The sequence below is a fragment of the Diadema antillarum genome, unplaced genomic scaffold, assembly GCF_040938485.1.
Source record: "Diadema antillarum isolate AM-2024a unplaced genomic scaffold, OU_Dant_1.0 scf00000180, whole genome shotgun sequence".
NCBI lineage: Eukaryota > Metazoa > Echinodermata > Echinoidea > Diadematoida > Diadematidae > Diadema > Diadema antillarum.
This window is the reverse complement of record NW_027271069.1, coordinates 2,033,117-2,094,064: the sequence shown is the minus strand read 5'-3', so window position 1 is coordinate 2,094,064 and position 60,948 is coordinate 2,033,117. Positions and strand designations below refer to the sequence as shown.

At 38.8% G+C, this 60,948-nt stretch overlaps 2 protein-coding genes across 2 annotated transcripts; one reads left to right on the top strand and one right to left on the bottom strand.

Annotated features, from left to right (window-relative positions):
- Positions 1–4,562: 4,562 nt before the first annotated feature.
- Positions 4,563–11,248, top strand: LOC139723016 (uncharacterized). The gene is made up of 3 exons (XM_071634294.1): positions 4,563–4,672; positions 6,994–7,053; positions 8,596–11,248. The coding sequence occupies exons 1-3, from the start codon at positions 4,662–4,664 to the stop codon at positions 11,246–11,248; spliced, it is 2,724 nt and encodes a 907-aa protein (XP_071490395.1). The 5' UTR covers positions 4,563–4,661.
- Positions 11,249–16,464: 5,216 nt separating this feature from the next.
- LOC139723082 (uncharacterized) lies at positions 16,465–19,548 on the bottom strand. The gene is made up of 2 exons (XM_071634352.1): positions 19,054–19,548; positions 16,465–17,771 (listed from the first exon to the last, which is right to left on the bottom strand). The coding sequence occupies exons 1-2, from the start codon at positions 19,335–19,337 to the stop codon at positions 17,114–17,116; spliced, it is 942 nt and encodes a 313-aa protein (XP_071490453.1). The 5' UTR covers positions 19,338–19,548; the 3' UTR covers positions 16,465–17,113.
- Positions 19,549–60,948: the final 41,400 nt, after the last annotated feature.

The following is a 60,948-nucleotide window of genomic DNA, read 5'->3' as shown; positions in this document are numbered from 1 at the left end:
TTCAACAGCATGTTAAAGAGGCAACTCATAAAGCTGGACACACATTAGACCTAGTTCTAAGCAGAAAAGTTGACAACATTGTATCGAATGTTAATCTTGTCACATTTCTGCCCTCTGACCACTCCGCCATCATCACCACTCTCAACCTCAAAGGCCCAGTGAACCCCAAGAAGCAGACTACCTCCAGAAATCTACGGTCTATGGACCTCTGCTCCTTTAAAAATGACATTGCTGCATCACTTTTCCAGATCAGAGAGTCAGCGTGTCCCTCCGAGGCTGTCCTGCTGCTCAACTCTCATGTAACAAGACTTCTTGATAAGTACGCTCCGCTCAAGACTAGATCTGTAACAGTGCGGCCAAATAATCCCTGGTACACGACAGAAGTGAAGGAGGCTAAGAAGCGTAGACGCCGTGCAGAGCGCCGCATGATCAAGTCTGGTCTTTGCATTGACAGAGAGCTGTATCGGCAAGAGTGTGAGTCCTACTACAGCCACCTTGCCGACGCCAAGTCAAGGCACCTAAGAGAGGAGATTGCTGCTGCAGACACCAAACAACTTTTCAACATCATCAAAAGACTCACAATTGCACATCCAGATTCTTCTCTTCCTGACCATACTTCAAATCCTGCACTTGCCAATCAGTTTGCTGAGTTTTTCGACAACAAGATTAGTACCATTGCATCTTCATTCCCGGTGTCTCCTGAAATCTCTCTCTCTAATTCCTCTCGCATAAATATAAACACTGAGTGTGTATTTTCTGAGTTTGGTTTAATCACTGAGTCACAAATGAAACGTCTCATCAATTCTCTTCCGTCCAAGTCTTGTTCTCTTGATCCTCTCCCCACATGGCTACTAAAAGAGTGTCTGGATGAATTTCTTCCTGCAATAACTCACATTCTGAATCTCTCGTTGTCATCAGGCGTAGTTCCTAAGCACTTCAAAAGGTCGCTCATATTGCCCTTTCTAAAGAAACCCAGCTTAGACCGTAATGATTTGAATAATTTTCGCCCCATTGCTAATCTGTCTTTTCTTGGTAAAGTTCTTGAGAAAGTGGTTGCTCGCCAACTCAGAGATCATCTTGATGAACACCAGTTGTTTCCTAGTAATCAGTCTGCCTACAGGCACTTCCACTCCACCGAAACCGCCTTATTGAAGGTACTCAATGATCTCCTCTTAGCAGTAGACAAAGGCCATGAAGTTGCTCTTCTGCTTTTAGATTATTCTGCTGCGTTTGATACTATCAATCATGAAATTCTCCTTAACAGATTGGAGACTAATTTTGGTCTAACGGGAACAGTTTTGAGATGGATTGCATCTTACTTACACGACCGCCACCAGATGGTTACTGTGAACGGTGCATTTTCTCAGTCGTTCCCTCTTAGACATGGTGTCCCCCAGGGGTCTGTGGTTGGTCCTTTACTATTTCTTCTATACACAGCCCCTCTGTCTTCAGTAATCAACTCTCATAACGATATTTTACATGTTATGTATGCCGACGATACTCAAATCTACATAATCATACAACCAAATACCCAAGTCGAAGCACTCTGCAAGCTTAGTAGATGCGTTGATGATATCAAGCAATGGTCTCACGATAATTATTTGAAATTGAATTGTGTTAAATCGGAATTTTTATATGTTCATTCTCAGTTCAGGCGGGGTAGCTCTCTAACAGAATTTTCCTTTGAAGATAGTACTATCCCCATCTCTCAGTCCGTCAGAGATCTCGGAGTTATTGTAGATAAGCATCTGAACTTTCAACAACATATTAAGAATTCATGTCGTTCTGCTGCTTGGGGTATTTGTAAAATTGGTAAAATACGTAAATTATTGGATCAGTCTTCCACGGAACGTCTCATTCACGCATTTGTTTCCTCTCATCTTGACTACTGCAATTCCCTTCTTGTTGGTCTCCCTGCTTCAAGTACTGCACCACTTCAAAGAATTCAAAATACAGCTGCTAGGCTTGTGACCCTTACAAAAAGATCTGACCACATTACTCCAGTTTTCCAATCCCTCCACTGGCTCCCCATCCATCAACGTATCACTTTTAAAATCCTCCTTATTGTTTACAAGATATGTAATAATCTTGCCCCATCTTATCTTAAAGATTTAATTTCCTTCCGCTCCTCCACTTCAACCCGTTCTCTTCGTTCTTCCTCCGCTCTCCAATTATCACGTGGTCCCCGCACCTGTACACGTTATGGTGATAGGGCCTTTTCAGTTATTTCCCCACTTCTTTGGAATGAACTCCCTTTTTATATTCGTAACGCTGAAAATGTTGATAGGTTTAAGTCATTGTTGAAAACTCATCTGTTTACACAACCTTAATTTTGCTGTTGTTGTTGTTGCTGTCGTTATCATAATATGTACATGTACATAATGCTGTATTTTGTTTTTACGTTATATATGTGACCGTGCACCTCAAAACGAACATAAAGTCGCACACACTGATTTTGCGTGAGGACTGAAAATAAGTGAAATGGGTCAACCTAGCCGAACTTGACTTTTTCATATTTTGTGAAAGAGTGGGTCTTCTTTTACATTATGCTAAAATTTGGGATCATAAAACGGGCAGGAAAGTGTGTTTTTTTAGCAGTTTATCTCGAATATTTTTTGTAGAATAGTGTAATTAGGTGTGTCTTTAGAATCCCTTTTTCATTTCTGAAAAACCTTGTCCACACTCTTCACTTTCAACTCTAATAACTTTTGAAAGGATAGTGCTACTGCTTTGAAAGTTGGCATTAATTATGGACAGAATGTGTTAATGAGGCATGCTTAATTTTAGTTTAATCTGATAATCCCTTCATTGTTGTTACTCTGGTGGTTTACTTCCTGTTTTTTGTCCCATTCATCGCACAGCCAGCACGGTTTGGTAAAGATTAAGCGCTTGAATAGACACTGTACTTGAGAGCCTCTTTTCTCAGTTCACACTTTTCCTGAGTTTGTGCTTTCTTTGCAATATTTAGATAGGTTAGGAGAGTCCATGTGATTTGAGTTATACATCATTTTAAAGCTTAAAGTCTGCTCTTTCAGAATATGGTCTTAACTAAAAATTCATGTCTGGCGACTTTTTGTTTGTTTTGAGGTGCAGGGTCACATATATTATTTTTCCCCGATTTGATGCGCTTAGAAACATCAGTATTAAGCGCTATATAAATGTTATTCATTATCATTATCATTATCATGACATAGGTGTGGGTGTGTGTGACTTCATTAACACCTAAGTTTTATAGTACAGAAAGGTATTTCTTATTTTTATGCCTCCGCCGTCGCCACGAAGTGGTGCCGGAGGCATTATGTTTTCGGGTTGTCTGTCCGTCCTTCCGTCCGTCCGTCCGTCCGTCCTTCTGTCCGTAATGAATTTTGTGGACAGCGTAACTAAAAAACCTTTTGAGGTATCCTAATGAAACTTGGGGGGTGTTTCACAAAGCCGTTCTTAAAGTTAAGAAGGACTTAAGTGCGACTGGTAATCAGTCCTTGTGTGCTGTATACCTATATTCTCAATAATTCAGCACAAGAACTGATCACCAGTCGCACTTAAGTCCTTCTTAACTTAAGAACGGCTTTGTGAAACACCCCCTTGGCATGTATGTGTATCAGGGGGTGAAGGTGTGCCTATCAACTTTTGGGTGCACATGCTGAAGGTCAAAGGTCTATTGGAAAGGTTATGGTCAAATACATAAAATTTCACTATTTCCACCATATCTATGCAATGCCTGAAGATATTTTCTTAAAACTTAGTGTATACATGCAATACCCAATTAAGATTCTCTGGTGAAAGTTTGCAGTCATGAGGTCAAAGGTCAAGTAAAAATAGTAAAGCTTCACTTTTTTCTCCGTAACTTAGAAATTGTTCAAGGTATCTACAAACTTCATGGAACATAGTTGACTGGCAGTGGTTATCTAGAGAATTTAGCGTTCATGGGGTCAAAGATCAGGGGTCAAAGGTCAAGGGCAACACTTCAACAGCAAATTTGCCCATTTTTTGTCAATATCTTCACAATTTCTCACCCAATTTCAAAGAAAATTTCGTCCCTACCCTAGGTAATTTGAGGTCCCTCTATCAATTGGTGCTATCAGATTTTCGAAATTCTTTCTAGTTTTTGAGATATATTGCCCTGTGTGCGAACTTAAAATAGGACATGCGTGAAATATGGTCACACTACCATAATACTATTTATGAAAGCCTACAGTACAAATCTGAATATAATTATAATGACTATGTTACACCATAAATGCACAAGGTTTGCCTCATCAAATTCTCCAGATCAGACAGCAGTGACAGTGACAGTCTCATCTGATGCAGTGTTTTCAATTTCTGTTTCATCAAATGCTATGACCTATACACCACTCTTCATGCTCTAACCAAACTCACCAAAAAACGATGATTTATTACGTCATATACCCACTCTACACTCCAATGGCAGTGTGTAAGACACAGCAATTACATTCTGCCATCGCTTGTTCTCAGTAAAAGCTAGCAAAATTATCACAGTCGTAATTCAAATACATTCTCTTAGACTTGTCATTGTTTAATTTTTTATTTCATTTTTTTTTTAGATTCTTCAACAGGAATGCATGACCGAGGCAGATTGAGTTCATTAGAGCATACCAGTGATACCAGAGCACACCAGTGATATCAGTGATACCATCACTACCATGGCAACCGAGTAAGTTTTGTTTTTGTCAGTGCAATGGTAGAGTCTTTACTGTAAACTTTTCAGTTAAGCTTTCCATTCTCCACTTTCACAATGTTGACAGCCCTGCCACATAGTCTGATACTAACTGGCAGTGCCATAAATGAATACAGTATAACAGTGGGTATTAAAAATTCTCATTTTTAGCATTTATCAAAGACAAGCAAACAAAATATTGATTCAAAGAAACACAGAATTGAAGAGCTTCTATGGGTGTGAAGCATGGCATCATATTGATGACGAGATGACGAGGTATACATGTATAACCTCGAGATAACTTAAGTAACATCCAACCTTGCAAGTTACATACTTTCAAGAGTCCAAAGTTCACAGAAGTCAATAGGCCAAATAAGAATGATTTCTGGCTTCTTGTCCCCTCCTCCGTTTTTTTTTTTTTTTTTTTTTTATGGCCGCCTCAATTTTTTTTAATTATATGATATTTCTGTTCTGAAATTATGTAAATAAGTATATGAGGACATATAGACAATGAAAAACCAAAACCATTAATATGATGCAATTACACACCTTGTTTTGAGCCTCTGTAGTGCATGTACAAATGAAATTAAATTTGTGAAAAATGTGTTGAGATTGACCCAATAACATTTTTGTGTATCCGAAAAATATCACACATCAAATAACATGGAACCCCCTCCTCATTTTCAAAAAATCAGGACGAGAAACTATTAATCAATTTTACTTGTCCTTATGTACTTGGAAATACACCGTACTTGTGATATATTACTAACTGTTTGAGATAAGGGCTTCAAACATAGCAGTTGCGGTGAGGAGACGATGTTGTGATGAGATCATGGGGTTAGGAGGTTAAGGTCAAGTCATAGTCGTAATATACCTGAAAATACACCATACTTGCAATAAAAAAAGAGTCATTTGAGATATAGAGCTTCAAAAGTAGCAAGTGTTTCCTTGGTATTAAAGGTGACAATCATGTGATGAAATCATGGGGTCATGAGGTCAAAGGGCAAAGGGGTCATTATGTACCTGACCATACACTGTACTTTCAATAACTTAAGAACGGTTGGAGATAAGAACTTCAAACCTGGCACATATGTGGTCATGTGTCATGAACTGGTCCCCCCCCCCCCCCCCCCATATGATGGTGCTCTTACACTTTTTGGATTTTCTTCAAAACCATTACAGCTATTCAAACAAATTTTGTATCATTTTGAAGCTGTATTACCATGCCATTTGCCTGTAACATTTCACTGAAGTAGGATATATAGAATTGGAGTTATAGTATTCTAAAGTTAGAAGACCAGGGGTGCCACCTGCACGAAGTCAATGGGAAAGTGCACATTTTAGTGCTATTTCTGGAAGAATGTTGAGATTTTTGTCAAAATTTGGCAAATGACTACAAATTAGGCATCAAATTAAAGCCATTTTACTTTTCTTTACTGTTTATCACCCAATAACTAATGTAACACTTAATATACACCTACTCTTGTATATTTTTGAATTTTTGCCTATGTTTTGAGATTTTTTCATTATTACACGATCATAAACCCTAGACAGTTATTCACCGTAAGGATCTAAATCAGTTTTCCGAAAGTACACCATTTTTTATTGCCAAAGAAGGGCATCAGAAAAAGTTCTGATGTTCTGTTTTTACCCTGATTGCCTTGAAATTTGGCACAAAGAAGTGATATTAGAAGGTAAAGTAAAGAAGCCTATCGTTTTTGGTGTGGGCGGGGTCATCGCTTCCATGGTAGCACTTTTGTGCAAATAGTAAAGATTTTCTTGAGAGCACTCTACTGGCTGCAGTTCTTCTCGGATCATTTTCAAACTTAGTATAAAGGTGCATTATGGTAAGGCAAAGACACCTATTGTTTTTGGTATGGGTAGAGTCTTCGTTACCATGGCAACATTTTTTTGGTGGAAATATTCTAGAACCAGCTTTTACCAGATTACGAAACTTGGCACTTAGTTGCCGTAAAACATAATGTGAAAAATCAAATTTTAGGGACTCCCTGCTGCAGTCACAAAATGTATCCGAATGGGGGATGTGTGACGGGTTCAGGGGATACATGTACTCGGGCATGTCCCCATCATAGTGCGTTAGTTGTTTTCCTATCTGGAAGTGTATACTTTTGCTATCACCTTGTAATGCAGAAGGGGGCCAACTTATGACACATGACCACATGTATAATGTACTTTTGAAGTGGAAGCCTTAAATTTCTACTTTTTAGAAAGATGAGCCAAAGGTTTCATCTATTTACCTTGATTTTCCTCCAGTAAACTGGAATCATTTTATTTTCTTTCTTTTTATTCTATTTCAGGGTAATAGTCATCTCTTCTGAGGAAGAAGAGGGGGCATCTGGGGTCACTGTTCATGAAGAGTAAGTTGACGAAGTGAGACTCTCTGTGCCTGATGATCATGTGGTGTATTTGCTGATTTTCAAATGATGAGTTTGATAAAATATGTACAGTTTTGTCACCTCAACCACATGTGACCACATTAAATTTAAATTATTGGCAGGGGTGACGTATAACATGTAACAGCGCTGCTATAGATGTGATAGAAAAAGCCTGAGCTGTCTACAAGTCACAACTATTGGACAATACATGTGTCTGTAGAACTGCTGCTGAGATTGTCACTAAAAACTGATGTTGAAAAGAAAGAAGAAAAACATGGCTATTTTAGTTTAATTACATCAGGTGTTAAAAACCTAAGAAAATATGATGCAGAGACTCCAACCCAAAGCACCTTCTGACCTGGAGATTCTCCAGCCTGAATGCTAGCAAACGGGAGACTCCAAATTGATGTGTGCAAAGCGCGAAGTTCCTAGGGTTCTAGATGCTCTCTTAGGCTATCGAAGGCTTATTTTCTTCAACATACAATAGCAATAAGTAAGAAATCCTTTCCAACGGGAGACACAGAGCCAGGGCGGGAGAAATTAAATCTCAAGCGGGAGAACGGGAGACTGTGCAAAAATGGGTTTTCGGCGGGAGATCTCCCGTCGAAAACGGGAGAGTTGGAGTCTCTGTATGATGTGGATCCGTGTATGTTTGCAGCGCTCGTTGGGGGGGGGGGGGGGACCATTTTGAAATGTTAATGAGAGAATAAGTGAACTGGTGCATTGAGCACCGTTGCGACAGACTTGCATCTGTAATTAGGGGCAGCTTGTTGTCATCTAATAGATAAGGGAAGGCTCAAAAGCCATTGAGGGGGGATATTGTTTTCAAAGCGGATGATGTCTAAATTCCCAGATTTAATGTATAAAATGGCCATTTTTGAAGGTCACGGTGGTGCTCATTGAAACAGTTCATGAGAATCAGCAAATGATAAGTAGCCTCTGATGTCCAAGCCGTGCAATGTACTGAAATGTCTGCACCCATAATGGACCTACTGGTTGGTAGTTGATGAACATAACTGAATTTTATGTGACAGAATAGTATGTGTATTTTACCATAAATGAAAAAATGAAAGGCTCCTCCTCTACACCACCACCCCCCCCCCCCCAAAAAAAAATGATTTGGTAGCTTAAATTTTATCCAAATGTGACATACCTTCACACTCCAAATGCAACCTTTAGTGGTGTGATACAGAGGAGAAATGCAATGCTCCATACCTTCTATGGAATAATGCTGCCCTGCATGCAATACACGTACTTGCAGTCAAAGTTGCCAAGTTTGTTTAAGTTTATTAAATGACTGCACAATTTTCAGCGGGTGCATTCAATGACAACAGAAATCAAATGTGCCAGACATTTACTTAATAAAAAGTATTTGCGTGTACTCTTGACGTGTAATATGCACAACTGATTTTTGTAGTCAACATGTGGGTTCAATCAATTACAACCAGTTACAAGTTCTACTGTAATAGTTTATATATTATGTTTGAATTAAAGAGTATTTATTTTATACTTTTCTTTCTTCAGAAATCCAGATGACGTCTTCATTGCAGCTGGGTCTACTGCTTTGTTTGAACGGTCCAACACTTTCAAGCGACCAAAACTTGAGGAGGTTGCTATCTCAAGTGATTCAGCAGACGAGGAAGATCATCAGACACCACTCCAACCAAGAACTGTCAACAGCAATGTTGGACCTCTATTGTACAAGCAGAAGTGGCATGCCTTCAAAGAAAAGAGCACCTTCTTCAAAGACAGTGAGCGCATAGCAAAGGCACTGCTGTTCCCATCAGTGCAAGTTAACAACTCTGTGCCAGTTGGTTGCGACCAAGAATTGTGCTTCTTGATAGATACTTCTCAGCTCCGTTTTGCAGAAGATATTACTTGTGATGAGACAGGGAAGTACCAAAAGCCCAGTAGGGCCAAATGTAGAATTACAGTCAACAACGATGGAAATGTTGGACCCAGCGAAGACATTGGCAGCTGTAGAACATACACGTTTGTTCGTAAGTACTATAAGCACAGGGACACTCCTAACTTTCAAAGAATGCTGTATGAGCTGCATGATGCAGAGGAGGGCACTATGCACCCAATATGCATGGTCAGATACGAGTGGAAAGGTGAAAAAACTGAGCTAATCATCAGTCCCCATGGTAATGAGAAACACTCTGAACGACCGTATATCAGATCTAAGAAGGAACTTCTTCAAAACTTGAAGTCTTCACATTGCTCCTCAGCCCAGAAAGTTGTTGATGATTACTATGAGAAAGAAGGAGGAAGTGACCTGCACTCGTTTGCCTCTGTACCAAGGGATAGGAAGCAGGTGTATCGCCATGGTTCTGTGAAAGCTAAGAGCTCTGATTTTTCTGAGCTTTTAAAGATGAATTTGAAAGGAGATTTTGTGAAGAGTGTAGAATTTTGTCATGAAAAGGGGAGTGGATCAATGCCAAGATGTGTGTTGTACACAGATAAACAAGCTGAAGACATGCGGAGAAACGTTTGTGAGAAGGGCAAAGTTCTGGTGTTTGACTCTACTTTTGATTGTGGGCCAATGTATTTGACAATCGCATCTTATCGGCATGACAACTTTGTTAACAGGAGCAATGACAGGTCAGTCTTGATGCCTGGGGCAATTTTGATTCATGGGAGAAGAGATTTTGAAACCTACCGATACTTTGGGAACGAGTTGTCAAAAGGTCTTCAGCACACAAGCGTACAGTTCTATGGGACAGATGGAGAGATTGCACTTCAGAAGGGCATAGCAGCCACCTCGAGCTTCAAGGATTCAAGCCATCTTCATTGCATGCTTCATCATAAGAGAAACTGTGAAGCTAAGCTAGCTAAACTGGGTGTCAGAAGAAATGCCAGAAGGATTGTACGTTCAATATATGGCGAGCAGGTAGACGGTACAAGGTATGAAGGATTGGCTGATTGCAGCACAGAGGAAGAATACGAACTGCAATTGGCAGCATGGGCTCCTCAATGGGATGCTCTTGAGACAGAAGAATCCGGTAGAGAAGCTGAGTTTTCTACTTGGTTTCGTCGCTTCAAATCTGCAGATGTGAAAACGTCCATGTTGAAGCCCTTGCGCAACCAGGCAGGTTTGGGAGACCCACCAAGGCAATTCACAACAAATGATGCCGAGTCAATAAATGCCATGGTATCCAAATGGATCTCTGGAAAGAAAGGTTGGGACGAACTTGCAAAATGTCTTCAGGACTTCGTCGTTTCTAAATACCGGGAGCTAGAAATGGCAGTCCTTGGTATTGGGGAACGCAAACTAGATCATCAGCACAAGCATCTCCAAAAGACAACGGTACAATGGAGAAACATGTCAAAAGAAGAACACAAGGAAGTCCTCCAACAGGCTCATTTGATACCTGAAGTGCATGCAGAGTTGTCAATAGGACCTGATGAGAGCTCAGTATGTGGCTTCACTTCAGAACAGCTACAAGATGTTTGGCATAAAGCTGGACTAATTCTCCAGTCACCTGGAAACATTGTGCATGCTCCCAACAACCCCCAAATAACAGTGTGTTTCAGTGAAATATCAAACTTCACTGTGACACAAAAGGGAGAGATGGCAAAATTTGTCTGCGAGGAGAAGTGCAAGTCATTCAGCTTTCATGAGAGACTCTTTTGTGAACATTGCTTGGCAGTAGCCGAGCATAGAGGTGTACTAGCTGATTTTCTTGTAACAATCAATGCCAAGAAACGTGCCTCCACAGTAAGTCTCGTAAACAAGGCCTTACAGCAGCAGTGTCGGGGTAGTGGAAAGAAACAAGCAACAAAAAGGAGGGGAGCAAATAATACTACTGCTTGCGAGGTCAAGAACGTAGTAAGAATGCCACAAACTCACCAACCCTTTACGGTGGCGAGGAAAGTTGGACTTATCAGCAGATGCTACGGATGTATGCAGAAATTCAGTGAGCAGATGAATCTTCCCCCAAGGGACCTTATCCTAAGGAAACTAGATTTCAGAGAGTGGGTGGATAAGAACACTGGAGAAATGAAAAGAAGTCAGTCCCTGGTGCCTACATACTATCATATGAAGATGGATTGTGTTCGCAGGAGATATCCCATCACTGAAATAAAGGACATCTTACTGTATGATGAAGTGAAAGAACAGCTCTGTGAAGAGCATCTCACCAAACTACGCAACTTTGGCCTAAGCTTCCATTAACATACATGTGGCTTTGAAGAAATTACAATAGGGAGATACTCTGGCAAGCAGATGTAAATGTTGAAATGGAGATTATGACAGTATTCTTTTTTGTTCCCTTTTTGTGCACAAGTGAAAGAGTCAATGTATAAAACAGAAGAGGGAAAATAGAGAAAAAGTGTTGTGTTTTGTCACCCCCTCTGTTTAGACATTTGTTTGTAAATCTGATGAATAAATACAAAAAAAAAGGCTTTGCAGGACAATCTTAAATACAAATATTGAATCAGACTACTGCTCATCTGACCAAGATTTTATGCTAAAGGACATTGGTGTTTGATAGTTAAAGAAAAAAGAAATAAAACTGAAGTGAGAGGTTTGCTTAAATTTTTGTTCTTGAGGGAAATTTTGCAAATGCCACCAACATTTTGTTCATACACTTACATGTACATAGCCAGCCTTCAAAAATACATGTATGTACAATACCTTGGTAGGAATTGGTGTCGAAAGCGAAAGCTTTTTGTGTGCTATAATATAGCTACAAGTTTACTTTCTGGCCTCCTTAGTTTACAACATGATTTGATCGAGATAAAGATCACAGATAGAAGCTACCACATGTAAGAAGGACTATGTGAATGATTTAATCAGATATTGAAAATGAGGGGCATTAAACTTTTCTCATTTGAAGGACAGCTTTTATATGTGACAGATACTATGGTTTACCATTCTTGTATTTTACTTTGAAGAAGAGGTGTGCTTATCAGACCTTGTCTGTGGCAGTCAACATTGATATTCTCATTTGAAGGCCAAATTTTGTGTGTGACAGATACTATTGTACGCTGTGTATATGGTTTACCATTCTTGTATTTTACTTTGAAGAAGAGGTGTGCTTATCAGACCTTGTCTGTGGCAGTCCACATTGATATCCTTTTTCCACAAGTTTACTTTCTGGCCTCTTTAGTTTACAACATGATTTGATCAAGATAAAGATCACAGATAGAAGCTATCACATGTAAGAAGGACTATGTGAATGATTTAATCAGATGTTGAAATTGAGGGGCATTTTCTCATTTGAAGGCCAAATTGTGTGTGTGACATATACTAAATGTACCTGTGTATATGGTTTACCATTCTTGTATTTTACTTTGAAAAAGAGGTGTGCTTATCAGACCTTGTCTGTGGCAGTCAACATTGATATCCTTTTTCTACAAGTTTCCTTTCTGGCCTCTTTAGTTTACAACACGATTTGATCGAGATAAAGATCACAGATAGAAGCTACCACATGTAAGAAGGACTATGTGAATGATTTAATCAGATGTTGAAATTGAGGGGCATTTTCTCATTTGAAGGCCAAATTTTGTGTGTGACAGATACTAATTGTACGCTGTGTATATGGTTTACCATTCTTGTATTTTACTTTGAAAAAGAGGTGTGCTTATCAGACCTTGTCTGTGGCAGTCAACATTGATATCCTTTTTCCACAAGTTTACTTTCTGGCCTCAACATGATTTGATCAAGATAAAGATCACAGATAGAAGCTATCACATGTAAGAAGGACTATGTGAATGATTCAATCAGATGTTGAAAATGAGGGGCATTTTTTCATTTGAAGGCCAAATTTTGTGTGTGACAGATACTATTTGTACCTGTGTATATGGTTTACCATTCTTGTATTTTACTTTGAAGAAGAGGTGTGCTTATCAGACCTTGCCTGTGGCAATCAACATTGGTATTGTTTTTCTTTTTTATCAATGCATAGTGACAGGTCATTTTGTGATGCGAAAACCTTAAGTACAGGTAACAACCAAAGACAATTTCTGTACTGAGAAAAGTTATCGCTTTCCTATAAAATTGTTATGCTTCTCTTGATGTAGAAGTATGTATCATGGTATTCATTTGAATAGTTTTAGTTATCCATTATCGTTGTTGTTTGGATATACAGTCGACTAGTGTTTATTTTCTTCAGAAAATATGACAGATTGGTGTGTGCGTATTGAAATGCGACTGCATTGAAAAATACACTACAAAGAAATGGAGTACTGGACTGGTACATCTGCCATTCAGAAAGTAATTTGTACAGTATTGCCTCGGTCTACATTCCCATGCATACCATGGGATCACATAAGTAATTCTGTGTCAGATTTTACCCGTGCTGAAAATCCAGTCTTAATGCTAAACGGGTGTTGCAGACGATTTTCAGAATTTTGTGCCTGAAAAGTACATGAATTGATTACATCTGGTAGGGCCTACAGTGTTCAGAAATGTGTAGCTGTCAGGAAGAGGATTAATGATGTGTTTAAATCTCATTACAAAACGCATTGAACAAGGATGACATTGCAAATGCAAAAATTCATATCATGTGGCAGTGTATTTCCATTTCGATAGAACGCGGAACACAACTTTTGTGTGAAAAACAGCGGACAGTATCAGGTTATGTTGTACGTGCAAGGTGATGTATGTGAATCAAACATTAGATAAGAAACAGACAGTTTTTGAATGCTATTTGTTTACTTTCTTGCCTATATTGTATCAAGCTGTGTTCCTAAAGCAAGATGTTCATTTTAGGTGCTTGAATATTTGTATTTAGTTTTTGTTTTTAATTTCCTTGAGTTCTTACCTGTATGCATTTTGAAGAGCATGTGAATGTGATCAAGTTGGATGTTATAAGATCATTTTGCCACTTAACTTATGTGTGAAAAATACTTCTTCTGGACAAGATTTGCGTCTGTTTGTGTAAAATAGCAACTTGTTTGGGGTTTCTTTGTTAATACTTGCACGACTTTTGGTTCACAGAGAAAAAGAAGTTTTTCTTCCTGGCTAGCATGTTACGAAACCTCATGTGACTTCTTAGTTTATTTGGAATTTAAAAAAAGAAGCAATGTACAACTTGAGAAAGGTTACTTTGTTCACTTTATGCTTCTCAGGTGTGTATGTTTGCAAGGAAAAACATTAGTTTCTCTTCCAAACTACGCAGTATGACTGATTTTAGCTCATTTGAAAAAAAAAGTAGTGAAAGTTGAGGAAGAAAGTTACTTTTTTTTTTACTTTATAGTCCTCAGGTGTGTATGTTGCAAAACATTTTAGTTTCTCTTCCAAATCGACATATCTGCTTGCAAAAGGTCATGTGACTTGGTAGCAGTATGACTGATTTTAGCTTGTTTGAAATTAAAAAAAAAAGTTATAAAAGTTGAAGAAAGTTACTTTTTTGTTTGTTTATTTTATACTTCTCAGGTGTGTATGTTTGCAAAGAAAAACATTAATTTCTCTTGCAAACTGACCTCAGCTTGCAAAAGGTCATGTGACTTTGTAGCAGTGTGACTGATTTTAGTTTATTTGGTATCACATTCTGATTGTTTTCTCTCACTCGATGGGGGGCTTCCAAACTTCTACAGGGGAAACTCCATATAACGAGATGGTCGGGACCGAATCGTTCTCCTCGTTATAGCCGATATCTCGTTATATCAGTAGGCATAAAAGAATGCATAGCATAAAGACATTAATTTGCACATGTGGGACTACCCATCATATTCAATCAATACTGATAACTTGGTAATGTGTATGAGGGAATTGCTCACCTTTATGGGTAAGAAGATGTTTTTCGCAAATGAAATCCAATATGAATAATGTGTTTCTTATCAATTGTAGATCGTATTTGTAAATCTCTATACAATGTAGCTTGCGATTGTGTCAAGATCGTCTGTGGATTGGTATGTGGTTATGGTATGGGTGTGTGTTGTGTGTAGAAAGCTTGAATATGGTCTGAATGCACAATGTTGTGTGTGTATGTGACACATTCTGTATGTACATCATGTGCGTGTGTGTGAAGATGGGGAATTCCCTACGTAGAAAGGCAATCACAGCATCAGATTGCCTCACACCTGCTAAACGTCATGATGATGTCATGACTGTATACATACGGCCGTCCCACCACATTTTCTGCATGTATCAGTGCGCGCGCGCACATCACACACACACACACACACACATTCACTGACAACATGCGGTGCTAGCTGTAAGAGTGCACTGAAGAAAATATGTTTGTACAAGACAGTTTTTGGCGCATCGAGCTTTACATTCAAAACTCGTCTTTTAATATTACATGAGAAAAAGTACCAACGCACCCTTTCGGCAAAACCGGGGGGGGGGGGGGGGGGCTTTGGACGAAGGGTGGGGTTCCAGTCAACGCGACGCGACCCAACGCTCCCAACGCACCCTTTCGGCAAAACCGGGGGGGGGGGGGGGGGGGGCTTTGAACGAAGGGTGGTGTTGCCATTAACGCGACGCGCCACCACCCAACCCACCCTTTCGGCACAAGCCGTGCTAACCATGCAGTCACACAGTTTCTGCGGTCCAGGCATGCCTGCAAATCTATCATGAATTGCTGAGGAAAAGTCATGGCAGCCATGGCTTTGGCCAGAACCAGAAAATCTAGGTGAGCTGCAAATATATTGAAGGGAGATGAACACGTTAGTCTAACGTTAGATGTAAGCCCTAAAGTTAGGTCTACCGCGTACCAGATCTAACGTTACAGAGTGGGCCTAGATCTAGTGTTAACTGTTTAGTGTTAGACAAAATGTCAGTAGAAATTTCTAGGCCTAATCTAACGTTATATCTAGGTCTAGCACTAACATTGGGCATAGATCTGTAGTCTAACTTAAGTGTAACGTCAGAGTTCGACTAGGATCTAAGACGAAGAGACTTGATACTTTATTGTCTAGTCCAGGGTCATGTGTCAGGGGCCAGGCCGGGCACTTCAAAGTTCAATTATCTTATTGTTACACAGAATGCCATTCAATCGACAAGACCTAGTCTAACGTTAGGTCTAACGTTAGGTCCTAGATCTTATAGATCTACACTAACCAGAAAGTAGAAGAACTTTATAAGCTGGTGGTGGTAACAATTCTCCTATGGTCATGTAACATGTTCAGTTACTGCTTTTTTGCATGGGGAAAACAGCAGACTCCTGGCCGTCTGCAGTTACTGCTTTTTTCCGTGAGGAAACTACCCAGAATCAAGGGTGAGTCACCGCAGTAACTATATTTTCCTAAATAACATTTAAGAAATAACGGAAACATAATTTTTTCTTAGGTATTGTTAGACAACTAGGTATGATGCATAATCATACCACAAAATTATTTTTGAATGTTTCTGTGTTTTTAAAGAGTCTGCAAAAAACACAAAATCGCATTTATCTCAGCAGCTATGCAGTTACTGCTTTCTTCCGTGGGGGGGGGGGGGGGGGGGGGGCAGAAGAACCCTCTTGTCAAACTTTTGAAGGTGTTAATCATGGCAAACGACAAATATAGGATTTAACTTTCTTGAGGAGCATAACCTTCCAGTGAAAATTGTATCTTCATTTCACCAGATCAGAAGGAAGCAAAGATTATGGTGGAACAATTCTTTTTTAGGTTGTGTATCCCATGAAAACTCTCAGATTAGGATAAATGGGTGGTTTAATAGTTCCTGGTCAGATGGGACTTCAGGTTTTCAACTTTTTGGGGGATTTTTTTTTTTTTTAGATAACGAGAAACTTCTTATAATAATACGATATGAAATATGTAAGAGCAAAAAATAATTCTAACAAGAATTCAGAGTTTATTTGATGAAAATTAGTTTCAAATGGCTGAGATATCCAAAACAAAGAAAGCTATCTTGATAAAAGGTGGGACCCACTTTTTATAAAGATCGTTTTGTTTTACATTGTTGTTGTTTTTTATCACATCAATTCCAATACTGTTTTTCATCAAATAAACTTTGAATTTCTCTAGAATTGTTTGCTGAAACCTCATCTCAATCAATACTATACCATCCCTTTAACATCTATTTCAAGAATATCGATTTTGAAATTTTATCCGCTTGAGCTCTAGATAACGTTTGACTCGGGACGGTCTAGGCAGAAATGTGCAGTCGATGACCATACATTTCGTCGTAGAATGGCATCGCCTGCTCTGCGAGCTCTACCACGTCTTCGGTGAGCTGCTCCTTCGCTGGAGCAGGTAGCGCTTTGATGAACTCGGAACTCTCCATAGATCGACCCCCGAAAGTCTTGTTGCGGTACAAAGTGTCCGACGGCCACTTCCAGGCAGAGGCTACTTCCGGAGAAGGATTCCATTTCAGCAGAGACTCAGAGTAAGGGAAACCCACGCACTCACAGTATTTGGATACCACCTGATGGGGATGGTCGAGGAGGTCGGCAGCGTCGATCACCATAGGGGATGGATCGATGTTTTCCTTTACGTACTTCCACATGTTGTAATGGTTTTCGAAGAGGTCCTCGACGTAGTAGTCACGGGCGTAAAGGCGCAAGTCAAATACGTCTTCGCTTTTGTGAGATTCATCCTTCAGGCTGTTGCTGGCAGATAGTTGCCCAAACAACGCCTTACGGAAGGAGTTAAAGACCAAGAGAGGGTGCCGCAGTAAGAAAGAGTGCTTATAACTTGTTGGGAGATACTTCTTAGCATCTTCGGCTTTCATTGACACGCTTTCATCCTTAACAAATACGTACTTGCTGTCGGATTCCTCCAGGGCCCTTTTCACGTTTGCAAACCTGATAATGAAGCAAATTTCAAAAACTATATAGCCTGTGGTCTTTGTGAGCATTAACAGATCTATAGTAGGAATTAAAAGTTCATGATGCGCTTCATGTCATAACGGTTTAGCAAAAGAACAGCGATAATAATCACAGGGAAAATTCTGCGAAAGGATTGGATTGGATTTCGTACATGCATACCTAATCGAGAAAATACATGCCACTTCACGACCATTCGGTCTTCATCTCCATGTAATTCAAAATAAATGCAGTAACTTTGTCGTTCCAGGGCAACGCAATGTAAGTGGTGACTAAGGCACGAATTGATTCAATTCTTATTTTAGCTTTAGTTGTTGACGTTATCTTCTATCAGCAAAATGTGCACTGGTTCTGCATTGGCGGCCTATAGCGAAACAACAACAAAAAAAGGAAAAGAAGTACAAACAATATACATGAGCATGAGGCCAGAACAAAGCAAGGCACAAACATATATTTATTCCCCGTCTCTCTATTTCTATCTCTATTATACCGGGCCCGGTCCCCCCAAAAAAGCGGAACGGTGGTTTTCAGTACCTTGCGTTCCAAAAGTGATATATGTTTTGATATCATTAGAAAGAACATCTTCCGCAAAAGACAATGATACCAAAATTGTTAAATTTAGTGCAGAACTGTTTATTCTACGTCCAATTGTGTAAATGCAATCATTTTCAAATTTTACTGGATTTTGGCGACGTATGAGCGAAGAATTTGGGTGCGAAACGGCGTTCCATACGGTGTATTGTGTAAGCCCGTTGATCCATGTCAACAAAACATATACAGCTTTCACACTGAGCGCGGGCCAGGAAAAAACAGTGTGTGAGTGTGTGTGCGCACGCCCAATCTGAACGCTGTATCTTTTGTCGTTATGGATCAACGGGCTTTTCAGACAGTATGGAATGTGTGTCGCACCCAAATTCTTCGCTCATACGTTGCAAAAATCCAGCAAAATTTGAAAATGACTGCATTTGCAGTATTGGGCGTAGAATAAAATGTTCTGCACCAAATGTAATGATTTTGGTATCATTGTCTTCTCCGGAAGATGCTCTTTCTAGTGATGTCAAAAAATATATCACTTTTTGAATGCAAGATACTGCAAATCCACCGTTCCGCTTTTTTTTTTTTTTCTGGGGGGGGGGGGGGGACACCCGGTATATATACATGTATATATAATACACGTGAATATTCTTTTTGCTCCGAGTATACTGAATTCCTAGGCCAACGAACATTTGTGTTTCGTAAATTTCGTCTTTTTTTAACTTACGGTAGTCTTTCTGGAGGGAAGTAGCAATTTAAGAAATTCTCGAGGTTCTCAGACGCCACTTTGAATTCCTTCTCGTGACCATCGTAGCACCAAGGTAGTTCGGTGATACCTGCTTTCTTCATTTCTTCCCTGGCAAAGGACGAGAAGCCGAACGGCTCTATCCATATTTGGCAGCCGGGAACACCACTCAGGCACTTGGTAAAAGCCATGGCGATCATGCGAGGAGTCGTCCACAGGATAGCCTTGCCCGTAGGAGCGGGATTGCTGGTCGGTTGATTAGCCATTGTTAAGAAATCGGTCGCTCAGGTGAAATCACTGCTTACGTTGTATCTCTGCAAAGTCTATTATGCGCAATGCAACGAAGTCTCGAATATCTTAAACACTTTCAAGACCCCTTTAATCAACCTTTAGACCCAAAATGTTGCAACCATTAGTTTATGATCACACGTAAAGCGGAAAGGGAGTCTTCTTCCTTTACAAGTCACGTATTTCGCAGTGAGTCTAAAGGTCGATAATCTGCAAATTGTATGCATGTCTGTTGCGTTTTGTCAACAAAATGCTTCAGTAGACACAACACACTCACTCATACATATATTAATATAATATGGACTGGCGTAGAGGGGGATACGACATTTAAAGCCCGAACTAGAATTGTATTGCCCGAGTCGAAGACGAGGGTAATACTATTCTAGTGAGGGCAAGGAATGTCGTATCCCCCAAGAGGACAGTCCATATTATTACTATTATTACTAGTAGGCTTGCTAAGGGCGAAAAAAGGGGTGATCGCTGCATTTTATAGTACAAATGTCCTATTTGACACACATGTTCCTCTGTACAATTGGAATTTTTTGATCTAAAGAGACAATCTATATCTATGCAAATAAGCTTTAATTTGCATAATTTATGTAAAATTATGTATAAAAATTATTTAAAAATATATGTGCATCCAGTGGAAATACCTAATTTGGTAGAAGTATTCTATAGAGTATGTGGAAACAATTCCTGCGAAAACTGGTTTCATACCTATATAAATAAACATAAAATTTGCATAATTACGCAAGTTATTGTGCAAAAATCTGCATTTTTGAGAGAATTTCTAAACTATTAAGCACTGGGTCTTGTAGTACAAAGTTTGAACCTGGGATGGATGTTCCTTGGGTCAAAAGTAAATGATTTATCTGAAGAGACAAACTGTCTCTATGCAAACAACTTGTTATTTGCATAATATGCGTATCAATACCTACACATCTATAGATAATCAGAACAAACAAAAAGCCTTAATGAAGCCTTAATGAAACTCCCCTTAAATCTCATCCTAGATAGATATAACCCGTTAGAAACACTTTATGAAACAAATGATAAAAGAATTTGAATAATTGAACCATCATTACCAGCTAATTTACATAATTACTAAAGAAAGTAAAGTAAAAACATTATTTTCAAAGTTTTTCTTACAGTCTAAGAACTGCATTTTATGATGAAAACTATGGAAGTAGTATGCATTTCCTTTAGTCAAAAGGAAATGGTTTGAAATATCAAAACACTATTTGTCTATGCAAATACCACTTAATTAGCACATTGTGCATATTAATACCCGAATGTACCAGAAACCAATGGTCAAGGTCGACTTAAGAAATTGTATCATTACGCGATAACTCAAAACTGGATTATGCAAATTTCACCGAACCTGGTCCAAAGATGATGTATGATGGGGCAAGTGATTAAGCAGCTTTTAAGTAAAATTGGCAAGAGGTCAAAGGTCAAAAAGTTCAAGATCAATGCTAAAGTTTCATTATTTTCCTCATATGCGATGTCTGAAGGTACTTTCTTCAAACTTAGTGACTGCATACAATGTACTGCCAAAATAAGATTCTCCAGAGAGTTTCAGGTCAAGAGGTCAAAGGTCAATGTTCGGGTGAAAATGTTAGAATTTCACTTTTTTTCTCTGTATCTCACAAATGGTTAAAGGTATCTTCATGGAACTTGGTACTGGCAGGGATTTTCTAGGGAATTTAGGGGTCATTTGTCAAAGGTCAGGGGTCAAAGATCAAGGTAAATTGGGCCCTCAAAATTTCACTATTTCCCTCGCATGTTTTTGCAATGCTTGTATTATTTTTCTTGAAACTTACTATATACATGTATTACCTAACGGCTATTCTCTGGGAAATTTCCTGCCAAAATGTCAGAGCTCTGATGAAAGTGCTATATTTCACTTTTTTTTTCATATCTTGAATGTGAATCAAGGTATCATGAAACTTAGTAAGGACATATTTGTGCATGTTCTACCTGACAGTGATACCTTTGTTGATTATCGAAAAAATGATAAGCCCTCCCCTCTCAAGTGTTTTTGTTTCTTCTTGATAAGTAGGAAAGGACATGGAATTCAGTGACATGGTATAGTCATCACCATCATTACATTTAATGTATGGGTCGCATGGAAGTTAATTTTGATGCCCACATGTATAACCTCTGGCATTCTTACCATTTACATTTTTACCTGTGTATTTCTTTTAATTTAACCTCTGACATCTTAACACTAAACCAGTTAACATAATCATTTTTTTTTTGAAAAAGCTTCACGATCATGTAGGTCATGATCATCTATACAGGTTGCTGATGTGGTGGAATATAACATTCTTTTGACCGCCAGGGAGTTACATTATCCCAAAGGAAAACAATCACAACCAGGACGAATATGACATTTACGATTCTCGTGAACAGTAGCCTGTGACGATCCGTTGACAAATCACATCCTAGTAATTTTAAAAACCATCGAATATACTCTTATATGCCTATGAACATATTATTTCTGCTTTGATTTATGGTTGAAATTGACTGATTTTAAGTCAGAGACTGAGATTATTTGACTTAAAGTATAACATCTCCTATATATGTGACATAAAGTCGCCCACACTGAATTTGCGTGAGGACTGAAAATAAGTGAAATGGGTCAACCTAGCCGAACTTGACTTTTTCATATTTTCTGAAAGAGTGGGTCTTCTTTTACATTATGCTAAAATTTGGTATCATAAAACGGGCAGGAAAGTGTGTTTTTTTAGCAGTTTATCTCCAACATTTTTGGTAGAATAGTGTGATTAGGTGTGTCTTTAGAATCCCTTTTTCATTTCTGAAAAAACCTTGTCCACACTCTTCATTTTCAACTCTAATAACTTTTGAAAGGATAATGCTACTGCTTTGAAAGTTGGCATTAATTATGGACAGAGTGTGTTAATGAGGCATGCCTAATTTCACTTTAATTTGATAATCCCTTCATTGTTGTTACTCTGGTGGTTTACTTCCTGTTTTTTTTGTCCCATTCATCGCACAGCCAGCACGGTTTGGTAAAGATTAAGCGCTTGAATAGACACTGTACTTCAGAGCCTCTTTTCTCAGTTCACACTTTTCCTGAGTTAGTGCTTTCTTTCCAATATTTAGATAGGTTAGGAGAGTCCATTTGATTTGAGTGATACATCATTTTAAAGCTTAAAGTCTGCTCTTTCAGAATATGGTCTTAACTAAAAATTCATGTCTGGCGACTTTTTGTTTGTTTTGAGGTGCAGGGTCACATTTATTGTTCACATGACAATTTTTGCATATTACTGCCTTATCAAAATGTTATTGCGTATAAATTTCCTAGCATAGTTTCCATGCCATAGTAGCTCATAGTATACTGAGTTAACTTTTTTTTTCCAGAAACAAACTTAGTTTCTAACGCTAGCCTGTAAGTTCTTAATGTGTGCAGATACCCTTGCATCCTCATAATTTGCACAAGTTTATAATCCGTTTGATGTAAAAAGCCTCTTACTCACTTGCCTACAAAATACAATGAAAATCAGAATTCACACTTTCACTGTGGTAGTGTTTTTTTAATGATTTTCTAACCATGACCTCAGTTGTGTACTGTTTGCAAGGGAAAAACAGTCCTTCTGTAAGCAATGTTGTTCCGATTTGCATCTGTTCATATGTAGACCCTACTCTTAGATTTGCATAATCATATTTAAAGAGTGTCACTATCGATTGCTATTTTTCCCACCCTGCAAAGCATTTATGCAATGAGGGAAAATTTATAGCAAAAATTATTTCAAAGATCAATATGTTTCGAAATTTCACGTCTGGTGTACTCATTTACATAATTTATGCATAAAATGCCTAAGTTAATTAAATAATATGGAAACAATTTAAGCAACTGAAAAGTGTTGTTGTGAGAATATTGTCTTATTCCATCAGCTTTTTGGATATTAAATTCAAAGCGATTTAAGACATGTCACATTGTACTTATTTACATAATTTATGCAAAAAAATGCCTAAGTTAATTAAATAATATGGAAACAATTTAAGCAACTGAAAAGTGTTGTTATGAGAATATTGTCTTATTCTATTATCTCTTTGGATATTAAGTTCAAAGCGATTTAAGCCATGTCACATTAAGGCTTTTTGTTTGTTCTGATTATCTATAGATGTGTAGGTATTGATATGCATATTATGCAAATAACAGGTTGTTTGCATAGAGAAGTTTGTCTCTTCAGATGAATCATTTACTTTTGACCCAAGGAACATCCATCCCAGGTTCAAACTTTGTACTACAAGACCCAGTGCTTAATAGTTTAGAAATTCTCTCAAAAATGCAGATTTTTGCACAATAACTTGCGTAATTATGCAAATTTTATGTTTATTTATATAGGTATGAAACCAGTTTTCGCAGGAATTGTTTCCACATACTCTATAGAATACTTCTACCAAATTAGGCATTTCTGCTGGATGCACATATATTTTTAAATAATTTTTATATGTATTTCTTCATAAATTATACAAATTAAGGCTTATTTGCATAGATACAGATTGTCTCTTTAGATGAACATTTTTCAATTGCCCTAGGGAACATCTGTGCCAAGTAGGACATTTGTACTTAAAAATGCAGCGTTTACCCTCTTAGCAAGTCTACTATACCTATTTTCAGGCATTTTCAGGCATTTTAGGCATCTTCGAGCAGTTATATTACAATGTAAACTTCCCGATTTACAGAGCTACCAAGTCTCACCCATTGTGAGTGAGACTCAAGCATTTAGGGTCTGTCTCACAATCTCACGCATGGCACCCATTTTTCTCACGCATCGGGAGCATAGCTTAAAGGATTAAAGTGAGAGTTGCAATTGAAGGCATATTTCCCTTTTGTCTTTCAAAACAAATAAAAAACATTCACTTAAGTATGCACCAGCTTGCACTATTAAGAGCTAAAAATTGAAAAAGCTCCCTATCGTGGGAGGGCGTACACCCCCCTCCCACACCCTCCCCTTTCTCAGTCGCTTCGCTCCCTCGCTCACACACATGCGCGCGCGCCGAGATGCTAAGTCATGAAAATCTCACTCATAAAGTGTTTGAACTTGACATCTATGGATTTACTGTAACAAAATCCACTCGGCGTCAGGTCGAACCCTACACCACTACACTCAACTACAACCACATGCTTGCACACAACCCCATGCACAATCAGGTACGCCGCCCGCTCACACAGTCGCAGCGACCGTCCTCGTTTTTACGTGCTAACGTATTGTTTTGTGCACTGTGTGTGAAACCGACACACAGCGACGTCCTTGAATGTCTTCTCTTTGTGGTCGACGGGAATGTTTACATGTAAAGTGAATGACGAAACCCGGAAGAAGGAAAATACCAAATGATATTGCCCGCTGACCTCGACGATCCTGCAAAATACCAACTGCAATTGCCTCGCAAAACTACCTTGTATGGGTAATAATTAAAAAGAGTTAAATGTTAAAAGAAACGGGGATCTCTTATTCGACGAAATATGACAAAGGTCCCTAACTATGAAGGAGATTGCAACATTCCAAAATAGCAGAAACGTATCTGTAGGACGGTGCCGAACGGCCCTAGCCATACATTGTACTTGACAGCCAGGAACACCACTCAGGCATTTGGCAAAAGCCGTAGAGATCATGCGAGGAGTCATCAGGGATAGCCTTGCCCGTTTGAAGCGGGATTGCTGGTTGGTTGATTAGCCATCGTTACTACGAAATCTGTCGCTCAGGCGAAGTCACCGCTTACGTTGTGTCTTGCTGTAGAGTCCTCTACAACTATGCGCAATGCAGCGAAGTCTCAACTATCTTAAAGGGATTATACAGTACTGGTGGAGATGAGAATTTGGCTTTTATTTTTTTGTGAGAAACCAAGAAACCACTTATGAGATAGTACAGAGCATACCATTTTAAGAGGAATCCAAAGTTTGTTAGATAAAAAATGGTTTTGCAATCGCTGAGACATCCAATAACAATGTAAGACAAAGCGATCCTAATAAAAGGTGGGTCCCATTTTTTATTAGGAATGCTCTTTTTTTTATATATCTCAGCCATTCTAAAACCGATTTTCATCAAATAAATGTTGAATCCCTCTTGGAATTACATGCTATTTCATATTTCATGAGAGGTTTCTCATTATCTCACCAAAATATTAGACACCTGAAGTTAGTCTCAACCAAAACTATGCGCTCCCTTTAAAGGAATGGTACAGTATTGGTGGAGATGAGAATTTCACTTTTAACTTTTTGGGAGATACCAAGAAAACACTTATGATATAGTACAGAGCATACCATTTTAAGAGGACTTTAAAGTTTATTTGAGGGAAATCGGGTTAGGAATGACTGAAACATCCGGAAACAAAGTAAAAGAAAGAGATCATAATAAAGTTTGGGTCCGACTCTTTATTAGGATCGCCCTTTTTTGGATTTCTCAGCCATTTCAAAACCAATTTTCATCAAATAATCGTTGAATTCCTTATAGAATTACATGCTCTTTCATATTCCATAAGAGGTTTCTAATTATCTCACCAATAAATGTTAGAAACCTGAAAGTAGGTCTCAACCAAAACTGTAGGACCCCTTTAACACTCAGATAACTTTTAACCAATCTATAGACGCAAATTGTCCCGACCATTAGTTTATGACCACACGTAAAGCGGCAAGAAAGTCTTATCTATTATATACAAGTCACTTAATCCCTTATCAGTGTTTCACAGTATACCTCAATATTGATCATCTGCAAATATGCATATCTACTCCGTTATGTCAACGAAGGGTTTTCGTACACACGACACGCTCGCTCACATACCTATATTTAAAGATAATTGCATTTTAGAATTCTGAGTGACGTAATGCCCATCTCCGCCGCCTTTTTGTACCGGTTCTCTTGTTAGTAAGTATTGTGAAACCATCAAAATGAATGGGGAAGAAGGTGATGTTTTAACCAGGCTTCACGGATTCTCATAACGTGACTGCCAAACTTGATTTTAATTACGAACGTAATTGATCACAGTTTTGTTTTTTAACCCGTTCCAACAAAACAAATATTCTCATCTAAACCGCTTCTCCCTTGCTGACCAATATTCTGAATAAATGATTGTCATTGGTCATGAGCATTCAAACAAATTTCGTCCGCTTTAATGTCCTGGATCCTCCAGGCATGGGGGGGGGGGGGTCCATCATGCACGAAATGCAGTAGTAGGGGAGGAGTCACAAAAGGACAGCGCCCCAATACAGGAGTATCCAACCAAGGTGCGATGACAGTTGAACATACGGTACCTACTATGTTTCCCCACGCAGCTCTTTTTTTTCGCCAACAGGCTTTATTTCTTGTCTTCCTTCTACACCACCCGATGTTTTATTTCTGTTTTCTTCCATTTTGTATTTCTATTTTTTATACTTGTAAAGAATGAATTTGATTTTAGATGGTGGAATTACATCGTCTTCCAAGTGGTATCTAGTGGGCAGGTCTCACTTGCATCAAAATCAAGTAACAGCTCGGGCGATTGTGAGTTTAAATAAGTAATAATACAAGGGATATAACCTCCTTTCCTATATGAGGCATGCACCGATATGTATACATAATCTGTGCATGGGGTATAATTAGACAACACAGCCATTGCATTACTCATATCATTCATACTATTCAACCAGCATGGATATTGCGGAAAACTTCCATGATAATAGGCATTACATAAACTTCTCATGAATTATATCAGTTCTTTATCTAGTCAGCTGGACTTACTTGTAATGTGGAGTAGCGACGTTTCACGCCCTCTCCGGGACGCTTCATCAGGCCGACTGATCTTTGGCGGCATTAATGGTTGTTGACCCGTAACAGGGTCGGGGAATTTTGGAAAGCGCCGAGGAATCTTCCGAACTATCGGATTATAGGCTCTGGCTAGGTTGTGTCGCAGGCACCCTCCTCGGTTTGCGGATGGCTCCTCCCTTTTTACGTAGATAGATTCTTTGACTCCCCTCTCGAACCACCGTGCCTCGCGATCTAAGATGACCACGTCCTTGTTGTCAAAGGTGTGGTTATACTGCTATTCAGATGGGAGTATACGGCAGAGTCTCCACAGCCAGACGAGCTAGCTCGTCTGTGCTGGTAAATGCGTTTGGCTAAGGTCTGCTCTGACTCTCCTATGTACAGCTCTTCACACCCGCCATCCTTGCATTGGATAGCATAGACCACATTGTTTTGATGGTCCTTTGGAGTCTTATCCTTAGGATGGACTATCTTCTGTCTCAATACAGGAGTATGGTCAACCAATGCCAGGATGACGAGTGTGAAGAGCTGTACATAGGAGAGACAAAGCAGACCTTAGCCAAAGGTATGCAGCAGCACAGACGAGCTAGCTCGTCTGGATGTGGAGACTCTGCCATTTCCCATCGCATCTTGGTGGTTCGAGAGGGGAGTCACAGAGTCTATCTACGTAAAGAGGGAGGAGCCATCCCTGAATCGAGGAGGGGACCTGCGACACAACCTAGACAGAGCCTACAACCCGGCAGTTCGGAAGATTCTTCGGCGCTTTCCGAAATTCCCCGACCCTGTTACGGGTCAACAACCAATTGCCGCCAAAGATCAATTGGCCTGATGAGGCGTCCCGGGGAGGACGTAAAACGTCACTACTCCAAATTACAAGTAAGTCCAATTGACTAGATTTACTGATATAGTTCATGAGATACTAATACCTGGATGAATGCGAACATTCACAGACATTAAAACAGATTTGATTATAGATAGGATGATGGAATTACATCGTTGTCCAAAAGGTATCTAGTTGGCAGGTCTCATTTGCATCAAAGTCAAGTATCAGCTCGGGCGTTCGTGAGTTTAAATAAGTAATTATATCAGGGTTGTAACTTTCTTTCCTATTTGTGGCATGTACGAATAATATATCCTTTGTGCATGGGGTATATTAGACAACAGCCATTTCATTACTCATACCATTCATACTATTCAACCTACATGAACATTGCTGAAAACGTCCATGATTATAGACATTACATACACTTCTCATGAACTATATCTGTTAATCTATTCAACTGGACTTACTTGTAATTTGGGGTAGCGACGTTTCACGTCCTCTCCGGGACGCTTCATCTGGCCGACTGATCTTTGGCGGCATTAATAGTTGTTGACCCGTAACAGGGTCGGGTTAAGCGCCGAGGAATCTTCCGAACTGTCGGGTTGTAGGCTCCGGCTAGGTTGTGTCGCAGGCCCCGTCCTCGAATAAGGGATGGCTCCTCCCTTTTTATGTAGATAGACTCTTTGACTCCCCTGTCGAACCACCGTGCCTCGCGAGCTAAGATGACCTCGTCCTTGTTGTCAAAGGTGTGGTTACTGCTGTTCAGATCGGAGTATACGGCAGAGTCTCCACAGCCAGACGAGCTAGCTAGTCTGTGCTGGTACATACGTTTGGCTAAGGTCTGCTTTGTTTCTCCTATGTATACGGCTCTTCACACACGTCATCCTTGCATTGAATAGCACAGACCACGTTGTTTAGTTGGTCCTTTGCAGTCTTATCCCGAGGATGGACTGTCTCAATGTGTTGGTAGGCTTGAAAGAGACAGGAATATGGTCTCTGCTATCCACTGGAAGGATGACGGGTGTGAAGAGCTGTACATAGGAGAGACAACGCAGACCTTAGCCAAACGTGTGTACCAGCACAGACAAGCTAGCTCGTCTGGATGTAGAGACTCTGCCGTATACTCCCATCTCGCATCCTATCACGGTGGTTCGAGAGGGGAGTCAAAGAGTCTATCTACGTAAAAAGGGAGGAGCCATCCTCGGCGCTTTCCGAAATTCCACGCCCTGTTACGTGTCAACAACCAATTGCGCTCAGCCACCAAAGATCAGTCTGCCTGATGAAACGTCCCGGAGAGCACGTGAAACGTCGCTATTTCCAAATTACTGAGTACAAGTAAGTCAAGTTGACTAGATTTACTAACATAGTTCATGAGATACTTTACCTGGATGACTTCGAACATTCACAGACATTACATAAACTAATTAGCACGGAACTCTGTTCTGTATCTTCAAAGAAGAGAGAGAGAAAAAAAAGCACGTGTATGGTTGACTGGTATTAAAATGGTAAGATGCTTGGATTGTTTCCAAGAAAAATATTTCTATAATACTTATGCAAGCACTACAGTTTCGTTCAGACTGTAATCCCTAACTCGAGGATATAGCTATCTTCGAGGATAACCTGTGATCCCTTGCTTATGTTACGACACGTATTCAAACGAAGAAGCTTATCCTCGAAGACAGCTATATCCTTTGGGATAAGCTACTCCGAGCGAATCCCATTCGATGATAAAACCACAGAACCGAAGTTTCGCGACGACCCCATTACTAACAAGGGTACTGTGAAACATGATATATTCGCGGCGTGAAATTTTCGCGAATTGGAGCCGACGGCCTTTTTTGCGGGATGTAATTTTCGAGAATAGCAACTAGCATTTAATGCATATAGTGTAGACGAGAACTTTCGCGTACATTTCAGTTTTTGCGAATGTTGGCGCTCGCAAAATTCGCGAAATTGAAATGCACGCGAACATTCCTCGTTTTATAGCATATTACAATTGTATGTTTCGACTCCATCGACGTGCGCACGCGTAGAGTATTACGTTGACCCGGATGCAGAAGAAAATGCGGGAATGAGGACTGAGTACATGAGGAAGTCATGCTTATCTACAAGTTCAATGATTATCTTGCCCACATGATGGTGAAATACGAGTGGGACAGCCCCCTTCCTCCCTCCCCCCCCCCCTCCCTCCCCGCGCGGCTCGTTGATAGAGTGCTAACCCTGGGATATCTCGCGGATAGCTATCTTGCAGTTAACTTCAAGTTAGCTTACCTACGAGTCCGTCTACACGGTTCTTAACTACGAGATATCCTTGAAGATAAAATTTTCCAAATGTCAAAATCCCTTGACAAATATGCACGCAACAACAAGAAATGCACCAAGAGCACACGGAAATACTGGAATGGCTGTTTTTCCCCCTTTGGAGTAAATTTATTACATTTGAGTGACTAAGTACGCAGGGATATACACAGTAGAAAAGTCAGCTGAACGGGTACATGTTCAACCTAAAATGAAGAGACACTTAAGATGATAGGTTTCCCTGCATCACAAAAACCGTCAAAAAGTCGCCAGGCACGGATGTTTGGTTAAAGGCAGATTCTGAAAGAGCAGACTCTATAAGCTTTAAAATGATATATAACTCAATTCATATGGACTCTCCTAACCTATCTTAATATTGGAAAGAAAGCACACACTGGAAAAGTGTGAACTGACAAAAGAGGCTCTGAAGTACAAGGTCTATTCTTTATACCGAGACGTGCTAGCTGTGCGATAAATGGGCCAAAAAAAAAAAGGATGTAGACCACCGTATAGAGACAATTATAGGGAGCTTTAGATTTTGACGCGCGGACGTTTGAGACGACGAGTGCGTTGGACGTTCTCCTCTCCCCTGCGTCGCGTTGAAAAGTAGCTTTAGATTACGCTGGGACGCAACGTATAAAAAATAAAATGGCGCCCCAATATGATCGGTGTATGAAGTAGTTCTTTACGTTGGAACTGTGCGGACGTAAATATAGCCCAGTACCTGTAATGAAAAACTCAGGCGACGCACGCTAAAAATAGATCGACTTGACGCGCTTCTGCTCATGCGCAGAACATGTTTTTTCCCCTCTGAACGTCCGCGCGTCAAAATCTAAAGCTCCCTATTGAAGAGATTATCGGATCAACCTTAAATTGAGCATGCGCTGTTAACACATTCTGTAAAAAATTAGTGCGCGACTTTTGTTGGTTTTGTGATGCACGGTCACATAGAGTGTATTAATATGTTGTATTTACGGAGTGTAGAATATTGACAGCGGGTTTGCATTTGGCTACTGAAATATCTGCAGACCAGAAAGAGAAGTGTGAAGTCAATGAGGTTACAAATAAGAATTGCATTGATGCACTTGGTACTACAGACATTCAAAAGTGCACGCTTGGCAGGCATATGAAAGGAACAAAGTTTTTGAACCTTAAATTTGGTATTTCAACAATATCATGATACCTTCTAAGAACGAGAAAACAAGAAGATGTTGAACAAAATGTGCATAAACCAAGACTTACAATATTAAAGTAAGAATAAATGTCTCAATCTTTAAGCACAGAACCAGAAACACAATTAACATGACAACGTAATTAACCATTTCTTTAACTGATTTCGATTCAAATAATTTGTGGCTACCCCCTCCTTATATTTAAACGTAATGACGAACAGACTATGATTTTTGTTTCTTTTGTCAACCAATGCCTGTTGTTAGCAGCAACAGAAGAGAGAAATGTTTATCATTTTGATTATACAAATTCAGATCACTGATTCCTGATACAATGTGCCCAATGTCTTTACTTTTGCTGAAAAATGCAGCAAAAAGGGAATATTGAATTAAAATCATTGAAGTTAGTGTCGTATAGTTACCGGACGTTCAAGATGGTGACAACATTAACAAACTGTTTGGTACATAAAGACTGCAAGTTTTTCTTAGATTACTTCATTCTTCATTATTACGAAGTGCGATACCAAATACATGTATTATGTACAGTCGTAACTTTGTGAATGAAGAAATGCTCAAACTCTAACAGCTTAAGTGAAGAAATACAATAAATTGGTACATGTCTATATCAAAATATAAAGAAACTAGCCTCTATATTTCTTTTAATTTTGGATCGGCAATTAAATTTCTGCCATGGTTCATTAGGCCCACACATCAAGTCAGCTTTCAAGAATACAAACATTCCTTACTTTGATGACATAAGTCAACACTCTTAAACTTAACCCGTTCCATACTGAATTCTGAAATTCCCATAGACTTGATACACAGGTCACCAGGTTCCCGAATGGAACGGGTTAAAATAGCAAGCCATCCATCTATCAATATTCAGCGTAGAGGTATCAATCGGTAATTGCTCGGCGAGTATGTATCTTGTTCTAATAATAGTAATTATTACTAAGTGCGATGCCAACTACATGTATTATGTACAGTCGTAACTTTGTGAATGAAGAAATGCTCAAACTCTAATAGCTTAAGTGAAGAAATACAGTAGGTACATGTCTATATCAAAATATAAAGAAACTACATTCTATCTTTTTTTTTTTCATTTTGGATCGGCAATTAAATTTCTGCCATGGTTCATTGGGCCCATGCATCAAGTCAGCTTTCAAGAATACGAGCATTCCTTACTTTGATGACATAAATCAACACTCTCATACTTAAAATAGCAAGCCATTCATCTATAAATATCCAGCGCAGAGATATCGAGCGGTAATTGCTCGGCGAGTATGTATTTTGTTCTAATAACAGTAATTCGTCTCTATTTTGAGATTTGATAAGTCATAGAGGTCACACTGTTCCAAGACTGTCGGAACACTAAGTGCTATATGTGGAGAGTACATAGGAATGAGTCACCATTATCAATGCAATGTGTAAACAAATCTTGTACGTGTATAAACACTTCACTTATATCACTTCTCTGCAAGAATATTGCGACAAATGGAATCAGCATCAAAGGAATCATACTAATGATTCTTCTAGCTATTATAAAGCTAAAGGAAATATTACATGTACACAGAGAAACGCTAGTGCAGTCTATGAAATTTGCAAACTCCAGCAAACTCCTTGTTCAGTGACAATAATTATGATGTCGTTACAATACCTACAATATATTTTAATAAAATTAATTTGATAACATGTTCATACATGTCTGTTGAAGAAGCTCTTCAGTTTGGTAAGCAAAAGTAGGATTTTCCTTTCTTGAGGAGCTTAACCGTTGAGTAAAAGTTTCACACTCATTTCGCTGGGAAGTAAATATCATGTCTGCAAAATTCTTGTCATTATTTGTGTATACTACGACTTATCTTTAATCAAAATCTATTTCAAGAGGTCAATTTTGATATTTCATCCATCAGGGAAAGATCTACATAACGTTTGACCCAGGACGGTCTAGGCAGAAATCTGCAGTCGATGACGATACATTTCGTCGTAGAATGGCATCGCCTGCTCTGCGAGCTCTACCACGTCTTCGGTGAGCTGCTCCTTCGCAGGAACAGGTGGCGCTTTGATGAACTCGGAACTTTCCATAGATGGACCCACGAGAATCTTGTTGCGGTACAAAGTGTCAGACGGCCACTTCCAGGCAGTAGCTACTTCCGGCGAGGGGTCCCATTTCAGCAAAGATTCGGAGTAAGGGAAACCCATGGACTCGCAATATTTGGATACCACCTGATGGGGATGGTCGAGGAGGTCGGCAGCGTCGATCACCATAGGGGACGGATCGATGTTCTCCTTCACGTACTTCCACATGTTATAATGGTTTTCGAAGAGGTCTTCGATGTAGTAGTCATGGACGTAAAGGCGCAAGTCATATACATCCTCGCTTTTGTGAGATTCATCCTTCAGGATGTTGCTGGCAGACAACTGCCTAAACGACGCTTTCCGGAAGGAGTTAAAGACCAGGAGAGGATGTCGAAGTAGAAAGGAGTGCTTGTAGCCAGTTGGGAGATACTTCCTGGCGTCGTCGACTTTCATCGACACGCTCTCATCCTTCACGAATACGTACATGCTGTCGGATTCCTCCAGGTTCCTTTTCACGTTTGCATACCTGATGATGAAGCAAATTGCTGAAACTATAGTCTGCGCTCACTAGTAAAAAAGTTCATGATTCTCTTCATATTATAACAGTTTAATCAAAAAAGAGCAACAATGTTCACAGGAAAAATCCTGTCATTATAGCGGCACGTCATAATTAGGAAAGGTTAGAAGTATGGCTTCTTGCAAGCATCCTTAACCTAATCGAGATATAGATCTTCATCTCCATAATGAATAATCAAAAATGAACGCGGTAACTTAGTCGTTCCAAAGCTATGCATTTTGCTCACTAAGACACGAATTGATTAAAATTCATATTTCAGCTTTAGTGTTTGACATTATCTTCTATCAGCTAAAATTGCACTGGCTTTGCATTGGCGGCCTATACAGAAACAACAACGAAAGATTGAAGGAAGTGAAATACCGACAATATACATGAGTATGAAGTCAGAACAAAGTCAACAACAACCATAATCTACCCCCCCTCTCTCTCATAATATATTATATATATATATATATATGTGTGTGTGTGTGTGTGTGTGTGTGTTTGCTCCGAAGTATACTGAAATCCTTGGCCAATTAACAATGTTTTATCGTACTTTTTTATCGGTGAATTTCTTCTCTCTCTCTCTCTTTTCTTTTTTTTTAACTTACGGTAGTCTTTCTGTAGGGAAGTAGCAATTGAAAATCTTCTCGAGATTCTCAGACGCCACTTTGAATTCCTTCTCGTGACCCTCGTAGCACCAAGGTAGTTCGGTGATACCTGCTTTCTTCATTTCTTCCCTGGCAAAGTGCGAGAAGCCGAAAGGCTCTATCCATACTTGGCAGTCGGAAACACCACTCAGGCATTTAGCAAAAGCCGTGGATATCATGCGAGGAGTCATCCACAGGATAGCCTTGCCCGTGGTAGCGGGATTGCTGGTTGGTTGATTAGCCATCGTTACTACGAAATCGGTCGCTCAGGCAAAATCACCGCTTACGTTGTATCTCGCTGCAAAGTCTTCTACTGCTATGCGCAATGCAACGAAGTCTCGAATATCTTAAACACTCAGTAAGACCCCTATTATCAACCTTTAGACCCAAAATGTCACAACCATTAGTTTATGACCACACGTAAAGCAGAAAGGGAGTCTTCTTACAAGTCACGTATTTCGCATGAAGTCTCAAAGTGGAAAGTCTGCAAATATGCATGTCTGTTCCATTACGTCAACAAAATGTTCCCGTACACACAACATACTCACACACATATCTAAAAATCGTTACATGTTAAAAGAAACGGGGTTCTGTTATTCGACACGAAATATGGCATACAAAGGTCCTAACCATGAAGGAGTTTGCGATTTTCCGAAAGTGCAGAAACGTATCTGCGCCGAACGGTCCTACCCATACAGTGAAATCCCGTTATAACGAACGCGGTTATAGCGAAATTCCGGTTACAACGAAGTAAAAATTTACACTGCAAAATTATCCGCTCTATGTATTTCTATTGGTTATTATTTTGTTCAGTTAATACGAAATTTCAATATAGCGAAAGAAAACTGTCGGTCCCGAGGACTTTGTTATAACCGGAATCCACTGTACTTGGCAGCCGGGAACACCACTCGGGCACGTCGGACATTTAGCAAAAGCCCTGGATATCATGCGAGGAGTCATCCGCAGGAGCCTTGCCCGTCACCCGTAGGAGCGGGATTGCTGGTAGATTGATTAGCCATCGTTACCATACGAAATCTGTCGCTCAGGCCAGATCACCTCTTACGCTGTATCTTGCTGCAAAGTCCTCTACAACTATGCGCAATGCAAAAAAAAAAGTCTCAAATATCTGAAAGGAATTGTATAGTCCTGGTGGAGATGAGAATTGATCTTTTAACTTGTTGTGAGATACCAAAAATCACTTATGAAATAGCACAGAGCATACCATTTTAAGAAGAATCCAAAGTTTGTTAGATGAAAATTGGTTTTGCAATCCCTGGGACATCCAATAACAAAGTAAGACAAAGCGATCGTAATAAAATGTGTATCCCGTTATTTATTCAGAATGCTCTTTTTTATATCTCAACCATTCTAAAACCGATTTTCATCAAATAAATGTAGAATCCCTCTTGGAACAACATGATGTTTCATATTTTATGAGAGGTTTCTCATTATATCACCGAAATATTAGAAACCTGAAGTTAGGTCTCAACCAAAACTATACGCTCCCTTTAACACTTAGATAACCCTCAACAAATCTATAGACGCAAATTGTCCCGACCATTAGTGTATGATCCCACGTAAAGCGGCAAGAAAGGCTTTTTCATTATATCTACAAATCACGTAAACCATCATCAGTGTTTCACAGCAAAACTCAATATTGATCATCTGCATAGTGTGCATATCTGCTCCGTTATGTCAACGAAGGGGTTTCATACACACAACACCTTCACTCACATACCTATATCTAAAATAATTGCAAATTAACATTCTGAGTGACCCAAAGCCCATCCCTACCATTTTTTTTTTTTGGTTAGTTTGTTTGTTTGATTGTGTTTTACCGGTCTTGTTGTTACTGAATAATGTAAACCCAGTAATGGTAAATTGGGAAGAAGATATTGTTTCCTTTCCAGTCTTCATTGATTCCGATAACTTGACTGCCAAAATTGATTTTATTCACGAACACATGGAATTGATCACACTTTTTTTAGACTCCTGATATTAAAGTGTGAAATACGTGTAATAAATATATTTGATTCTAAATAGGATGATGAAATTACATTGTCTTCCAAGTGATATCTGTTGGGCAGGTCTCATTCGCATCAAAATCAAGTATCAGCTTGGACGTTTGTGAGTTTAGAAGTATATCAGGCTTATAATCTTCTTTGCTATTTGCGGTATGTACGGATATGTATACATCCTCCGTGCGTGGGTGCAATTAGACAACACATCCATTTCATTACTCATATTATTCATACTATTTAACATGGACATTGCGGAAAAATTCAAAGATAATGGCCATTACAATTTGTTGACACATAACTCTTCTTGTATTTTTTTTTAGAGAAAAACAAATGTATGTTTGACTGGTGTCTAAATGGTAAGATGATTGGATTGCTGACGAGGAAATAAAAATATTTCCATAATTCCATGTGCAAGCACTACAGTTAAGTTCAGACTGTAATCCTTGAGGATAGCTATCTTCAAGGATAAGCTCTGATTCATTGCCTAACTACGACGCCCTTTCAAAAAGAGAAGCTTATTCTGGAAGGTAGCTATCCTTTAGGTTGATAAGCCCGTGCCCCTCTCGACAATAAAACCACAGACACTGACAGAACCGGAAGTTTCGCGATGACCCCAGAGCTAACAAGGGTGTAATACAGGACTTTCCTCGTAATTGGGTATCGCTTAAACGGGTACTCCGTTTAATTAGGTAGTAATGTCAGTCTCGGTTCCAATGCACATTAAAAATAATTACCCCATAATTGGGTTGCCTCTCCGCATAAATGGGTGAATAATTTCATTCTAATCTAATTTCGACCTACATTTCATCGCAGATATAACACTTTAGAAATCATGAATGTCAAATTTTCAACAGCTAATAGCATTAACTGCTTAAAGGCACTCAGTAGTGACGAGTGGTTTGTGCGGCATGGAGATGAACGCAACACGCTGCCACCCCCATTCTGTATCAAATGTAGTGACCCCGAATGAGAATAGCGCTGGCTCAATGGGTCAGCGAACAACACGCTAACCTAAAAGAGCTCTATGCTACAAATCTCCTAACCCAAAATGGCTGTCCGAGCGAGCCACGAGAGCTTCCGAATGGACGCACACTCTCAGTGCGCATGCGCATGAAGAGAGGCCAAAAGAGCCACGCGTCTTCTGGCCTCTATCCTCCAATCACCGCAGCTCGCAGTGACAATGTTTGTGTATGATGCGTACACACATACGCTCACACACGTACGTGTCTCAGTGGCAGCACTGCCCCACACGTTTATGGATATAGCACCGAGTGTGGTATTGCGCAATTGCATGCACAAACTTCGCTCTTTCGGAGTTTACGTACCATAAGGGATGGCGAACGGCTGCCTTTAATTAAAAAGAAGACCGATTATTTGGGGAGCGATTAAACATGAAAACACATGCACACGTACCGACTTGCCACACGTAAACTAACATTTCACATGTAGCTGGGACTCACAATATAGACAGACAGGAGTTGAACAGTACGTTGCGCTTCTCCCTTGCTCCGCAACTACAACATTCACAATACGAGAAGTTTGCAACGAAAATCAGGCCACGCACCAGCTCCATAATTTTGCTCTTCCCCAGTCACTTCTCGAAAAGTGACCCGACGTTCTACATGAATACTGCGCGCAAAGAGACGTGTTCATTTTGGAAAATGCCTGTGTGTTTAGCGAGGAGTATATAGTCAAACGACAAAGTTTTCTTAAAACATATTTGTCCATAGAAAAGAGTGTAAATTATTGCTCATGACTGAGCAAGTGTAAAGTATGTATAGTGTACCATACAAGCACGCGGTTAAGCATACAGTGTAGGCGTTTGGTGCAATGTACAATGCATGTACATACACATTGTGTGTGTCAATTGGAATTGTAAATGAGACGTGTTCTTCTGTTCTGTTAATCGGGTCTCCGCTTAACCGGGTAAGAACGTTCTGCCCGAGCCTATCCGATCATGCGGAGAGTACCGTAATATGTTTCGACTCCATTCACCATTGTCCACGTTGTGCATCTAAATTGACCCGGAAGCAGAGGTAAATGCTGGGCTGGGGACTGAGTTCACGAGGAGGTCAGGCTTATCTACAAGTTCATCACATTGATTATCTTGTCCAGTCACACAGTACCAAACTACGAGTGCCCCCCCCCCCCCCGCGGCTCGTTGATAGAGCGCTAATCCATTATATCTCCTGGTTAGCTATCTTGCAGTTAACTTCTCAAGCTAGCTTACCTTCGAGTTCGTCTACGCTGTTCTTAACTACGAAATATCCTCGAAGATAGCTCTCCTCCAGGTGAAGGATCACCGTCTGAACGTAATTTAGGGGTACTAACCAGACTTTGTGTGCTGGTTCAATTTTGGTCTTCACCTAAGAATTTCACGGAATAATAATAATAATAATATGATAATAATAAGGTCTTATTAACCCAGGGTAGCCTCTTCAGTGCTGCCACTGTTCTACCAGAGGGCCCTGCTATCATTATTACCCTAGCGTTGCCAGGTACCCATTTATACACCTGGGTCGAGAGGGACACAGTGGGTAAAACATCTTGTCCAAGGATGAAAACACTGGGCGGGATTCGAACTCGGGTCATCCGATCGGGAGTCGGGAGTCTTATCCACTATACCACAGCACCCCCACTGAATAACTTCCAAATGAGAATATATGTGGACAAATATGCACTCAATAACAAGAAATGCACCAAGAGCACACAGTCGATCAATCAATATTAGTCAACTTTATTTTTCATTTCCATTGAATAAACAAGGAAAATTATATACAATGCATTAACAGAACATAATATTATTCATAATAATTTCAAAACCGTAAATTAACGAAATACATGTGATCACAAGTAACAGCATAGGTTCATTTTGTTTTAAAGTACATATGCATAATACAAGGATTGGAGTGGAAATGGAGAGTAGCACTAACAAAAAAGCAAAGCTTGTCCCATATGGACCCTTAGAAAATACATAAGAGAATGAATAATGACTTAATGAAACTACAAACAGATTTAATAAACTACAAACGGATATACAAAGCAAAATCAAAGAAACCAATGTCAACTGACAGAAATACTAGAATGGTTGGTTTTCCCTTTGAAGTAATTCTATCACATTTGTATTTCAACAAAATTATGATATCTTCTAAGAACCTGAAGACTAGACGATGTTGAACATGAGGTGCACAAACCAATACTTACAATATCAAACAAACTAATATTAATTGTCTCAATCTTTAAGCGCAGAACCAGAAACGAAATAAACATGAAAACGTAATAATTCATTTCTATAACTGATATCGATTTACATAATTTGTGGCCACTGCGTACATTTAAATTCAATGACGAGCAGGCTATGATTGATTTCATTTCTCAACCAATTCTTGTTGTAAGCAGCAAAAGAAAAGAGAAATATCAATAATTTTGATACAAATTCTGATTACAGATTACTGATACAATGTGCCCAATATCTTTACTCTTGTTCAAAAGAAGACAACAAAAGAAGGAATATCGAAGTAAAATCATTGAAGTTAGACTCATATACAGACCGGACGTTCATGATGGTGACAACATTTATTATACTATAACTATTTGGTACATAAAGACTGAAAGTTAATCATAGATAACTTCATTCCAATTTATTACTGCGAGCGATACCAAATACATGTATCATGTACAGTCGTAACTTTGTGAATGAAAAAAATACTCGACCGCGAACTATTACAGCTTTATTGAAGAATACAGTGCATCTCTATACCATCAAAATGTAAAGAGAAATTGAGGTGATGGGCAGATAAAGTTTTGCCATGGTTCATCACAACACATCAAGCTATCTTTCAAGAAAACGAGCATTTCTTACATCAATGACATAATTCAACATCTTTGAATTTAAAATGGTAAGCCATCTGTCTATTACATCCAGGTCAGAGACATCAAACGGTAATTACTCAGCAAGTGTGGATTTTTTCTAATAATAGTAACTCGTCTCTATTTTCAGTTGTGGTAAGTAATTAAATGACACACTCTTCCATCACTCTCGAAAAGTGTTATGCGGAGTGTTCAAAGGAATGTGTAGTCATTATCAATGCACAAGGTAGACATGCCAACACTGAAATTAGGATATGTCTTCTCCGCATTATTCGGGCTATTGGAATCAGCATCAAAGGTATCATACTAATGAGTTATGTAGCTATTATATACCTAAAATGAGGTCTCACGAAGGGCTGGTGCAGTCCAGGAAAGTTGCAAACTCCAGCAACTCTCCCTTGTCCCTTACTTGTTCTTACTCACATTGTATAACTAAAAAAATGATTTAATAAACTAAGAACCCTCATGTCAAACTTTTGAAAGTGCTAATTGTGATAAACGAAAAATAAAGGAATAAACTTTCTTGAGGAGCATAACAATAAATACTTATTGTGTTGATTCGTGACGTCGTTAAAACAATGTTACCAATGTTAGTGTCAATAACTGAAAGTAAGTCCTATATGTTACATTACAGATGCATATACTTTTATGTCAGACTTCCCTTTAAAAAAGAAAGAAAGTATTAATGTATAATATTATTGAAACCCAGTTATTTTCTTGTCATGTTTTGTTTTGTTTTTTATGTTTTGTTTTGTTTTTTTGTTTTGTTTTTGTTTTGTTTTTGTTGTGTGTGTGTGTGTTTGTGTATGTATTTTATCGTGTCATATAACCCTTTTGTTATTTTTCCTTTCCACCCCCTCCCTTCATTCCTACCCTTGTTTTATGTAAATAATTTCCCTTCACTACATTGCACATAGCCTCCCTCGTCTATTCCTGTTTTCGTTCGAGATTGTGTATTTGTTGCTATTTTTTTCTTCCACTACGTATATATATATATCTTTTTCTTTCTTTTATTCCTGAGGGACCTTGTCTTACAAGCTATGCTTCACTAAGGTCTCCTCGTTTGCCTTTCTCAAAATATTTGTTACCCTTTCTTTATCATTTCACATATGAAGAGCTCATTTGCAAAAGGGGTTAGATCCATTTTTCATCAAATTCATTTTTTAATCTTAATCTGTTGATTTTTAGTAGCTCTTTATGATGATACCAACGAAAAGTTTAAATTCTTTTCAAAAAGTTAACAAAAATGGGAAAGAAAATTCACTTTCTTTGCAAAAAGGGTTAGATCCATTTCAATTTGTTTGCAGAAGGGGTTAGATCCAACTGACCAATACGATTAACACAGGCTTTTTGCCTGCCAGCTTTCTATGATCAAGGCGTTTGTAAGGTAAGCTGTTTCCCTCAAATTACATTTTTTGGGATTGATTGAACTGTATTAGTGTGCGTTGGTGTGGGTGTGTTTGTATGTGGGTGTAAGTGTGAGAGGGTGCGAGTGTGTCTGAGGGTGCGTGTGTGTCTGTGTGGGTGTGACTGTGTTAGTGTGTGTTGGTGTGGGTGTGTGTGTATGTGAGTGTGTGTGTGTTTGTGTGTGCGTGTGTGTGTGTGTATGTGTTTGAGCGTGTGTGTATTTGTGTTTGTGTGTGTTTGAGTGTGTGTATGTGTGTGTGTGTCTGGGACACAAACAAAATCAAAATGGAAATGATAGATTCTTACAATGGGGGAAATTTCAGTTTGAAAAGAAAAAAACACTAATTATTATCATTTTTTTTTTTTTGGGGGGGGGGGAGGTAACCTTAGTCACCCACTATCCCATCAACAACGATTAAATTTCACCCATCATAGGCAAAGATGTAAGAACAACTTATAGGTCACTAGCTTTGGTCAACTGTTTAATGTTTTGTTTGCAAAAGGGGTTAGATCCACAAAAATATATTTTTTTAATATTATATTTAGAAAATGAAGACAGGTAGATTTTTTCTATACTCGGTTTTGCACTCATATGGTAGGGTAGTATATCAACACAAATTCATTTTGTGTAAAATCTTTGCAATTTGGGAGAAATAAAAAATCTTGATTTTCTCGAAATGGTATAAAGTGGATCTAACCCCTTTTGCAAACAAACTCTTCATATACATGTAATCATATATTTATGTATTTGCAAAACTTTTAGTATTAGTTGTTGTTGTTCCTATATACTCCTGAAAGAAAGTGTCAATGTTATTGTTATATTACTTATTGTTGGAAGAAAGACAAATGAATAAATAAACTTGAAACTTGAAACTTGATTTCTTAGTCAAGTTGTGTATCCCATGGACACTCTCAGATTAAAGAAATGGTATAGGTCCGGGTCACATGGGACTTCAGATTTTCAACTTTTGGGGAGTAATTAATATTTTTCTTTAAGATGAGAAACCTCTCATGATACGATATGAAATGTGTAGGAGCATAATTATGATTCTGAAAAAGAATTCAGAGTCTATTTGATAAAAATTACTTTTCAAATGGCTGAGAAATCCAAAACAAAGAAAGTTATCTCGATACGAGATGGGACCCACATTTTACTATACTACTGTAGTATAGCACAACGATTCCAAAACTGCTTCTCATCCAATACGCTTTGAATTTCTCTTGGCAGTGTATGTTCTTTAACATTTATAGAGCGGTTTTAAGAATCTTGCAAAAAGTGCAAAGCTGAAACCTCATCTCAATCAATACGATACCATCGCTTTAACATGTTTAACATCTATTTCAAGATATCGATGTGGGTATTTCATCCAGTTGAGCTCTAGATAACGTTTGACTCTGGACTGTTTAGGCAGAAATCTGCAGTCGATGGCGATACATTTCGTCGTAGAATGGCATTGCCTGCTCTGCAAGTTCTACCACATCTTCGGTGAGCAGCTCCTTCGCTGGCACAGGTGTCGCTTTGGTGAATTTGGAACTCTCCATAGATGGACCAGCGAAAATCTTGTTGCGGTACATAGTGTCGGACGGCCACTTCCAGGCAGTGGCTACTTCCGGTGAAGGGTTCCATTTCAGCAGAGATTCAGAGTAAGGGAAACCCACGCACTCGCAGTATTTGGATACCACCTGATGGGGATGATCGAGGAGGTCGGCAGCGTCGATCACCATAGGGGACGGATCGATGTTTTCCTTCACGTACTTCCACATGCTATGATGATTTTCGAAGAGATCCTCGACGTAGTAGTCACGGACGTAAAGGCGAAAGTCAAATACGTCCTCGCTTTTGTGAGACTCATCTTTCAGGAGGTTGCTGGCAGACAGTTGTCTAAACAAGGCCTTTCGGAGGGAATGGAAGACCAGGAGAGGGTGCCGCAGTAAGAAAGAGTGCTTGTAGCCAGTTGGGAGATACTGCCTGGTGCCGTCGACTTTCATTGACACGCTTTCTTCCTTCACGAGTACATACTTGCTGTCGGATTCCTCCAGGGACTTTTTCACGGTCGCATACCTGATAATGAAACAAATTGTTAAAACTATATCATCTCCTCATATGAGCATTAACAAATCTAAGAATTAAGAGTTCTTGTAGCTCTTGATGTCATTACAGTGTGATGAAAAAACAGCGTTATTCACATCACGGGAAATTTCTGCGATAAAAATGCTTTGGCGGGCACGTCTTATGAAAGGAAAGACAAATGGATTTCTTACATGTATACCTAAATCGAAAAAGAGCATGATGTATCACCCCTAAATATAACAACAATGCTAAATTGGATAACAACCCCAAATGTAATACATGTTAATGTAATAATCAAGTCAACCCTATACTGTTATACATTTTAACCCTAAATGAAATAACCGGAGACAACCCAAAATGTAATACATGCCAACCCAAATATGATTACAAACCTAAATGTAATTATACACCTCTACCCTAAATGTAACAGCCACCCTAAATGTAATACATATTAACCCTGAATTTAATATCCACTCTTAATGTAATAATTTTTACCCAACATGTAATAATGACCTTAATGTAGGCTAAAACACCTAACCTAAAATTTAGTACATTAAACGATTAATGTAATAACTGTTAACATAATAATTACAAAACTGTAAACAATCATGCGCATAGAATGACAATTGCATTGCAATTTTTTGTATGATTGTAAAATAAAGGAAATAAACTTTGAGTAAAAAGTCGAAAAAATGAAATTTGTATGTGATTTTTACCTGGGTAAACAACAAAAGCTGTTGCTGCTTTTAACAGATGCACACTGGATATGCCGCATACATGAAACCAAAGAGGAGGGGGGGGGGTGGAGAAGAAGAAGAATCTTAGCAGACAGTATCAAAATGATATATTACACAAGTTTAAAACAGAAATAGTGCGATATGAGTCGCCGAAAATGCCTGGGGCCAGTCACGAAGAGGCAATTTGCGTATGAGTGGATCAACTATATGGATATGATGACAGTCAGATGATACTGTGTCTAGCGATGACTTATTAATGGTATGTTTCTAATGTGTCATTTTTTCATGTTAATATCTTGGAAATCCCAGAGCCACTCTAGAAAGTAGAGTTGGTTTTGTATACAAACTGCACGTAGTCAAGGTAGTTTACATTTGGTGGATAAACTGTTTATAGTGAGTTTATAGATGGTTTGAATTTGATATCAAAAAGCTTTGGTAAAACATAATGTTCTATTTATGTAGGCCTATACACTGATACAGGTGTAATTATAACTCATTTTCCGTTGGTCTTTTTTCACAAAATGATAAACGAAGGTATGATCTCGAAGACACAGTACAGATAATATACTAGAATTTGATATAAATACAATCAATGTGTGTTTCCCACAGACGTATCCCACTCCGTACTTATGTAGAAGTAAAATTGTGTTTAGTAATAATGGTGTATGTGTGGATACACATGTTTTAATTTCATTGATAATATTCGAGCAAAAAGTGCAAGACAATATATTTCTTGAATGCGCTTCTTCTTCTTCTTCTTCTTCTTCTTCCTTTCCAGTACAGTCCACCAATGAGGTGTATCGTCGTACTTTAGAGTGATGTGCAGTGTGCTGTGCAATTACTCCATAAAAACTAACTACGTGCGAGTAAAAAACCATGCATCCTTCTAGCGGAGCTGGATCTTTTGCACCTCCTCTTTAAATTGGTTTATGGAGGTGCAAATGTTCGAACTTGGCAGTGAGTTCCACAATCGTATGGAATCGGGGAAGAACGATGTCTGGAAAGCCTGTGTTCGGGCAAAAGGAATATGGAACTTGTGCCCATGTCCTCTGAGTGAGCCTCTGGTGATTGGTATAAGGTAGTTGCTCATGGGTATATCTACTATGGAGTGAATGATACGGTGAATCATGATAACTTTATATTGAGCCCTTCTCTCTTCCAAGGTCGGCAAGTGTAGTTTGGAGAGCATGTCAGAGACACTGCTGGAGTTCTTGAAGTCATTGAAGATGAATCTGGTGTAACGGCGTTGTACCATTTCCAGACTGTGAGTAAGCACTTTGGTAGATGGATCCCAAACTTCACAACCATACTCGAGAATGGGCCGTAGTAATGACTTGTAGCACAGGATCTTGACATGTCTGGGACAAGAATGAATATATCTCTCTGCAAAAATGCCCTTGTTGAATTTGCCTTTTTGGTAAGCTGGCTGACGTGATCGTTCCATTTCATATTTCGCTGAAGATGGATGCCTAAGTATTTTGCTGTTGAAACTTCTTCAAGGGTTTCACCGTGTATTTGGTATGTTCTTTTGATGGGGTTCTTTTTTCTGGTGATGGTCAGAGCCTTGCATTTTGGTGGGTTGAAGTTCATGAGCCAGTCAGCTTCCCAACGTTGTAGGGCATCAAGGTCATCTTGGAGATTTCTGGCATCATCAGCTGTTGTGATTTTACGATAGAGAAGGCAGTCATCCGCAAACAATTTTGTAGATGTTGATGAAGATAGACAGTCTGGCAGGTCATTTATGTAGATCAGGAATAGCATGGGCCCTATGACACTGCCCTGCGGAACACCAGATGTTACTTTGCAGGAGAGTTAATTTTTTATTTGAATTGAAGTGAGAAGTTTAACTTTTGTATAATTGTGTTGTAAGGAAAATATCACCAGACAAATTATGTTACATAATTATTGGGAAACATTAAGGGTTAAGACGTGTTACATTTACAGTCGTTATTACATTTAGTAATAACCTTCAACAAATTACACTGAACAAGGATGATGACATTGGAGGTTCACATATTTCAGAAATGCAGCAGTGAAATTCCATTACAATACCGCTTGCTTGTGAGTTCACCTGTGTATAATCTATGCATGCCTTCTTCTTTTGTTCTACTTCCTTGAGCCCCAACTCATGCACTCTTATGGTGACTCTGCCATGTCATCATCCTTGTTCATTGCAATTTGTTTTAAATTTTGAAAATATTCATATTCTTCATCCCAATTATCATAAATTCTGAAACTCTGTCCTCAGTATAATTCATTTATAGTTGTTAAAAATGTAAAGATCAGAAAATCATCCGGAGGTCTCCTTTAATGCATGGTGGACCCCCCCCCCCCCCCATGCTCGATTAATCCAGGACATTAAAGAGGGCGAAATTTGTTTGAATGCTTATGACCAATGAGAATCATTCATTAAAAATATTGGTCAGCAAAGAATTTTTGTTTGTTATTTTAGCTGTTAAATATGGGGCAGGGCATCGTCAATTACCTAGGCCCCTTTGACCTTATATCTCATCCCCATCAACGCCATTGCTGAAAAAAAAAAAAACATCGCATGATATCAAAATGAATCCATATCTGATATGTGATTTTTTGTTTCATAAGGTAGTATATCCACACCAAAAAAATATTACAGTGATTAATTCATTTAAAAAAAAATGTATGGACCTGGATTTTCTTTAAGAGTGGTTTTAGCATTGTATCATACAGCAGTATAATGGAGTGAAAATATCATTCCAATCTGACCTCGGTGAACATGCTGATGAAAAAAAAAAGTTGTTCTCAGAATTTGAAATTACGGATGTAGTACCTTTTGAAACACAACTCTTAATTAGCCCTTCGTGAATTTCTTGTTGTTTTTTCTAACTTACGGTAGTCTTTCTGGAGGGAAGTAGCAATTAGCAAGCTTCTTGAGGTTCTCAGACGCTACTTCGAATTCCTTCTCGTGACCCTCGTAGCACCAAGGTAGTTCGGTGATACCTGCTTTCTTCATTTCTTCCCAGGCAAAGTATGAGTAGCCGAACGGCTCTATCCATACTTGGCAGCCGGGAACGCCACTCAGGCACTTGGCAAAAGCCGTGGATATCATGCGAGGAGTCATCCATAGGATAGCCTTACCCGTAGGAGCGGGATTGCTTGTCGCTTGATTAGCCATTGTTACTACGAAATCTGTCGCTCAGGCTAGATCACCTTTAGAGTTGTATCTTGCTTTAAAGTCCTCTACAGCTGTGCGCAATGGAACGAAGTCGCAACTATCTTAGATACTCAGTTGACTCCAAAAACAACCTTTACACCCAAATGTTTTTGTCACCACGATATCTTCATGACCACACGTAAGAGCTGCAAGAAAGTCTGCTTCTTTACAGGTCACGTAATCCCTTATCAATGTTTCAGAGCAAAACTCTATGATTATTTATTATTTGTGTATATGCATAACTGCTCCGTTATGTCAACGAAGGGTTTTCTTGCTCACGACACGTTCGCTGACATACCTACATTCAAAAATAGTTACATATTAGAATTCTGAGTGACATAAATCCATTACCTCCGCCTTTTTGTACGGGTCCTCTTGTAAGTAGATATTGTAAAACCATCAAAATTAATAGGAAAGAAGATGATACATTAACCAGGCTTCGCGGATTCCGACAATGTGACCACCAAACTTGACTTTAATTACGAACATATGGAATCGATCACAATTTTGTTTTAATACTCCTGATAATAAAGAGCGAAATGCGTTTTAAACATTACTTTGTTTTGAGATAGGATGAGGGAATTGCATCGTCTTCCAAGTGGTATCTAGTGGGCAAGTCTCATTTGCATCAATGTCAAGTTGCAGCTAGGGCGTTTGTGAGTTTAAGTAAGTAACTATATCAGGGCTTTAACCTTCTTTCCCATGGCATGTATACAGATACATTGTAATACATCCTCTGTGTTAATGTCGTATGATTTGACAACACAGCTATTTCATTACTCATGTCATTCATACTATTCAACCTGGATGGACATGGCGGAAAACTTCCGTGACGAGAGCCACTACAAAAAATTCGCATGAACTCTGTCAGTGGAACTAGTCAACAGTACTTACTTGTAATTTGGTTTCGCGACGTTCCACGTCCTCTCCGGGACGCTTCATCAGGTCGACTGATCTTTGGCGGCAATTGGTTGTTGACTCGTAATAGCTAGGGTCGGGGAAGTTTGGAAAGTACCCAGGAATCTTCCGAACTGTGGGATTGTAGGCTCCATTTAGGCTGTGTCGCAGGCCCCTTCCTCGAATTAGGGATGGCTCCTTCCTTTTTACTTAGATATACTTTTTGACTCTCCTGTCGAAACACCGTGCCTCGCGTTCTAAGATGACAACCTCCTTGTCATTGTATGTTTGTTATACATTTTGCTGTACATTGTGCAAAGGCAATGAAGGAAAGAATATTCTTTGAACAACTTATATCTATGCTTGTACATGAATGTGCATCTACAATGATGATACAGAAACCAAGAAATCAAATCAAATCAAATCAATTTAAATCAAATTAAATAAGATTTAATTTAATTTGATTTAATTTAATTAAATCATATCATATCAAACAACCAACTGCCGCCAAAGATCAGTCGGCCTGATGAAGCGTCCCGGAGAGGACGTGAAACGTCGCTACTCCAAATTACAAGTAAGTCTAAGTAGAGTTGATTAGATTGACTGATATAGGTCATGAGATTCTGCCCCTTGATGACTGCGAACATTGTAGAGACATGACATAAACTTGTTACCACGGAACTCTGATCCGTATGTTTAAAAGAAGAGAGAAAAATACACGTGTATGGTTAATTAGTATCTACATGATAAGATGCTTGGATTGATTTACAAGAATTTAAAAAAAAGTCTTTCCATAATGCGTGTGCAAGCACTACAGATACGTTCAGATAAGTTTAATCCTTAAATTGAGGATATAGCTATCTTCAAAGATAAGCTCTGATCCCTTGCTTAACTACGACGCGCGTTCAAACGAAAGAGCGTATTCTCCATGGTAGCTACATCCTCTAGGATAAGCTCCTCCGAGCGAATCCCATTCGATGATAAAACCACAGAACCGAAGTTTCGCGACGACCCCAAAACTAACGAGAGTACAATGTATTATAATAAATGGGTTAGTCAAATACCGGTTATTGATTGGCTGAACACAGTCACGTGATGGAGGTACATTCGTTATGTTCGCCCATGTATGGGCGAACATTCTTGTGAAAACATGGGGAAACATTTTCACGTAACAAATGAGAGAAGGCCCAGGACCGTGCGAGCACAGTAAATTTGGCTCTGCGCGAGCGAGCGAGCGATCGAGTGCATTGTTCATGTCATTGTGCATGCTGGTGGTTGACGTTGACGTATTTGACTATAATTATAACAGATGATGACTTTTGTTGTCGGGAACATGTACCAAACGTTCTACCCTCAGGGTTTGAAATGCCATTTCGGGAGGATATAAGTCCCTCGACTTCGTCTCGGGACTTATAACCTCCCTCAATAGCATTTCAAACCCTTCGGGTGGAACATTCGGTATGTTCCCTCCCCCGCCAGTCATTGTTTCGACTCCATCCACGTATGCACGTGTAGTGTATTACACGTTGACCCGGAAGCAGAGGAAATTGCGGGATTTGGACTGAGTTCGTGAGGAGGCCACGCTTATATATGTGTTTGTCATTTGCCATTTGCAGATAAAGCAAGAACTCAGTATTAGTGCTTTTAAATGTGAGTTAGGGATAGAAACAACCACTTAAAAAGATCTGAATCCGTGTAATCGATTTTAAAGGTAGGGAATCCCATTTGCATGCCTTAAATGAAGAGTTGTATAAATACAGTGGTATGTTGAAGAGAGTATCATTTTAGAAACTCCCATAAAGTATTGAAAGTGGAAGGTAACATTAAGTACACTTTTATTGACCGTTAGATTTTGAATTGAATTTTTTCGGGGCTCACCGTAAATTCCAGTACATTACTAGGCTACCTTTGCAGACCCATGCTTTGCATGTGTGTCCATCATGTATATTTTGTGAAGAAAGTTCATCAAAACTTATAAACATTTCTATATACATTCTTGCCACACACTCTATATGTTATTACATCAGCTCTTGTACTTTTAGATTTGTGTTTATAGATAAAAAATACAGAAGACTGCAACAAAAAGGCTTAAGTGTGGCTGACACACAGAACCACTGAGTAGTTGAGTTTTGTGCATTATTCAAATTGTAGATAACTGTTGACTTCCAAATTTCTCAGCAGTGGCCTAAACAAGTCCGCTGAGGTTAATATTTAATGTTTTGCTGCATTTTGGGAGGTCTGTAAAAGGTATCCCCTACCTTTAAGCATTGTTAAATGCACAAAATGCAAACAGTAGTTATGATAAAAATGTTTCCCGACTAAACCGTCTTCAGTTATTGTTTAATGAGAAGAATGATAATATCTCATTCAGTTTTAGGGTTTATCGCGAATTGTTTTTATATGGTAGGATATTTTGTGATACAACAGACCCAGACGGAATATGCGTCAAATGTGATATCTTGAATACATTGTATATATTTTTTAAAATCACTGTTCCCTAAGGTAAATACGACCTTTAAAGGTGGCATTTGCCATTTGCAGATGAGACAAAAGCTCAGCATTAGTGCTTTAGAATAGACCGAAAATGTGAGTTAGGGATAGAAACCACTTTAACAAGTTAAATCCGTATCATCGATGTTAAGTATTGTTGAATACAGAAAATGTGAACAATAGCTATGATAAAAATTTTTCCATACTGTCACGGTCCGCTCGAGGGCCGACAGTAATCAAGAGGGGTTACAAATTATTTGTGGACTATCAACACAACAAACGGACTAAGACAAATGACTTAAAATTAAAGCACTTTAATCAAAACTTAATGAAAATGAGTTACAGGGTAAATGATATATAAAGCGGTATCATGCCATCAAACCCTCGTTTGGGACGAGACCCCATTGGCAAACGAAGCTGGTGGGGTGCTATACCCCCCTAACGAGTCCTCGTGTGAGAAGTGGGAGGATATGTATTTGCCCATTGCAAAATAACTTTCTACTCAGGCGTGGCAAACCTGGAGGCCACGCCAGGGTTTAATGACTACAACAGCAGCTGTCATATTACGTAAGAGCATGATAAGGATATCTGCCTGTGGCAGATCATTCAAAGTGAACTCAATTTTCTCTATTCTTTCTAAAGTTTTCAATTGTATATTCTATTGAGAAATTCTATGGTCATCTGTTTTAAATTTCGAACGAAAGAAATTGACCCATAAATAATGAAAATACAGGAATAAGAAGGAGAGCATTAATACTGAATGTATACACTCACACACACACACACACACACACACACACATACACACACACACACGCACCATGGAGCTACATAGCCCATGCCAAAACCAAAACAATCTCCTCCTCTCGCGGGTGCCTCCACCCTCCTGTGGCGGTGACTGATGCTTAGATTAGGCCAGGGTCAAGAAACAGGTGTTTTATATCTTTGGTTTTTAAGTCCTTGATTGCCAAGATATACACTGGCATTGTCTACATGGGTGTAACTTCTTCAAACGAGAGATTTGCCTCATGTAACAAGCTGTATTCACGCCAAATTTTGGATTACAGAATAAGTAATATATAAAAGATTTATAACGAATTGTATTCATGCCCTCTGGGCTATCTTATACAGGGGGACAATAATTATAAACAGCAATACTTAAATTTTTACGGGTAAGGGGGATCACACCAGCAAACATACGGAGTCACGGTGACACCAAAGCACATTTGAAAATCTGAGAGTTCGCGGTTGGGGCCCCGTTGTAGATGACAAACGCGAGCTGGAAGATCCTAGTGCACAACGATGATTGCTGCGTTGGTGCTGTGATGAAATGATAACGGACTTGGCGGTCAGTAATGAAGCCGGCGCACAGTCACGTGGGCCAGAGAGATACCAAAGTGCGCCAGAAGTCATTTTGGGCACTTGGGATTTTTTTTTTGATTTTTGACATGCACTCTTGAGATGAAATACTTTGAAGAATATTTCATGAAAATGTTTAAATCAGATATGTACATTAAAGGGGTATATTTCCTACCTGAAGAAGTAAAATATAAAATTTTAAGAGTTTCAAAGCAAATTGCAACATCTTTAATAAATAAGTAATTTCAACATGTAGTTTTTGAGATATCAACCTGTAATTTCTCCCACACATTTTTCAAAGTTTATTTTACGTTATGAATGCCGTAAAAATGCAAAGGAACTTGATCTTTATGAATAATTTACAGTAAATATCCTTGAAAAGAGGCTAATTTTTGGTCTTTTTAATATATTCAAATGACATTTTTAGATTGCCACGGATTTCCAACTAAATTCTATTACCACCACATTTCCTGATGGCTCAGCTTTAAGCTGACACCAGATATGGCTGCCACCTTCTGACACTTTTTGTGTTTGAGAGCCGATTTTCTACGGAACTTTACGTCTATTTTGAACCTGGCAGCCGTTTAGGATTTCTGTTATCATACGGCACCGCATTATTTTTTTTCTTGCATGTTAAAGGCCAGGAAACATGATTAATACTGAATAAGAGATAAACAGAGTTATAAAATATACGTATAGGGCTAATTCCAGCACCTAAAAGACCCCTTTTCCAAAGATAAAAGAGTACATAATTGCACATAGCCAAGGCCACAGCCATATTGTCCATTGTCATAGCCACTACTGTAAACAAGCTATTCCCTCTGCGATACGTACTGTATGGACACCTAAATACTTCGATCCTATTCTTGATATTATCCAGAGAGAACGTAATACACCAAAACACATAAATTTTATTCTCATCGGCTACTCTTTGGAAGCAAAGTCTGTTGCTTTCCGGCCGTTCACCAAAGTGTATCGGATCGCAGTCTGATGAATCAGATTGTGTCGGTCGACTATCAGGTTAGTGTCAGACATTGCTCGCGTGATCCGGCTCATCGGACGATCTTGCCTCATCGGGTCCTGCTCGACCTGTCTGACATTGACCTGATAGGCGACCAATACATGTCGGATTCATTAGACTGTGATCCCGTACACTTTGTGCCTTGTGGGTTGCTGGAAGCCAAAAACTTTGCTTCCGACGACTGACTAATGAGAAAAAAATATCCTTGTGGAACGGGGGATGAATTTACAATTTCATATGATAGTGATTCCGATAGATTTTTCATTAGGAAAAAAAAAAACTATTACAGCTTTTTCAAGTAAACTTTCATACACGGCGGACTCATTCTTAGTTGCTAAGTTATAACCTTTCATGCATTTACTGACTTCACAATTTCTTATCCTTCCAGTAAAATTAAACAAAATTGTTTTTGTTTTTAGTGTTGCGCTTGTATGAATTGATATGGCATAGGCCTATGGTTATAAAGTTGAGAGATTGATTTTATATCACACATTTATGTGCTGTTAGAATAGAGTGAAGAAATTCATCCAAAAGTACAGCGTACATCTAAACTTATATTCTCACTAATTTACACGGACAACAGTATTATACTTTGCAGTACGTGTGTATAATATGGAACTTCCAGCATGAATTCGATTCTTTTAACGAAACCCGAATGTTTATACACTTTCTATGACATAATATGTAAGAATCTTGTAGGTAGTAGATACGTGTCAGTGAATGTGAAAGGATAAATCTACCCCTTTACAAATTAATCTTTAAAGAAAAAGAAAACAGCCTAAGATTTGCATTGCTTTATTCATCATTTACAGACAAATTTTGGGTAGCCAATGCAAAATCAGCATCACAGTGACGTCATATGAGTTTGAAATTATGTTCAATCAATTCTACGCCCCAAATTACCTCTAGACACCGAATTTGAGTAAAAAGAAAAAATGGAATATAATTTTGGCGCACTTTGAGCTCATTCTGGCCCACTGTGCGGCGGCCTTGCGACGAGTCCACGGTGTCGCTGACGGCCTTGGAGACACAAGAAGGTTGGTGACGAGGACTGGTTAAGCTGCTGTCTTGCCGGGCGGACACGGCTCTGACAAAGCATGACATCAGTCCCGAAGTAAAACTCTATATTAAAGAACAGTTATCCAATGTCTTTCAAATAATTTGTCCCGTATAATATCCATTTTGTAATTAAACTCCAATGCACACAACGCACACACATGCACATCAGTCATTCTGTCCGTGTAACTAACTATGATTACGATTCCATATTATCAACCTTCAATCATTTAACATATGTTATCATTAAGATAGATAGTAATTAATACAAAATAAATTGGGCTTACCACCATAGGTGAGATTTTGGCTCTGCCAATACACATATGAGCTTTCCACATTAAAATGTGGGGCGGAGGCTTGGCCAATACAAACAAATTCGGTGTTGGCTAAAACCAGAAGACAGCAAAACGGACAATGAGTTGTAACAAATGTTGAAATAAATGTTGACAGTTTAACGTACGACGAAATGATACGACGGCTATGTGGAGACCTCCGAACTTTAATTACTGCGAGCGATACCAAATACATGCATTATGTACAGTCGTAACTTTGTGAATGGAAAAATACTCGAACTCATATCTTTAGAAGAATACAATGCATCTCTATACCATCAAAATGTAAAGAAAAATTGAGGTGATGGGCAGATAAATTTCAACTATGGTTCATTAGGCTCACACATCAAGCTACTTTATCTTTCAAGAATACGAGCATTACTTACTTTGATGACATAATTCAACATCTTTAAACTTGAAACGGTAAGCAATCTGCCTATTTATATCCAGGTCAGAGATATCAAACGGTAATTGCTCAGCAAGTGTGGATTTTGTTCTAACTCGTAGTAACTCGTCTCTATTTTCAATTGCGGTAAGTCAAAAAATAAAACACTTTTGCATTACTCTCAAAAAGTGCTTTGCGGAGTGATCAAAGGAATGTGTAGTCATTATCAATGCACAATGTTAATACACCAACACTGAAATTAAGATATTTCTTATCCGGATTATTCGGGCTATTAGAATCAGCATCAAAGGTATCATACTAATGAGTTGATCTAGCTATTATATTCCTAAATAAGATTTCAAGAAAGGCTGGTGCAGTCCTGGAAAGTTCAAGCTCTTGCAAACTCGCCCTTGTTCCTCACTTGTTCTTACTTTCTATAAAATTGATTCAATAATCTAAGAACCCTCTTGTCAAACTTTTGAAAGTGTTTATTATGGTAAACGAAAAATATAGGATTTACCTTTCTTGAGGAGCATAGCCTTTCAATAAAACAAAAGTTAACTTCATTTTGCCAGATCGCAAGAAAGCAAAATCTATGGTGGAACAATTCTTATTTAAGTTGTGTATCCCGTGGACACTCTTAATGATATAGGTCGTGTCCGGGTCAGATGGGACTTCAGCTTTTCAACTTTTGGGGGTAATCATTATTCTTTTTAAGATGAGAAACCTGTTATGATATGATAAGAAATATGTAAGAGCATTATGATTCGAAAAAAAAAATTCGGAGTCTATTTGATAAAATTAGTGTTCGAATGGCTGAGAAATCCAAAGCAAAGAAAGTTATCTTGATACAAGGTGAGACCCACTTTTTTACTATACTATAGCACAGCAATTCCAAAACTGTTCATCATGAAATAAACTTTGAATTTCTCATGGAATTGAATGCTGTGTAACATTCAGAGAGTAGCTTTTAAGCATCTTGCAAAAATCTTAAAACTGAAACCTCATCTCAATCAATACGATACCATCCCTTTAAAATCTTTAACATCTATATCCAGATATCAATTTCGATTTTTTTTTTTCAATTGAGTTCTAGATAACATAATATGACCGACTCCGGTCTAGGCAGAAATCTGCAGTCGATGGCGATATATTTCGTCGTAGAATGGCATCGCTTGCTCTGCTAGCTCTACCACGTCTTCGGTGAGCTGCTCCTTGGCAGGAACAGGTGTCACTTTGGTGAATTCGGAACTCTCCATAGATGGACCCCCGAAAATCATGTTGCGGTACAAAGTGTCAGACGGCCACTTCCAGGCAGTAGCTACTTCCGGCGAGGGGTCCCATTTCAGTAAAGATTCGGAGTAAGGGAAGCCCACGCACTCGCAATATTTGGATACCACCTGATGGGGATGATCTAGGAGGTCGGCAGCGTCGATCACCATTGGGAATGGATCGAAGTTTTCCTTCACGTACTTCCACATGTCATAATGGTTTTCGAAGAGGTCGTCGAAGTAGTAATCACGGACGTAAAGGCGAAAGTCAAATACGTCCTCGCTTTTGTGAGATTCATCCTTCAGGATATTGCTTGCAGACAGTTGTTTAAAGAACCCCTTTCGGAGGGAGTTGAAGACCAGGAGAGGGTGCCACAGTAAAAAAGAGTGCTTGTAGCCAGTTGGAAGGTACTGCCTGGCGCCGTCGACTCTCATTGACACGCTTTCATCCTTCACGAATACATACTTGTTGTCGGATTCCTCCAGGGATTTTTTCACGTTTGCATACCTGATAACGAAACATTAAAAAAAAAAATATACCATCTCATCATGTGAGCATTAACAGATCTTAGGGCCCCGTCACACTACAGCGAATGCCCAACGAATGCCAAACGAAAGCCCAACGAATTCGATAATGTGTAGATAGTTTGCATGTCTGACGTTCTTTGAATTCATTAGCTATAGGGATTCGCAGAGATACGCTGGAGATTTTGGACATGTTTAAGAAAAAATCGGCTCCAGCGTATCTCTGCGAATCCCGACAAATAGCTAATGAATACAAAGAACGCCAAGCATGTTACGAACTATTCAAGTATTACCAGCGGATGTGAACATATCTTAAAATCTTCAAATTTATTGGGCATTCGTTGGGCATTCGTTGGGCATTCGTTGGGCATTCGCTGTAGTGTGACGGGGCCTTTAAGAATCAAGAGTTCGTGTAGCTCTTCATGTCATAATGGTTTGATAAAAAATAGCGTTATTCACATCTCAGGAAATTTCTGCTTAAGAAAATACTGTGGATGTCACGTCTTATGAAAGGAAAGATGAATGGATTTCTTACATATATACCTAATCGAGAGAGGGCATCGTGTATCACCCCTAAATTTAATACTTACTAACGCAAATATAATAAAAAACCTAAAGGTAATAGACCTTAACCCTAAATGTAATACCTACTAACGCAAATACAATACGAACCCTAAATGTAATATGTCAACCCTAAATGTAACATCCACCCTTCAACCCTAAATCCAATATCCACCTTAATGCAATAATCTTTCCCCTACTTTTAACAAGGACCCTAAATGTAGGCTAAAAACACCTTAATCTTAAATCTAAAACATTGAACAATAAATGTAATAACGGTTAACATAATAATTACAAAACTGTAAACAATCATGCGCAGAGAATGGCAATTAGATTGCAAATTGTTTGTGTGATTGTATGATAAAGGACATAGAATTAAAATTATGTCAAATGGACTTAATAGACCTTGAGTAAACAGTGGTAAAATAAGACTTTTGTGTGAATTTTACAGCTATAACAGCTGCTTTTAACATAGGCACATTAGATATGCCGCATACATGTAACCAAAGGGAGGGGGAGGGGTAAAGAAGAAACTTAGCAGACACTATTACAACGGAAAACAATATATTACACAAGCTTAAAACAGAAATAGTGCTACATGAGTCGCCGAAAATGTTGGGGGTAAGTCACGAAGAGGCATTTTGCGTATATGAGTGGATCGATATGATGAGAGTAAGATGTTATATTTGATAATGACTTATTAGCGAAATGTTTCTATAGTGTCATTTGTTTATGTTAATATCTTGGAAATCCAAGAGCCACTATAGAAAGGAGGATTGGTTTTGCCTATACAAACTGCACGTAATCAAGGTAATTTACATTTGGTGGATATACGGTTTATAGTGAGTTTATAGATGATTTAAATTTGATATCGAAAAGCTTTGGGAAAACATAGTGTTATATCTATGTAGGCTTATGCACTTACACAGGTGTAGGGGCCTAATTATAAATCATTTTCAGTAAGTCTTTTTTTCACAAATTAATACATCAAGGTATGATCTCGAAGACACATTACAGATAACATACTTTATTTTGTTTTTGTTCTTTTTCTACTTTGCAGTAGAATTTTATCTAAATACGATGTATGTGTGTTTCCGACGGACGTGTCCCACTACGTACTTACGTAGAAGTAAAGCCTCATTCAGCAATAATGGTGTATGGTTGGGTAGACATGTTTTCATTTCATTGATAATATTCGAACAAAAAGTGCAGGATGACATCTTGAATGCGCCTTGCGGGAGCGTTAGTTGTGTATCTAAATTAAACTGAGAAATACCAGAAAATCATGTTTCATATAATTTAGAGACATATTGAATGGTTAAGATGTGTTACATTTACAATCGTTACTACATTTAGCAATAAAATGTATTACATTTAAGGGCGATAGGGACGGTATGTATAACATTCAGGGTCGTTATTAAATTTAGCGTTAAAATGTTTTACATTATTAAAAGGTCCCATGCAGGGTTATTACATTTAGGGTGGATATTACATGCAGGGTTATTTACATCTAAGGTTTATACTTACATTTCGAGTTGTTATGACATTAAAGATTGACGTGAATGACATTTATGGTTAAAATGTATGACAATTTGGTTTGACTCAATTATTGAATTTATCGTGAAAATGTGATACATTCAGGGTCGTTATTACTTTTAGGCTTAAGGTCTACTACACTGAGGGTCGATATTACATTTAGCGTTGTTAATACGTTTAAGGGTGATACACATAGCACTTCAGAACCATTCGGTCCTTCATTTCCATCTAAATCAAACTAACTAAACGCGGTATCTGTGTCGCTCCGAAACAACGGACTGTGCTGATTTATACACGAATTGATTCAATTCTTATTTCAGCAATATTTTTTTACAGTATTGTTTTTCATCACAATGTGCACTTGTTGGGCACTGATGGTCTGTGGAAAAAAGACACCAACATCAATTAAAGTAACCAAAATACATTTACAGAAGTACGAAGGCAAACCAAAGCGAGGCATGATGATTAACTGATTTCCTCTTTTTTTCTCACTCTCCCTCGCTCTCTCTTTCTCTCCCTACCCTTTTTGCTCCGAGATAAATATTGTACTGAGTTCACAGGCCAAAGAACATCATTGCACATTTGAAATGCTCAGCTCCAAACGGTACTCCATTTTTAATCAAATTAATTCTCTTTTTGGTCTTAACATATTCATTTTAAAAGTTCCTTACCTTTATTCTTGTATCCATAAAGCTGAATTTCCAACCAGAAAGTGTTAAAAACTTACATTAAAAAATCAGTTTGCTTTCCAAAGGTACTACATCCATTTTAGTTTCAAAAGGTGCTGCATTCATCCCAATGTCATCATAGGGATATTGACCGATCAGAAAGCAGTATTGACTAAGTCTTGATCCCTGTACTTTTGTCTACTGACCTAATCTGATGTGAACAATAGAAGTTGGTTTTGGCTTTTGGATTCCTGTTAAAATCACCACGCAAATCTGACAAATATGTTGGAAGAACTCATCACAGTTTGATCAAGCAATGGGGAAAAAGGAAGAAAAATTCAATTGCATAACAAACCATCCCAAGAAAAGGATCAGAGGTGAAAAGGAGTGGGCAAGAGCAAATGAGCAAAGGTGGCGAAACTGGAGAAATAAGTTACTTTTTATAGTCCCATGTACTGCGATTTGACTGTGTGGTATGGGGTGTTGAGTTTGATACATTGATCGCGTTTGAGCCATAAATTGTCCCCGAGTACAAGCATTTTGTAGGTACGGACTGTGCCTTATATGGCAATTGAAAAGCTTCTCGAGATTCTCAGACGCCACTTTGAATTCCTTCTCGTGACCATCGTAGCACCAAGGTAGTTCGGTGATACCTGCTTTCTTCATTTCTTCCCTGGCAAAGTACGAGAAGCCGAACGGCTCTATCCATACTTGACAGCTGGGAATAAAACTCAGGCATTTAGCAAAAGCCGTGGATATCGTGCGAGGAATCATCCACAGAATAACTTTGCCCGTAGGAGCGGGATTGCTGGTCGGTTGATTAGCTATCGTTACTATACGAATTTTGT

Coding starts and splice junctions, on each gene's coding strand:
- LOC139723016 (XM_071634294.1), top strand. Junction 7,054..8,595: donor GGGGTCACTGTTCATGAAGA/GTAAGTTGACGA, acceptor TTCTTTCTTCAG/AAATCCAGATGACGTCTTCA.
- LOC139723082 (XM_071634352.1), bottom strand. CDS start 19,337: ATGGCTAATCAACCGACCAGCAATCCCGCTCCTACGGGCAAGGCTATC. Junction 17,772..19,053: donor TTCCCTCCAGAAAGACTACC/GTAAGTTAAAAA, acceptor CTTCATTATCAG/GTTTGCAAACGTGAAAAGGG.